General features: G+C 44.9%; 3 protein-coding genes and 1 pseudogene across 4 annotated transcripts; 2 read left to right on the top strand and 2 right to left on the bottom strand.

Annotated features, from left to right (window-relative positions):
* The first annotated feature begins 23,242 nt into the window (after positions 1-23,242).
* Positions 23,243-29,215, top strand: LOC306658686 (zinc finger protein 488-like). Its single transcript, XM_079135870.1, is given in 4 exon segments — positions 23,243-23,602; positions 25,465-25,597; positions 25,599-25,613; positions 25,615-29,215. Coding segments are annotated over 3 exon segments (1,014 nt in total). The 5' UTR covers positions 23,243-23,602; positions 25,465-25,561; the 3' UTR covers positions 26,578-29,215.
* A 192-nt stretch (positions 29,216-29,407) lies between these two features.
* On the top strand, positions 29,408-29,650 carry LOC306659333 (dolichyl-diphosphooligosaccharide--protein glycosyltransferase subunit TMEM258-like; annotated as a pseudogene). Its single transcript has one exon. The product of its transcript is annotated as a dolichyl-diphosphooligosaccharide--protein glycosyltransferase subunit TMEM258-like (transcript).
* A 6,316-nt stretch (positions 29,651-35,966) lies between these two features.
* Positions 35,967-44,830, bottom strand: RBP3 (retinol binding protein 3; the record flags this gene model as incomplete). The annotated part of the gene is made up of 4 exons (XM_079136292.1): positions 35,967-36,289; positions 37,498-37,640; positions 39,502-39,692; positions 41,777-44,830. The coding sequence occupies 4 exons, from the start codon at positions 44,828-44,830 to the stop codon at positions 35,967-35,969; spliced, it is 3,711 nt and encodes a 1,236-aa protein (XP_078992418.1).
* A 9,179-nt stretch (positions 44,831-54,009) lies between these two features.
* Positions 54,010-59,960, bottom strand: GDF2 (growth differentiation factor 2). The gene is made up of 2 exons (XM_079137346.1): positions 59,416-59,960; positions 54,010-56,552 (listed from the first exon to the last, which is right to left on the bottom strand). The coding sequence occupies exons 1-2, from the start codon at positions 59,759-59,761 to the stop codon at positions 55,609-55,611; spliced, it is 1,290 nt and encodes a 429-aa protein (XP_078993472.1). The 5' UTR covers positions 59,762-59,960; the 3' UTR covers positions 54,010-55,608.
* Between the last annotated feature and the right edge of the window lie 11,874 nt (positions 59,961-71,834).

Raw genomic sequence — 71,834 nt, 5'->3', positions numbered from 1 at the left:
TCAACTTTCCCACCTGTGAAAGAGGTGTAAACCATGCTCACAGTATACCAAGGTGTCATGTTGGGGACTGCAGTAGCTGAGCTCTGTTGGTCAATTCCTTGACCTCCACAGTCCACCTATCAGCTCCTCCTGTAACTCAAGCCCATGATTTTCAGGGTAGCAGAAGTCTGCTGATCCTTTGCCAAATCTATCTAGTCCTGTCTGTGTCCATAAGACAATAGTGATCCCTGCCAGCACTCCACAGAGCATGCACAAGGGCTTGTTTTGAGTTATCATGCACCTACTAAGCCAACTGTGTCCTGTGAACCACCAAGAGCAGTGAGTGCTGCTATCTCTCCTGGGACCCATTCTCTCACTGAGACTGTCTCTTTTCACCTCCAGACTCTGCCCTGCTGCCTTCTTCTGCCCCTGTCCATCTGGTTCCCATCTGGACCAGGAACATGTCTCCTTTGTGGCCATCAGACCATGTCCTTAGACTCCTGTGTGTGCAGCTGCCTATATCTTCTCCCCTGGGTTCCTTTGCCCATTCAGGTGTCAGGCTTTCTCTCAGGCCATGCAAGGGCATCCCCTAGGTCTCCCTGGCTCTGTTCATCCCTGAATCCAGGCCTCCTCCAGAATGTCCTCCCTCCCAGCTCACACCTTCCAGGTGAGGTACACAAGAGCCACATATTCCAGGATTAGAACCTGAGTTTCTTTCAGGGCCCTTTTTCAGTGAGCATAATAAGACGCTAAAGAAGAAAATTCTTAAAGCAGGGACTGACTGGTTCTGTACCTGAACAGTGGAAGATTAGTGATTGGCCAGGTCCAGAGCAGCAGAAAGACTTGAAGTAGGAGTGGACATGCCATAGGCTGTGTGTATGTCCACAGACCACACTGAGGAAGGACCACAGAGCTTGGTCTGTCTAAAATCCTGTCTGCTCTGGTTTAAAGGTGATCACCCACTCTGGCCCTTAAGGAGCTGTCCTCTAGAGGCTAGCTGGGGTATGGGAGAGGCCAGGGTGGTCTTTCTTCTCCAGGTATGCACCTTAGGAGACATGGAGATACTTTCTAACAGACTGTCTGCATTTCCTGAAGTAAGAATATCCACAGAGCTTCAAACTATGCAATAGCCACACTCTCTGGCCCATGTTAATCCTTGGAGTGAAGGCTTAGCTGGAGATGGGGACAGAGTATGATGACTGCAGAGTCTAGAGTGTTTAGTACTACAGAGAGTCTTTGCTGTCCCATCATCTTCTGCCCAACCTAAGGGTCTTGTGGAGTTGCTCCTGCATAGCCTGTTTCTACTCAAGGGTGCCCTACCAACCGTCTACTGGGATCTCCAGACCACAATATGGGGGCCCATCCTGTTCCCAACACTCACAGAGCTTTCTGATTAGCAATGGCACACTTGGCACACAGAGGAAAATGGTGCCTCATCCTTTGTCCCTCAGCTCATGGTCCAGGAGTAATAGACAAGCTCAACCTCAGTGTCAAGGGAGTGGAGTCAGAGCAAGCAGGTTTTACTTCAGATGCCTAAACTGAGTCTGGGAGGAGCAATGGAGTCTGAAGTCAGGCACACAGGAGAAGGAGGAGATTCACAGAGGCCCACCCTGTGGTCCCGATGTTCCTGACCTGAACCCTTGAGCCAGACAACCAGAGCCCAATTCCAATGACCTCTCAGTGACCTCCTCTTTCTTTTCTTTCTTACAGGAAAGGTATACCAACCTCGCCCTCATGCCGAGCCTCTGCACTCAGGCCTCCTGTGGCTCAAAGATCTGCCTTTGGCCTAGCCAGGACTGCCTCCCCGTTACCTACTGCTCCCAGTGCCACCCACTCTCAGCCAGGTGCTACAGGCCTCCCTCCAGGATATTGCGGCTGCTCCCTCCCCCTGCACAAACAACCCATAGAACTGTATATTCACTCCCACCCCCATAACCCAACCCAACCTCCAAAAACTAAAAACACTAGAATAAGAGGTCTCAATTGCTGAGTTGTTGAATCTAGGAATATAATAAAAATGGGCTGGGAATTTGTACAGCTCTGCAAAAGTGTGCCACCCATGGGGATGCTTCACTCAGTGGACAGTATTTATGCTGCACTGGCCAGTACAAACCACCCTGGTGTGCTATGCATTCTAGGTATGGGTGAGTCCCACTCACTACATCTCTGTCTTCATGTGTCACCCAGGGCTCAGACATGGGATCTTCTGTATGAAGTAAGTCTCCCAGTTTTTGAAATACAATTATTATCCTAAGTCTCCTTTCCTAATGTTTTGGATTTTTCAACATCTGCACTGCATATTTTTGATTTCTACTTCTTGGCTTCCTAAATTCCAAATGTTTCCTAGAAGGAGGTGGAATCCCTTCTGGAAGTGACTCTTTTCTTTCCAGATACCTTACATAGTTACCAAACCCAGGGGATTTCAGAGATCCTCTGCATATCCCTGGAGCAGGCACATCTCTTCTGTTTGTCCTTTGTCACTAGAAAAGAAGCGTGGGCATCATCAGACCTATTTTGCATTCAAGTCCCGACCATCCAGAGCATATACCTGTGTCTTGTGTGACTATTTAGGTGCCAGGCAACAGGTCTGGGAGCCTGATATGGGGTCCTCAGCTACTTGGAAGGGGCCACAGCCCAGGTTGCCTATTTGTCTCTAGTCCATCTGGTTTGAGAACTGTTGTCCATCTCCCCCACCTCCTTGGAAGTTATATTTAGACTTTGTGGTTATATTTCTCTAAGACAAGTACAGAAAAACATATGCAGGGCTGTGAGTTGTAATCAATATCAATTACATCAGAAGCCTAGTGGCGACCACACTGTCTCCCAAGTGTCCAAGGAGAAGGGGTTAGCTGGGATGGCTTGCATTATGTGTGTAGGGATTGTTTGGAGGCTTTCTCAAGATCACATACCTTTGACATTCAAAGCATTCCTTCCAGGAATTGCTAATTTTTGTCCCTGCCTCAACTTCTCTGTCCTGCACTGTTATGGTTTGAATGTGAGGTATTCCCCAAAAGCTCACATGTGAAACAAGGCAGGAAGGTTCAGAGGAGAAATGATGGGTTGCAAGAATCTTAACCCAATCAGTGAATTAATCCTAGTGGGCATTATTGAAGTATTAAGGGTATGACGACAGGAGGTAGTGAATTGCGGCATTGCTAATGGGAGTATATATTTTGTATCTGAACAATGGCGATTCTCTCTCTCTCTCTCTCTCTCTACCTCTCGTCAGGCTCTCTCCACTCGCTCTCTCTCTACTCTCTCCTCTCTCTCTAGTTTCTGATCACTGTGATGTGAGCTGCTTCCTTCTGGCCACTCTCTCCTGCCATGATGTTCAGCCTTACCTTGAGCTCCGAGCAATGGAGCCGGTCTTCTATGGAGTAAGACCTTTGAAACTGTGAGTCCTCAAATAAACCTTTTCTCTTCTACAAGTGTGCTGGTCAGATCATTCAGTCACAGCAGCAAAAAGAGCTGACTAAAATGTGCACTCTGCCACAGCCAGGATCCCACACCTAGGTCACACCAGCTGCCAGGATGGGACCTGAGTATCTCTCCACCTTCTAGGCGTCTCATATCCCGGCAGCACATCTGCCTTGCAGTTTGGTCTAAGTAGCCTCCCTGCATTCCAGAGGAAAGACCAAGTCAAATCCAAGGGTAATGGAAAAAGAAGATCCATCCCTGAGAGGAGTGGGGCCAAAGACTCAGCAATCTGGTTTTGTCCCATTTGGAGATTTGGAGATTCATTCCCAGAGCAATAATGGGTGCTTTGGAGAACAAGCAGCCCTTCCACACCTCAATTCTTGACATTTGTCATGAAATGTGGGTGCCAAATTGATTGATTGTTTTTCATACAGTTTTTTTGTTTGCTTGTTTTGCAAACAATAAAAACATATGGTGGGTTAAACACAGATTTTCACCAAGACCTGAGGACACTGCTGGACAAATAGGAATATTTTGTCCAAGGGCAAATGGAGCCTGATCATCAGGTAACAGGGACCTGGTATGTGGCCTCATGCTGCAGGATTGAGAGAGAAGGGTCACAGAGATTTGTTCAACTGTGGGATAGAACAGACATTTGCCAGGAGAGTTCCCATTAGCTCCAGTCTGCCACTCCATGGGGCTGTCACCTATAGGTATATACAGATATGCCCAGAGGAACTATATCAGTTCATTTCATGTCAGTTCACATCCCTCACCTGTACCAAAGCCCTTTCTATCTACCTGAGGGTTGCCCTGGCCTCACTGACCTCGCAGCAGAACTGTAGGGGAGTGGGCAGGGCAGGTGTAATGAGGTGACAGGTGAGAGGCTCTTTAGGAGTAACAGCCATTCACCAAAAGGAATGGCCCAAGGAGGCTGTCAGTTCCACAATCACCAACCTTCCCCTAATTCCAATGCTCAAATGGGAACCACCACCTTCTGGCTTTTCTAAGGCTCAAAGGGCATCTCAGAAGTCTCTGGGCTGGACAGCAAGGAGGAACTTCTTTTCTAGTGGCAGTGTAGCTCCCTAGATGACTGAATTTGCTTAGAAGTGGTGGATTGGGACCATGTGCATTGAATGGTTGGCATCCACAGAAAAGAAGAAATATTAGAGAGGCCGAGACTGAGACATTGAAAGAACACAGCCCAAGAATTCCAGGTCTTGTCATCTTTAGCAGCCTCTGGAAAAGTGATCAACCTAGGAGCACACCCCAGATGAGGCCATCAGACAGAAAACACCTTGACTTCTCCACACATCAGGATGTTTGGAGAATACCCAACATGCAGGGGAAAAAAGGGCTTGGAGACCACAAGTGCTTCTACAAGCTTCTGAGGGTTGTCCCACTGCTCTGGTCAAGTACAAAGCTCATTCTCAAACAGCAGGCAGGGTTGAGAATGGAAGCCAGGACACCTCTCCAGGACCAAACACCCAGCTTCTCTTCCCTTCAGTGACAACCAGCAGGTGACTAAGGCACAGAACAGCTTCCCTTGAGCCACACTGAGGCAAAGCTACCTGCTCCTTTGAGTGCAGGGATTGTGCCTTGGCTGTCCAGGTGGGGAAGGAAGAGGCAAACATGAGAGGCAGCAAAGCACAGTTCCTTCTGAGCAGTGGCACTGGAAGAGTGTCCAGCAGAGGCCACAAAGCACTCTCTCCAGAAAAGTCAGCATGAGTCTCCCACATAGCTGAGAAGGTGGCTCCTAGCCATCAGCTGACTGAGGGGAGCAAGATCTGGTCCAGGTTGCTGGAGGGGCAGAGCCATCCAGGTCCCCTATGTTGGCTTCCCTCCTTGTGATCAATATAGTTTACTGAAGATCCTGCCTAGGGATCCTCAGACAGGCCCTGCCTATCCTCTTGCAGAAGCTGTGGTATCCTAAGGCCATGTTGTGCCTGCAGTGACTGAGGCCCTGCTGCTCTCCAAGGGCCAACTGGAAGCAGTACAGGAAGGACAGCTCACTTGTCCAGGACAAAGTAGATGTCTAAGATATCTTCACATGGTTCCTGTACTGTGTCTCTCAGGCAAGTTGTGACCTCTGCTTTGCCCTTCATGATCTTGGAAATTTCTGGAGGCCAGGCCAGATCCATTTGAATTTCTTCAATCAGGATGTTGGTTCCTGGGGCTCCCTGACATAAACAATGGTAGAGACAGCAGAAGCAGGAAAAGTGCAAAGTCAGGTACCAGAGTACAGCAGCCTCACTTTTTTCTTTCAATTCCCTGTCACCTCTCTCTTTCTTGAGTCCCATGTAAGCTGAGCACCAGTCACTTCTAGGCCCTTTGCTGCCTCTGCCTGTGCCCAGAGTCCACACACCTTCCTGTCATAGCATTACTATTTACTGTAGCTGTCCAGCAGATTTTTGCCCAAACACAGAGACTGGGATAGCAGCTGCTCTGGGTGTCCTCTGACCAGCTACCTGCATATCCCTTCCCCACCCATGAGACAAAATTCTCTGCAGTTATGATTGACAGGAAGGTTGATATGGAGATTTTGCGACCTGCAGCTCTCCTCAATGCCCTGCATGTAGACAAAACCAAATGGCATTAATAGGATCCTTGTAGGGCATGTGAGATGAGACCTCCTTGTCCTTCATCCCAGACCCTCTTACCTGGCCCCTAGGTTTAATTAGTCAGAGAGGAGACTGAAGATGGCTGAGATAAGGACATCACTTTGGGTGAAGAGTCAGGGATTGAGAGTCCAGTGGGTTGGAAATAGGGGGTGCTATTTTTGTGAATGCTGGAGTCATGGCAGGATCTAGAAGGAGATGAAGATTGTGTTGCCTAAATTCTCTGTGAATAGGAGACAATTCCATTATCAACTGCCTAGTAATAAGCATCCAAACTTGGAGATGTAAGACAAGAACTTTTTTATTGTGCTCACAGTTTCTGTGCATCAGACAGGCAAGGAGAGCAGGGTTGGGGGACTTGAACATCAGGGAGAGATTTGGGTGATTGAGAACTGGAGGTATCTGGTGGCAGGACCAGAAGGGGCACTAATTTATCCAGGAAAAAGTAGATACTGGAGATGTCACGACCCAGAATGAGTCTTGAGTTGCAGCCCTCTGACTCCAGTTGTGCCTTTTTCTCTGTCTTTAGAAGTAGCAGAAACTTCAGGAATGCAGTCCATGTCCATGGGAGTCATTACTTTCAATTGTATTCTTTTGATTTAACTCCTCTATTCCTTCTTTGTAAGATTCTCGCTTTCACCATATGTCTTTATTTTGCTACCCATTTCCTAATAATTTCATTTTGATTATTAGCTCATTCATTTTCACCACTTCTTTCCAATAGCATTAGCTTTTTGTTCCACAAATTTTCCTTTTTCACTGTATCCCATAAATTTTTAGATGTAATATTTTATTAACATTAAATTTTCTATTTTAATTGCAGTGATTTCTTCATTGCTATGTATGGTTTAAAATTTCTCCATTCATATGTATGGTTTAAATTTTTCATTGTATTTTTTTAAACCTCTTTTCATCAACTTCTAACCTATTTGTGATCAGAGAACATGATCTGGATGATACTATTCTTTGAAGTCTGTTCATTCCTGTACACGATTAGGACAGGATTCTTTATAAGCCCATTAAACCAAGTTTGTGTTGTTCAAATCTTCTTAAATTTCATAATATTTTGTTTTAATTGAAATATGCACCCTGTAATTTCTCCATGTAACAGAGAACTGGAAAATATCTCCTTAAGTATATCATTTTTTAGAAAAACATTTATTATGTTTGTGCAGGCATGTTTGTGCAAGTAATTTTGGGAGCTCTCTGGAGAAGGGAATCCCACCATTAGGAACTTTTTAACCCTAAAAGTGGTTTTCTGTATTGAAAACTCCATGTTTCTTTTGGTCTGCCCAGCATCCCTGACAGATTGTTTTCAACTCTCTTCTCTTCAACTTTTTCATTTCCTTGTGTATTAAATGTGTCTCTTTTTTAAAAGTAAATAACTAGACTATTTTTAAGTGACCATTGGGGTAAACATGGTCAGTGCCTCCAAGACTTAGTATTCCTTGCTGTGATAAAGACTTCAAAGAATGTGAAAGCATGAGAAGCATGGGTAAGGAGAAGAGAAACTGGTCACTTCCTTTTTCTCCCAATGTTAGGTGGAAAGGGAGATCAAACCTGAGAGACCTTGGATGTGAAATAAAGGAAGATACTCACTAAATATCTGACTTAGTTCATATGTGCAATTAGCATGCAACCTATGCTGTATATACTCCCCCTGCTTGCAGGCACCCAGGGTGCATGAATAAAAAATGTCCAAACTCTCTCCAGAGACTGATCCCGTCAAATTCTTCATTTAGGATCAATAGACAGTATTTCTGGGTTTTCGCAGTCCTGGAGTTGAACAGTGACAAACCCTAAGTTTTACCTGGGAAATTAAGTTCATTTATATTGTGGGCACAATGTCATCCCACCATTCAGATCCAACAGTGGAGGGTATCATTGTTTTGGGACAGGGAACGTTCTACCAACCAACCCCTCACACATACAAGTTCCATTAAGACACCATCCCTCCCAGGCTGCCTCTAATCAATGACTGAACCCAGCAGGGATTTGAAGGCCCCTGACAGGAATTCTCAGACTTCTCTGGTGGCTTAGAGGCTCCCTTCTGTTTGGTTGAGACTTTTTTGCACCTGCTCTGTCCTCTTACTCTTTCTCCCCAGCCCTCTTTTCATTCATCTTTCCTTTTCAAAGACACTGGTGATTGTTATTATTTTCAGTATTTAGCTATTTACCTTGCTCCTTCGCATTTTGTATTTGTTACAACAATGTTATGCAGTTGGTAAACTTGGACAATGTACATCTGAGAATATCTTTATTTTGGGCTCATGCATGAATAATAGTGAATTTAGATGCAGAATTGTAAATGGACACATTATTTTAGAGGCACCATGGAGACAAGATATCCTGGTGCCGATGAGAACTCTACAGTTGGTTAAATTGTCAGTTCCTTATGGGTGAAATTGTGTTTTGAGCTGGTAACTTTAAAAATTTGTATCTCTGTCCTTGATATTTACAATTTCAGCTAGGTATGTGGGAGTGCTTACATTTGGAAACAGATAACTCCTTTCTATATTCATCAATAGGTTCTGTTCCATAAAGAAGTTTCGCTTCTGAAAACATCCTCAGATGTTTTGATGGATGTTGAATACAGTTTTTCCCATCCCAGACTTCATTTCTCCTTTGCTATTTTATCACTGGAACAGACCCTCCAAAACCTTGGGGGAAAGCTCAGAGCTTTCTTACTTTGTATCTCTGCATCCCTGGACCACCCACAGGCATGAGATCATTTATTATGTGAATGAATGAGGAAGCAGGCACTCAGGGTAGTTTCAAGGATTATCCCTTTCCCAGAAGGAGAATCTGCACCCCAAGCTCCAAATCAGGATCCAGACATACCTGTCTGCAACTCACCAAGCATTTCGTTTTCTTGAGAGTCTTCCCTCACCTCTGCACAGCTCTCCTACAGGGGGTGCGGGGAGAGTCCCTGTAATACAAGCCCTGGCACAAAATATAGCACTCACTCAAGGTCACTCCATGTCCCTTCCTTCCTCACCCCATCCCACCAACCACAGTTATTGCGTCTCAGAACACCTCTAGATACCCTGTGGTCGCGGAACTCGCCCCAATCTGGCGCAGTGGGACCCTTCCGCAACTGGGGAGACTTGAGTGAAATAGAGGAAGAGGCAGCCAGATCGCTCCAGTGAAGAACTGAAAGATTCCCCAAGACGCTGAGGAGACGCGGCTTGTGCGACCACAGTGCGCTGATGAGGGAACGGGATCCCGGCGGTGTTGGGGTCCTCAGGCGGCGCAGGCACTGGGCTTACAGCCTGGCCTGCATCACAGCTGTCGCCAGGCAGCGCGAATCCAAGAATGGAGGGGTCGGGGCGCTTGCCTAGAGAGCCGCAGAGAGTGGGACGGTCGCCTCTGAAAGTCATGGAGGAGGAGGGACAAGAATGCCGCTAAGAGTCCACCAGGCTCTGGAACCCAGCACTTATCCGAGCCTGAGGAAGCAGCGGGCCGGGATCACAGCATCCGAGCCACCAGAGAGGGAAGGTTCGCTGCACTGCTGAAGGGCAGCAAGCCCAGTTCCAGCAAGTCGGGTTACCAGTCCTGCTGTCCAGTTCCGCCAGGCTCCGCCCACCAGAAACACTGTCGCGTTGACAGTGGGTAGGGACCTGGAAGGCTGAGATACACAGAGTTCCCGCCTCGGAGACAGAAGGAGCCCGGGGAAGGCGGGGCCTGCAGTCCCGAGGGCTCCAGGTCCAAGTTCCGAGCCGTGCACCCAGCGCCCCGGATCCTGTGCCTGGCGCCTGAAACCCCTAACTACCTCCTCTGGAGAGACCAGGTGAGACGTGAGCAGGCGTGAAGGCGGGTGAGATGCATCCCCCTGTCATTGCTTTTACCCAGGCAGAATTCTTGAGCCCTGCGTTTGACTGCCTGGCTAGGTTTTCCCTTCACTCTGTAGTTAGTTCCTTCTGTCTTTCTCCAGAATCCTCTCTGGGTCTCATCCTCTTTTCTTTCTCTTCTCCTTGTCTCTTCCTGTGTCTCTCTCACACTTTTGCTTCTCTCTCTTTTCTTTATTGATTAATTCCCATGCCTTCCTGTTCTCTTTTCTCTCTTCCCCACTTCCTTCCCTTCCCCTCTTCCCCTACTTCTTTCCTTCGAACAAGAGTTCTGTCTTTGATTTTTATCCTATGTTGACTCTGGGGCAGCATTTCTTATATCCATCCCTTCGTGCATCCATCCATGCACACATTACTCCATTTACCCTGTGTTACTCTGTTATTCTCAGTCAGACTTGTGCTAGACACTAGGGGCACACATCAGTTCCAGATCTTTATTCCAACAGATTATTTCCAAAGATCTAGACATGTAATTTGTTCAGCCCCTGTTGAGGGAAAAATACATAAATTATAAAGTTCCAAATCTCTTGAGCTTCAGGGTGAGTGGAAAGAAAATATCTGTTTTGGGGGACAAGGCTCTTATTAAATCCTTTTCTTGACATGTTTTTCTTCACTAATAGGCACAGACAGCAAGCACGCCAGGAAGCTAATTCTTGCAGCAGCATTTAGGGGACAATGTCACCCACTGCCTGCCTTCTGGGCAAGCTTTGCAGTGCCAGGTTGGGGGGAGAGAGAGGGCAGGTTTCAGAGCTGGATTGTGGGAAGACAATGGGAGTCAGGGCTGTGTCCTTGAAGCCTTTGGGCGTGAATGGAAATGAGAAAGAAATAGTAAATTCCTAAAATAAATGTTTGTCAATGCTGCTGGTGTAAAGCCATTAAGTGACATCAATATTGCCGAGTGAGACATTAGACATTTTATAACAAAAATTGTGGCAGTTGAAATTAATGTTTTAATGTATATTTGGTTGGAGAACCAAGGGGAAACTAGTTCATGATACACACACACAAACACACACACACACACACACACACACACACACACACACACACATATATGACACTAAATAAAGAAATCTAGGAAAGCAAGTCTGATTCATTTTTGGAGAATAAAGTGAAAGTAATGGATATTGAAACCATTTTTTGTTTCTTGCTAAAAAATTTAATCTCTTTAGAGACAGAGACACAATTTCATTTTAATGATGTTTTATAATAGATATTATATATTCAATCACATGATACATATATTAAGTTATAAAAAGAACCCTTGTTTAAAAACAGGTTAATTATCAGCTAAAGCTTCTTAGAAATAATCTGATCATATAGTTTATTTGATCTTTAATGATAATTGAGTGAATTTAACTTTCGATGCAAAAGTGGAAATTTGACAATGGGAAAATCACACAGAAGTGAGTAGAAATTAAGTAGGATGGAGGAGCATTGAAGCTTCAATGCTTTAAAACTTATTTTCCTTCATTAAGTAATCTGTATCTCTAAAAGGATGTGATTGTCCTTCTAAGATGATAAAGTTGCTGGCATGCAATAGGATCTAACTAAGAAGTCCAAGTATAACTCATGGACTTTATGCCTGCAGGAGCTGTGACAATTGACTAGGGATCTGCTTTTCTTTTTTAATTGTATTATAAATCACAGCTGCCATTTGGGGTGCTCTTACTACTGCTCATGCAGAGTTATGTTTGATCAAATCAGGAGCACCCTGAAGTGACATTCACTTCATCCTCACTTACTTCCAAGGAAATTGAGGCCCAGAGTGGTTGTTCAAGGTCAAGCTACTAGTGAGTGGCCTGACTCAGCCTGAAACCCAAGTTATCTCCTGGAACCTGAGTGCTTAGGGTGAATTCATCCCTATTTGTGACTGTTTATGAGGCTGTAACCCTGGCATTTGTTATATCTGAACTATTGCTCCCCATTGCCCCACATGTTTTCCAGTTGGCAATGTTCCTTGGAATGCCACACCTATGTTAGTTTCTGGCCATCTTGGCCATGGCTGCTCGGAACCTCTGTTCTCATTGGTTCTGCTTCTGCAAACTTTTGGGTGCTTGAGTGGGTGATAAGATCACATTAACCCTTATGTGTGTCCACATGATCAAGTTGTGTTGGCACCAAGTTCAAACTCACTATGAACCTGGGCTTGACTGAATCCTAAGAATCCTGCACTTGGCTTTGCTTGAGCCCAGCAGGCATCGCTTCTTAGAGCAGTACAGCCATACGTGAATGGGGGGGGGTCTGTGGGGGCTGGGTTGGAAGCCCTCTTCTCTCCAACTCTGGCACCACCATTCAATCCCCAGGAAAGCTGAAACAACTCTTTAACTTTCTCAGGGTTCCAGGGCCAGAAAGATGCCTAGAAACATGCATATTACCTTCTAAGGAAAACCCAAGAACTCACAGTCCCTATGCGGAAGAAGTTGATGCATGACTATCTTCTGGAATCTTCCAAAAGGTTCTGAGAAATCTCCCCAGAGACTAGAGGAACCAAAGGATTAGGAACACAGATTTATCTGCTATTGTTTCTTTCAATTGGAGAGAAAAACATACTCAAGAAAGGACAGTATACATGGTGTCACCAAATTAGACCTGTTTTTCAAGCTTCAGCTGAGAACACTCAGGGTTGGCCAGTTGATGTGAGAAGGAGAGTACCTTCACAGATCTCAGGCAAACAATTGTTTATTAATGGGAAAGAGAAGAATGCCCAGGCCATTTGGTCATTCTTTCTTTTGGAATGGGAGTTGGAGAGAAGGACCAGGGATTGAACTCAGGGGCCACATCCCCCATCCTATTTTGTATTTTATTTAGAGACAGAGTCTCACTGAGTTGCTTAGTGCCTCACTTTTCCTGAGGCTTGCTTTGAACTCTCCATTCTCCTGCCTAAGTCTCCCAAGCGGCTGGGATTACAGGTATGTGCCACCATGCCCAGAATTTGGCCATTCTTTAAACACTGTTGTATACTGATCCTTGAGAGCTGAGAGAAATAGGAATGTGGATATGAGATGAATCTATCTTTGTCACCTCAGGGCCACATTCTTGTTACTCAAAGGAATCATAACATACGCCCACAATGTGTGTTGAGCCAAGCTCTTTAGGGCTTTAAATATATTGACTCATCTAGTCTTTACAACAATTCAATGAAGTGGCACCAAGGTGAACCTCAGATGAGAAAACAAAGGCATGGAGAGGATGAGCACCCTAAGGTTACAGGCCAGAGCCTGACTGGAGTCCAGGCCTTCTGGCCCCACAGCCCATGCACTTGACCTCTGTGGATATAGGGTCAACAGTTAGCTGGAACTCCTGGCTAAGGCATAGATAGCAAGGTAATGTGAAAGAATGTGGCCAGAGCTTTCCAAATGTTGAAATAGTTTATCCAGAGCTGATGTGTGTGGGGCAAGAAAGAGGAAGGAGCAGCTCCACTCTGCCCAGGGAACATCTGGACAGAGATGACCCTGCAGGTGCTGGCTTATAAACACATGCTTCTCCCACTGTGGGCTGGCAGTCTTCATTTACCATAAAGCAGTCCTTGCTTCACGGGTCGTTAGGAGCACCATGGTTGGAGGTCCAGGAGTATTAGGAGCTTTAGAAACAAGTATTCACCTTGGTAGGTAAGATCAGGCATAGTAAGATACCCGCCCCTGCAGACTTGGAGAGCTCAGTGTCAGAAAGTGTCCAAGAACATCACTTCTTGATCCCATGATCTAAGCACTCTGAAAGTGGTTGGGGAGTCTTGGAATTCAATGAGTTCTTTCAAATACAAAGAACATGGGGATGGTTCTAAATAATATCTGAACAATTCAGAGGGAAGTCTTGTCGGGGTCAGAGTGAAAAGAACCAAGGGTGGAAAGAAGAGTCCTTTCTTAGGACATGCTCAATGATGGAGTGACAAGAACCAGTAAAGAGTGTAAGGGCACAGAGCCTGGGATGAGCTGAGGCTATTGAGGAGAGTTGAGGACAACAAAGGCACTTTTCATATTAGGCTCAGAACAAGGAAAACAAGGACTACATAGATCCATCACTGCCTAGGGCAGCTGGTGTGTGTGGGACAAGAAAGAGGAAGGAGCAGCTTCACTCTGCCCAGGGAACATCTGGACAGAGATGACCCTGCAGGTGCACAGGATAGTGACACATCCCCAAGGAAAGGAGAAGCAAATAAACCCTGAGCACTTTGTGAGTGGGCAAGGCTCCTGGCCCAAAGAATTCTGTGGCTAAGCTGTGGCATAATCTGGAGATGAAATCCCACATCTGCAGTGTTCATCCAAGAGGTGCCAGGCATCCTGGGAGACATGGACAAAATACAGAGATGGATGCATTAAGAAAATCTGGTATCAACCATACAAAAGATCCTAGGATGTAAGAAAAGTCTTGAAGTCCCTACCCAAGGAAGTGATGAGCATCAGAAAATGACAGGGGTTCCCTATAAACAAGTAATGTCAGATTCACATAATTTTCCCTTTTGAGGATTTTGCATCTGGCAATTGTCAGAGTGGACAGAGGTTAGAACAGAGTACCAGACAGAGCTGTGTAGGATCTCTTTTGCACTTGCTTGAGTGATCTATTCAAAGCTGCACTCATTCATGAGACAGAGGTGGCCCTCAGGGGGCTTCCAGGTGGCAGGCTAAAGTCCTGACTAGTTCATATCTTTCTCTCCTCATTTTCTTCCTCTCTCTCCTCACTATTATTATTTTATCATTTCTATTTCTCTTTCTCTTTATTATTGTAGATTTATCTCCTTTCTTCCTCGTCCTCCTTTGTTTCATTCTTCTTCTAAAAATTTGGAGGATAGGATCAATAAAGTATGAAGTTGGACAGGATACCTAAACCAGATCTTGCAGGTGTCCTGATCCATGGTGGTCTGAAATGCTGGAACACCATGATGGGTTTAGTGAGATGGAGATAAAGGCACTTGGATTGAGACATGCAACCTACTTCATGTGATTGTTGTGAAAATTAAATAAAATCAAGCACATTAAGCCTCTGGCACGGAGGCACATGCAGCTGATAAATGGTGACTTTTATTTTTATATCATGAAGCATTCTGATAGCTATCATTCTGTCCTGCTGCAAAACCATGTGTCCCCATTGTTGGAGTTGAGAAGAGGTCAGTCATATCCTGAGTTCAGGGCACACTGAACAGTTCAGGCATACGGGCCACCATGGCCACAGTTAGCAAAGGCTACCTGAGGTGTGAAGGTAGCTCTGTGGGTGTCTTCAGAGGTGCTGCTGGATGCAGCAGGACAGTAGACAGCGGGACAAGCTCCTGTAGCACCTTGGAAACCACAATAAGCATATCTCAGCAATTCTCTGGAGAACTGGCTGAGAGAGATATACAGAGAGAGACGCTGTGATTCTTTTACATATGTTTGAGTATTTAAGTGTACATGTTATATGTGTGTATATACATAAGTGCATATGTATGTTAACATATCTGTGTATGATATATGTAAGTATATGTGTAGATTAGTGTACATGTATGGGAATGTGTATCTGTATTTGTGTGAATGTATCTGTGTGTTAGCATAGGTATGTGTGTACATGCATATGTGTGAGAGTGTACATGTATGAAAGTGTAGGTATAAGTGTATGTATGTAGATGTATGTGTGTATGTGGATGCAGAAGACTGTATGTGTATGTAAATGTGTATGAATGTGGAGGTTATAAGTGTATGCATATGTGTATGAGTGTACACATGTATTAGTTTAGATGAGCATATGTGTATCAATATGTGAGTATATGTATATGTGTGAGATTGCATTGTGTATTTGTGTGTCTTATGTGAGTTCATGGAACAGAAGCTCAATAAGGGGGCTTCAAACAGACTCATTGTTCTTTTACGATAGGGGGAAAATTGGCTTCATCTCAATCAGTCATACCACCGGTTGATGGGGGATGGACTGTGGAGATAATTTAACCCCACATTACAGGTAGGGCCTTGAGGCTCTGAGGTTAAATCTATGTTCCAAGTCATATGTTGGTGGTAGGGTTATGTTAGTATTTCTGGCAACTGGAGACAGAGAGATCCACACTGGAGCCAGGATCAAGGCCAGGCGGAGAGAGGGACCAGTATAAGGCAAGGTCAAGTATAGCCCTAGTCCCACCCTGCCAAGTCTGGGTATATATTGCTCCAGATCTCATCCCTCTGGCCACCTGTGCCTGCAGAACCTCCTGTCCCCAAATGTCCAAAGCAGTCTCACACTCCTAAAGATCAGGAGAAAAATTAGTATGCTGACCAGCAAGGAAAGAAAACTATGCTCAACCAGGATATAAAAATGTTAGGATCTTCACCAGTGTCAAGCTGGCAGCAGAAGCTGTGTGTTAATATGGCAGCTGCTGCTGGATACGGACAGGAGGTGCTGAGCTACCAGCACCTCTGTGTTTGTGTGTGTGTGTGTGTGTGTGTGTGTGTGTGTGTGTGTGTGTGTGTGTTATCATTCCTCCCTGAAAGAGTCCTGGGGACACAGCTCTCAGAGTTGGGATGAGTTGTCAAATCTTTGGCAAACTAGGGCAACTGTGGTTCTTTGGATGTAAGCAACAATGGCCAGCTCTGACCAGCTCAGTCAAGAAAGAATTAATTGAAGGCTATGAAGTCATGTAGAGCAGTAAAATGGAAGGTAGATCACAGTATCAGAGGGAGGAGTGGAGAACTGAGATGGAAATACACAGGGTTAGCTCATCAGAGAGCCCCAGTAGCAGGAACATGTAGGTAATTTCTCAAACTGGAAATGGGTTTAGTTAAGAAGGATGCTGTATATCATAAAACAAAACAAAACCATCAGATTCTGCTGTATTGTCATAGAAAGCAATCATCATCCCTTCCGTTTGACTGGTTTATGAACCTGTGGCAAAAGGGGAGCTTCCAGTGCAGGCAACATTTCCTGAGGACTTACTGTACACCACACATTTTCCCTGTGGTGGTCACAGAGATAGATCAGATAGAGACATGGTTTCTCTCTCCAGGGCCTGAGAATTCAGTTGAGTAGAGGGGTTGACAATGAGCCTGGCCAGGACAGACTGTGCCTTGAGTCATAGCCAGATGACCTGACAGTTCAGCTTGAATATAAGTCTCCTTTTGCTTTGTAGGCAGCCTCTTGAGGGTCACTTAAAAGTCTGCACACAAGGGTAGAGTTGCATACTCTGGAATAAAATTGCATTGAGTTAAAATTTTCATTGGGGAAAAAAGTCATCTTTTTATTTATTTATTTATTTATTTTATTGTAAACAAATGGGGTACATCTTGTTTCTCTATTTGTACATGGAGTAGAGGCATACCATTTGTGTAATCATACATTTACATAGGGTAATGATGTTTGATTCATTCTGTTATTTTTTCCTTTCCCCCACATCTCCCACCCCTTTTTTTCCCTCTATACAGTCCCTCCTTCTTCCATTCTTGCCTCCCTCCCAACTCCCTATTATGTAACATCATCCACTTATCAGCAAGATCATTCATCCTTCAGTTTTTTGAGATTGACTTACCTCACTTAGCATGATATTCTCCAATTTCACCCATTTGCCTTCAAATGTCATAATTTTATTATTCTTTATGGCTGAGTAATATTCCATTGTATATATATATCACAGTTTCTTTATCCATCCATCAATTGAAGGACATCTAGGTTGGTTCCACAATCTGGCTATTGTGAATTGAGAAGCTATGAACATTGATGTGGCTGCATCACTGTAGTATGCTGATTTTAAGTCCTTTGGGTATAGGCCAAGGAGTGGGATAGCTGGGTCAAATGGTGGTTCCATTCCAAGTTTTCTAAGGAATCTCCACACTGCTTTTCAGAGTGGCTGCACTAATTTGCAACCCCACCAGCAATGTATGAGTGTACCTTTTTCTCCACATCCTCGCCAGCACCTATTGTTGCTTGTATTCTTGACAAATGGTGCTGGGAAAACTGGAAATCCATATGCAGCAGAATGAAACTAAACCCCTATCTCTCACCCTGCACAAAAATCAACTCAAAATGGATTAAGGACCTTGGAATCAGACCAGAGACCCTGCATCTTATAGAAGAAAAAGCAGGTCCAAATCTTCAACATGTTAGCTTAGGATCAGACTTCCTTAACAGGACTCCCATAGCACAAGAAATAAAAAAAAGTCATCTTTGAGCATGACTTTAGCCTCTGATCTTTGAAGCATGCTTGGGGGGTCTATTCTGCTGAATCAGATACCTTAGTGCCTTAGTGCCTCTTTTTGGATTGTGACCAGGGTGGGATGGGAAGGGTCAGGGTCCTTCCTACTCTGACCTCACAAGGTAGTTGGAGGAGTATTCATAGATGTCAAAGAATTCAAGGAATTTCAGAGAAAGGATTTGAGAAAATTCTAACTCTCCCTTTCCCTCTCTCTTTTCCTTCCCCTATCTCAATGTAACTAGATTTCACAGTTGGGTATGAACTGGCTTAGTGCAAATAGTGTGTCTATAGGGGGTTCTCTGTTCTGAGCTCCTACCCTTCAACATTCTCCACAAGGCTGAAATATGTCCACTCCTTTTGGACACTAGAACTTTGCCTATGCTATTTAACAATTCCTGTTTGATGAACTCCTATTCACCCATTAATACTCAGCTTATCACCTTCTACTCCCTGGGCATTCCTCAGGCCCCTAAGGCAGCATGTGGTTAGAGACCATCCATCTCTGACCCTGCAGCACTTCTTCCACACCACAAGGCAGACTTCTCTCCATCCTGGGTCCTGTTTTTCAATCACTGAATATGGAGTAGCAGTTCCATGTTATTCATCCTCCTGTCTCCAGGTTCAAGCAAGATCTGTTGAAGAGAAAAATGATTATCACCCCTAGGAGGTATGCTGTCAAACTGCAAGAAGACTGACATTTGCTTATGCAATTACCTCTGTCTTCTCTTTCCCCTTCCATTTCCTTACCTACCTGCCCTTTGGAGGACTTCCTGCTACCCTGGAAGGATTTCTTGGACTCTTCAATGCCCAGCATTTCAAATTATTTGGTGTGCATGAGTGTGCTGCACTCATGTTTAAATGTTTAACAACTGGCTCTCATTGTATATAGTTCCAACACAAGTGTTGTGTGAATTTTTTTTATTTACAATGAAGTGTAAAATAAAGTGGAATGAACAATATAACATAAATACAAACTTCACTTATTTTTCAGTGATTTGAATGACTTTTTTTGCTAAATCAAATCATGATTTTTGAATACTGGGAGAGTAGTTTCTCAATTTTTGTGTGCTATTCACAATATAATGATGTCAGACTAGACAATTTTCACTTTACTCTGCATCACTGACATTTTTCTCATGTTCTGTAGTCCAAACAACCAACGAAATAAGAAATCAAGCCCTTGATTTATACCATTGGCCTTAAATTCTCCCATAGGGACTGATTTCAAGTCATTGGAGGTGGAGTTAGGAAGAGATACACAGAAGCAAGCACCCACATGCAGATACAATAGTTGGAGAAATAAATTGCCAACACATAGCAGAACGTACTAGAATAAATAAGAAATGATGTTTAAAATATTTGTTATCTTTGTTTTAAATATAATGAAATGACTATGCGTTTGTGTGATTTAGTTTTTAATAATGTCTGTATTTAAAAAGGGAGCTCACAAAATTCCTGAAAATCTCACAAGTCACTCTGAGCTGTTTCCATCTCCCCAATGTCCACATGCCAGGAAAACATTATGTTTCAAATGAAGTGGTGGGGAGAGAGGAGACCTGTCAGGATAGAGTTGCATAGCTGTATCCTCTTAGCCTCTATTAAGTGCCTGAGTGACTGATACTGTCACACAACAACCACCTCTAGCCTCATCTTACTTGACTTTCTTGCACTGTAGAGGTTGGAAAGCTTGCTCTCCATTTTTCAGAACACCTCTGCAGCCAGAATGCAGGCCTTTGACATTGATCCCACTAAGCAGCCACAAGAATCAATGGACTAGAACTGCTTGATATCCCTGGCAAGTGGGTGAGATATGGCATGAAGAGAGGCAGGAGCCCCTGGTCTTGTGGGGTAGCTATGACAGTTTCTAGAATTTGATGTTTTGTAAGGGGTCTGGTACTAGCAATTTCTACTACACAGGGCCAGGTAAGGCCAGACATTTTTTCTTAGAGAACACCTACGGCTAGTGTAAATCTCCTGAAGATTTCATGAGCTATCTAATACCCATTAATGTATTCCTTTCTGCTTAAACCACTTGGGCAGGCGACATTGTCTGCAACTAGGAAGCCCTGATTGCTTGAACCTAAGGGTTGTGATAAATTACAATGGGGTATCAAGGTAACCAAAGATCTGCTTATGGGACTATTAATCCTCTTCCTTTATGAGGAGTCCAGAGTCATGTTTGTGTTTGAAGATCACAAACATTAGGAGGGCAACTTAGTCTGGTATGGGTGCTGGAAATATCAGACTGTGGAATAGTAGTTACCAGATCTGCCATGGATTATCCACTTTATTTATTTATTTATTTATTTATTTTTGCCCATTAGCTTATCAAGAAAATATCTTTAAAAAACAGACTGATCACTAGAGACACATCATGATTCCACATAGAAATATTGCTGATGACCAGTTGATATTTAGAACCTAGAGACTGTCTAGTCTGGCCTCCTCATTATATGGTTCAGTGAGATTTGCTGAAGGACAGGGACCTGCCCAAGACCATCTAAAAGTGTTTAATATAGAATGAAAGTATCTTATTGCTCACCTCCCTACTTCTTCATATTATCTGGCAGAAATACTTCAATAAAGTTTTTGGTGTTGTTGTTATTTTGATTTGTCTCAATTTCAGTTTCATTTGGTAGTACATTTAAGTATATGGTGAAGGTGTAGGAAGAAAGTGGCATCAGTGAATGGAACAAGACCCAAGACCCAATATAGACAGGGCAGGGCTTCCTTCCTTACCCTGCTGGCCACTTGGACCCAGTTAAAAGTTCATATTTATGTGCTTGGAATCCTAGTATTTTGCTCATGAGAGATTGATTCTTCAAGTAGACTCAGTCTCTGTCCAACCTGGGTATAGAGAAGGTATACCAGTACTTGTAATGGTTGTCAGTGATTGATTATTGTGTTTCTTCATTTTGTTTCTGTTGCTCGACCACCAAAAAAGGAAAGAACATTCTTTGAAGAACTGCCTTAGGCCAGTTGTTGGGAATAGCCTTATAAATATTATTTTCCTGACTAAACTAATTCACCTCCTACCACAACCCACTTACACCATTGTCCAGTATCCAGAGACATTCTATCACACACCTGAAGTTCCATAATAAAAAATATGGAGATGAAATTCAAATCCATATCTTTTTTTTCCATTTCTACTTTAATTTTGTTTCTTAATTTTCTTGTTTACTAATAATCTAACATTCAAAAATAGAAGCTACATTCTATTTGCTACAGCAGATACAGTTTTTGTATTCTCTGAATTTAAATGCTGGAGGAAAATTGTTTGTTGTTTTCATTCCTATTTTGATTTTTCTCTTAAGAAAGTTGCCATGGAATGTAAACAGAGGGAAATCTCACAAAGCTCATTTTGTCTAACTTTTGCCACAAATATAAATCCAATTTCTTATTTGCCAAGTATGGAGGCTTTCCTTTTGGTCATCTGTGAGAGTGGCTAAGTTCTGCATGTTTTTGGGTCTAGGAAAATCTGTGTCAATGGCCCCATGATATGCTAAGGTGCAGAGCAAGTTTAGGAGCCAGCTTTACTAAGGTATGTCTTCCCTCTGTTTTCCTACATCTGCACCAATACCATGCAGCAAGTACTTGATCCAAGAGAGGCTGAAAGCATCTCCTTCCACTTTCCACCACAGAGTACATGTGAGGTTCAACCCCCAGAAGGTGACTGCCAAGGGAGTGTGTCCCTTTTCTGATCAGGAGTCATGTCAGCTCTCTGAGGCAGCCATCCCCTGGAGGAGAACAGGACTCCCCAGATGCCTTTGGTATTTTTTTCTTTTTCTGTTATGTTCTGAGACAGGGGCTTTCCAAGGCCTCTGACCTCTGACTTCATTTGCAAAGATTTCTTGGGTATTTTTTCTCCTTCCTCTACAACTTTCCTTTTGTTCCTGTGGTTCCAGGATGCCTGTTCAGATTCAAGGCCCAGGTTTGGTGAGAGTGAAGTTTCTCTGGGCAGCATAAACAGACCCCAAAGTTGCTACAACAAACAGCCAGCCACCAACACCAACTTCCCTGGCTTTGAGGCCCCTTTGCTCCCTGGAGATTCCAGCCAGAGCACTCTGGAGTGCTCCTCCTCCCCAAGGGAGAGTAAGGAATGGGAGGGAAGCTCACCTTAGAGCTTATTTCCCAGAGCAGATAGGAAAATAGTATCCCTGAAGTCCAAACATCTCTGCACTGCAAGAATACCAGGACAGAATTCAGACCCAGACCAAGCAGGAAAGGACACAGTCCCGCTTAATATGGTTGACAGTTTAATAAAACAAAAGGTTAAAATGAGGCCAGCACAGTTTTGAAATAATAGGAAATAGAAAAAAATAATTCCTCCAACTTTTGTTTGTTATATTTAGATCTGAAAATGTGCCCCAAAGCTCATGTGTCAAGGACTTGGTCTCCAGTGCAGCAATGACCACAGGTGGGACTTTGGGAGAGTGATTGGATCATGAGACCTCTGACCTCATCAGTCAGTTAATCCACTGATAACTGAATGGATCTCTAGAAGGTGGTGGCTGCTGTGAGGTGGGACCCGGTTGAAGGGACAGCATCCCTCGAGGCATGTCTTTGGGGAGCATATCTTGTTCCTGGCCTCTTCCTCTTCTTCTGCTTCCAGGAATGCCATGAACTGAACAGCTTTAGCCACCACGTCCTTCTGCCATAATGTCCCGATTCACCTCAGGCCCAAAACAATGGAGTCAGCTGATCATGGACTGAAACCTCTGAAACCATGAGCCAAAATAAACTTTTCCTTGTTTAAGTTGTTTATGTCAAGTATTTTGATCACAGCAACAGAAAGCTGACTAAAACACCATTATACTAACATCACAATGGTATATCTTTTATTATATATAGTCTAATATGGATAGATAGATTATAGTATATTGAATAGTATATGTACATATTGTTACATAGTAGAGTCTATTTTACTATATATACTATAGTGTATATAGTGTATATATACTATAGTATATATACACTATGCACATATATATACACATAGTGTATATTATGTTTGTATAATCTATATGTACAAGTATATAATCTACATATACAAGTATTAGAGCATAGTTTCATCCATGTTTTTCTTTGTTTCTTTACTTGTGAGATAGGTTTTATTTTTGTTTTGCTCTGTTCATCACTTAATGACAGTAAGCATTCTGAGAAATGGGTCATTAGGCCATTTTGTCATTGGCGTGAACATCATAGAGTGTACTTATACCAGCTGAGATGGCCATGCCATCACTAAGGGTCTTCACTGTTGTACATGTGCTCTATTATTGGCAGAAATTTCACAGATGTATTTATATCTAGTTCTTAACATTCTAATATAAGATTTTTTAGTGAAAATATGTAGTTTTACAGCCATACTTTAAAGATGAATCTGTTATTTATAAAAACAATCATGTCCACTTTATTCTGGCTTCCTTCCTCCCTTTCCTCCCCTCCCTAGGCACTGGTCTATTGTCCTCTCTCACCAACACATCTGCCTTGTCACCATTGTCACCAGAGCACCTAGCACAGGCCAGCATGCCAGAGGCTCTCAGTGAATGCTAGCTGAATGAATGAAAGAATGGATCAATGAAAAATAAAACAAGGTACTCACTCTGCATATTATTTCCTATTGTTTCCTTCCAGGATTTTTTTCCTTCAACTTATCCCCTTTTGTTTTCATAGACTAGATTGCACTAAATATACAATCTATGGCCCTTTTTTCTCTTCATCATTATATCATAAACATCACTTTCCAAGCCTGCACCTGTTTTCTCTTGTTTGTGCATTATAATTTATTGACCATGTCTTTGTAATCAGGCATTCAGTTGTTCTTTTTCACCACTGTAAATAGTACTGCAGTGAACATCTTTGTTTTTTTTCTTCCATTTCTGTTTCTTTTAACCATGGTCAGAGTGTGAACAGTCAAGCACTCAAAGGAAGGGTGCTTTCATTCTGAGCAATTTGTGTGGCGCTCGCCCTCACAGTGGCTCTCAAAACCTAAAGGCCATTCAGCATTTTCCCCAGTCACCTCATATGGCTGACACTTGCTGAGACTTCTGTAAGCAAAACTAGACAGGTTCTCCCTGGAGGTAGAAGGATAGGAATAAACAGAGATGAGTGAATGGGAAAAAACTAAACACCCTTCATAGGGCCTCACCTTTTGATCTTATGTCAGGCTTGGAAAGTAAAGGGTGCCCTTATGCTGCCAGTAGTGACTTCTGCCTTTGCCTGAGCTGTGGATCACACTCTTCGTGAGGACAAAGTAAACTTATAACATCTGCTAAATTCATTTCCTGTCACTTCATTCATTAATTCATCGAAAGTTTCCTGAGCACCTGACCTGCTGCAGGCATGATTAGGTGCTACAGAAGAGGAGAGGAATTGATATGTTTGTGTTCTTAGAGTACTCACCTCCTAGAAAGCCACAAAGAGGTACACCTTATATTGTGTGTGGTACAAGCAGGGTGTTGATGTCCCAAAAGTAGAATGGAGAAGGGAGTGTTGTCCATGCCTGGGAGGACTGGAGAAGGCTCAGGGAGGAGCCTTGAGGAATGAGCTGGAGTTTGCAGGGTCCACAGTGTGGCAGCTATCCACATGCACATGGAGACTCAAAAGAACACACATTCGGTATTTCAATCTCTCTGGGGAGCTTGACTGGGAAAAATACTTAGACCTGAGTGGCAGCCACTGTTTGGGGGATCATGGCAACCACCTATTCACATGGTGCTAGGACAGGAATGGGGGAAGTAGTAGGGACCTGAGATCGAATAAGAAACCTAGCTCAGAGAAAATTTAAGGAAACCAACCAGAAGCAGGAAGGATCTGCAAGGCGGACAAAGAGACTTTGAGGCCCAACAAAACAGCCTGAGGAGTAGAGGGTTAAAGTTAGAGCAGGGAGAGAAAGAGAAGTGAGGAACAAGAACTGTGAGGTTCACAGTCCTCCAATGTTGTGACCTCCTGATGTTATGGCCTCCCCTGGGCCCTTGACACTGAGCCAGGCTTAGATGCAGCTAGGTTTAGAATAGGACCTGAGGGTGGGCAGCTTCATCATGCTGGGATTGTTTGTTGGTAGAGGATCCAGAAACCTGTGGAGCTTCTGCATCTAGAGCAGTCCCCCTTCCCTGCTCCTACAGCCTCTCCAATTATCAGCCTCCCCATGGTTAATTACCAGTAGCCATTTATGCCAGGAGTCTATTATTCTCTTCTGGGTGCTTTCCAGCTGCTGCCAGGTGGTGAGCTCTGGAGTCTGAGGTCATCTAAGTTCCTCTTCCCCTCCCCTCCTTCCTCCTTCTGCTCCCCTTCTCTCTCCTCTCCACTTCTACCCTCAGGGGTACTATGGCCACTACTCCCATTTCAAAGACAGTGGTGGAGTTCCCAGGAACCAGGTGGCTTGTCTGACATCAGCCTGTATAATGCGGTGAATGACCACTGCTGGTCTCACTGCCTGTTGCTTCCTCTCTCCTAGAGCACAGTGGCTGAGTGTGTCTGGCCCAGTGATTACTCTAATCTTCTGGCTCCTCCTGGGAAGACCAGGCCTTCAGAACCCCAAAGTCTGAAGACTGATGGCTGCTGGAGTGTCCACCTTGCTCAGCCTGTCCATCCCCTGCTGATCATCATGGCTGCTGGGAAGGGGGCTCCTCTGAGCACTTTGTCTGAAAACAGATGGGGAATTAGTGATCCTGAGCAGAGCCTGGGTTGCAAGCAGGTGCTGCTTGAGAGAACAAACCACCTGTGCTCTGATACTGCCACAAGTAAGGGTGGTCAGGATGTGGGCAGTGCTGAGCTGACTGTGCCAACAGTACCAGAAAAGCCCAGACTGGGCAAACCACTGCCCAGGAAGGCACATGTAGAGCAGAGAAAGAGTGCTTTCATGGAACTGCCACAGCTCCATGAGAGACTGGGGGGTGACCAGGCCCAGGAGAGGGAGCACAAAGATGCTTCAGGCCAGTCTGGCCCCCAGCAGCAGAGCCAAGATGTTTCCAGGGCCCCAGCAGGCAGCACAGTCTCCTCTGTGTGGCCTGGCCCAGCCCGAGGTGAGCAGAGAAGCGCTTTCAGCAAACCCACCAAGCGCCGAGCAGAAAGGCCTGGGCCAACCTCCATCTTCCAGGCAGGTGAATCTACAGACTCCCTGGTTGAGCTCTCAGGATTTCTCAATACTCTAGATAACCATTGTTGGGGTCGAATGTCAACTTCCAAGCTTGTGGTCGGCGATTTCTGGAACTTGCAAACATTGTCACAGAATGCTCTGCTCTGTAGCACTTTCCAGGGTGCCCCCATGCTGTGGCTAGAACACACCCAGGCCCAGGTACCCACATCTTCTACAGCCTCACGGGCCCTCCTGCCACCCACACTCACGTCCCTGGGCTTGTCCACCCAGAACTGGTGTGCCAAGTGCAGCCTCTCCTTTCGCCTGACCTCTGACCTGGTCTTCCACATGCGATCCCACCACAAAAAGGAGCACCTAGGACCTGACCCACATTCTAAGAAGCGCAGAGAAGAGGCCCTCATCTGTCCTGTTTGTCATGAGTATTTCCGGGAGCGACACCATCTTTCTAGGCACCTGACTTCTCACAGTTAACAGGTGGAAGAGGAGCAAATTCAACACTCAGTGAAGAGGCAGAGGGGGCTCCTCAGCCTGCCCTGAAGTCATCACAAAACTCCAACTCCGTTGTAATTTGGAAAAAACAGTCCAGACCATGTATCGTATCTCTCAAGAAGTGAAGTCATGAAATAAAATGATGTGCTTTACTCATTCAGGCTGGTGGGACCATTGGCACAGGGAGTGGGTTGCTTCTGGCTGTGCCTATTGCTTTGCATGGAAGCATGTTGTTGCGCACATCAGCTTTGCAGGCAGGCAAGTGTGCATTCAATTTGGACTCTTTCATGTGTGAACCAACATCTTGGCCATGTTCTTTCAACCTGCTGAGCCTCAGTTTTCTCATCTGTAAAATGGAGATGATAACCCCTTTGTCTTAAGGATGCTGTCAGAGTCACAAGAAAGGTGTATAAACAGCAGTCAGCTTATTGCCTGGCAGACTGTGGGCACTGAATACACTGAGGTTTATGGTCACTCTCTGCACTGATCAGCTTTGTTATCAATTAAATCTCAGGGGCAAACAAGTACAGGCAACCACTTCTCAGCTGTGGGTCTGTAGGGAGACCAGGGTAAGCCAATCTTGGTTGGGCATGGCTCCAGGTCTCAGGGTCAATTCAAGTCCATACTTTTTGTTTTTCTGGGGCAGATGGGCTTCCCAGAGCTAACCTCTCTCATGGCGATGCCAAGAGCATGGAGGGCAAGTCCAGAGGCAGAGACACATCTCAAGGCTCTGCCTGGGTCACAGTACTTACCTTCCCCGGAACAATGCAAGTCACAAAGCCAGGCCCAAAGTGGAAAACTGGAAAAGTACACAATAAAGCCACAATGACGAAGTGGATGGACATTCCCTTTCCGGGAGGTGAAGAATGGGGACCAGTAGTAGTTCAATCTACCACCTGCTCCCATTATGAGTATGGGTAAAGAGAAAATAGAGGTCATGCCATGTGCATATGGGGGCTGATACTGCAGGAGCCACCCTTCCCTGCTGTCCCAGATGGAGCAGGAAAGAGCAACTCAGAAAGCTCGGGTGAGGTGCATACAAGATACTTGGCATTCTTCTATCATTTCATCTCTACAACAGTGCAAGATGTAGGTACTGAATTTCCTTCTTACTGCAGAAAGAAACTAAGCTCAAAAAGGTTTGTGGCTTTCCTAAGACATTGCTGTGGTGTAGCAGTGCAGACAAGACCCAAGATCCCTGACTCTGAGCTTCTGTTCTTTCCAGTCTGTCACAGGTCTGCTCAGCCCAGCATGGCCCAGGGGATTGCAGATGATTCAGTAATCAGAATTTAGGGTCAATTTAGACTCCTTGCCTCAAATTTCAACTGAACCTTGTTATACTTACCCTCTCTCTCTCTGTCTCTCTCATTGACCTTCTTTTGAGCACTTTTCACTATTTTGAATATTAAGTAGTATACTGATTTATCTTTTTTATTGTGGCTTTTATCAGTATTAAAGGACTAACATTTTTATTTGTTGCTGTCTTGTTCACTGCTGTATCTCCATTGTCTAGAACAATGTAGGCACACAGTAGGGATTCAGAAAACATTGTTGAATGAGCAAATGAAAGAATACATGAATAAATGAAAGAAATAATTGGTTCTGTCTCACTCCTGCCAAACCTTTGCTTCTCAGGAGTATTTTGGCATCTGTCAAATGGTTTATCAGGTAGATACATAATTTTTCTAAAATCCACTTGAAAGGGGAAAATGTCCCATCCCAAGATGGAGTAGACACTTGAAATTGAAAAGGAATTTAGATTTCTAGTCTTCTCACTGTGTAGCAGTAGATTTTGAAGTCCACAACATGAACAGATATGCTCAGCATTTCAAGGCAAGTGAGTGGTAGTGAGGTCAAGATTATAACCCTGAGATATCTACACTTGTGGGTCATACCTGCCCAACCCCACTCCACAATGAACCTCTGCTAGACTAGGTGATATTTTGCATTGCAATGAATAAAGTGATCTCATATGTATTTTTTACTAATGGTTACCAGGTAGGTACACCATTCACAAGCAGGGAAGGCGTTTTGAGAAGGTGTAAAGTTATGAAGAAACACAATAAAACATCTTCCCCAAACTCTCCTTTTTAAGATAGAATTAATATTATTAAAAATCAACTGTAGGGATGGAGTTAATCTTGGTAAAAACTAATGTACACTAAAGTTGTTTTTTAGTCATTCAAATCAACAAAGGTGATTTATAGAGGTGATGACTTAAATTGATTATGCGACAGTTCTTAAGTATCACCAGACTGGTTTCCTAGAGTTCTTTTGGAGGTCACATCCTCCCCCACTTCTTCCTTCCAGTCTCTGTGTCTACAGGGGTTAAGCTTCTTGAACTCATGGACTACCCAAGCTCTCTCAGCCCCTGTTGTGGTCTGAATGTTTGTGTCCCTCAAATTCATGTTAAACTCCTAACCCTCAAGGTGACAATATGAAGAGGCAGAGCCCTTAGCAAGTTGAGATTAGTCCTTATAAAAGAGACCTCAGAACACCAGCTGCCCACTACCTCCATGAAGACACAGCCAAAAAGAGTCATCTATGAAGCAGTAACTAGACCCTCATCAAACCCTGAATCTGCTGGCACCATGATGGTGAACTTCCCAGCTTCCAGAAATGTGAGCAATAAATTCCTGTTCTTTATAAGCCACTTGGTCTATGTTGTTTTTGTTACAGCAACCCAAGCATACTAGGTAGCCACCTTCCATGCCCCAATTAAGGCTTGGTAGGTGATGTTGCCACACACATCACAAAAGCAGATATTAGTTCTTCTGGTGGCAGAGCAATGGCTTACCATATGCAGGGCAAAATGGAGTGCGAGGCCATCAGCAGACACACCAGCCCAGTCAACCCAGCTAACTGTGGTACTTCTGGCTATTGGCATGTTCTTCACTGCCTGACTCTTTGTTCATGAGGTTACCTCCACCAAGTACACATGGGATATCTACAAAGAGCTCCTCTTCTCCTTGGTGGCCTCGCTCTTCATAAGTTATGGAGTCCTCTTCCTCCTCCTCTGGGTCCTATCTACGTAGGAGCTCCCAAGGGTACCCACCAGGTGGCTTCACTAAATCCCTGCTTTTGTAAATTATTATTTTTATTTTTTTTACTGTTACTATAAGTGTCCCACCTACTGCTCAAATAATGGCAAATGTGTGACAAAAAAAATTTTAAAAAGCAAATATGAATTCTGGGGTAAGATTTGTCACATTCCTTAAATTCTTTATACTAATTTAACTGACTGGGCACCCCTATCCTGTGGTTCTGGTAGAGTATTCATTCCACCATTACCAAATTTCTCCTATCTCTCAAGGTCAGGAGAAGTTCTGCAGCACTCGCCATGTGAAGCACCTGCCCTCTCTCGGCATCCCAACATGTCCCTATACTATTTAGCCATCTTTGTCTCTATCCTCCAAGCTTTTATGTCTTCTTTCTTCCACCACTCTAAGAATCTAGAGCCTTGGTAGTGATACCGCCGTTTACCGGTGCCGAGTTCTGCTCCTTCTAATGTTGAAGATTGAACACTAGAGAAGCATGCCAAGGCAAGCATATTAAGCAGGTTTTATTTAAAGCTAATAATACAGACTTCTCCCGGCAGGGAGAAGGGGGCCATGGCTGATGTTCTAAAGTCCCAAGAAGTGAGCGCACCCTACATCTTTTATAGGTTAAATTCTCTTTTGTTCTCCAGTTCTCTCCCCCCCTTATCTCTCCTTCCTGCCTACGTGACTAGGCCTGGTTTTGCATTAAGTGAAAAGCCATGGGCAGGGGGAGGGCCAAGGTGATTCAGGCAGGTAAGGGCCCAGGGGACATTAATTAGCAGCTCCTTGTTTGTAGTCCTTGATAAAGGCAGGTAAATTTGGTAATCAATGGGCTCCGGAGATCCTTGACATTCCATTCTTCCAGGGGCAGTCTCCAACTTCCAGAGGCAGATGATTTTATGGCCTCCATTTCCTCGATTTGACCCGATTCCCTATTTCTACACTAACTGCCTGTCCCCAATTCTGGCTTCAGTAGCTGCTATGTTTTGTATGAGTATCCCCCTAAAGCCCACAGATAAACCTTGGTCCCGAGTGTGGCAGTATTAGGAAGTGCTGTGGACCTTTAAGAGAATTAATGGAAGGTCCTTAGAATGTTGAGTGCCCTTCAAGGGGATTGTTGGAACCTCAGGTCACTCAGTCCCTTCTATCTTCCTCTTTCTCTTTCTGCTTTCTGGTTGATGATATAAGACTTGCTCCAACATGTGCTTCTGCCATTACCATCTGCCACATTTATTGGAGGCGCCCAGTCTTGGATAGGAACATACAAACTGTGAGCTAAATAAAACTTTTCTCTTTATCAGTTAATTGTCTCAGGCATTTCATTATAGTAATGTGGAGCTGACATACTGTGGTTCTCTGGCAAAGCTGTGTGGTTAGGCATGTCACAAAGAAGCCACTGAGTTGACAAACATAAAGGCTTGACTAACTTCTTGGAACCAAGGAGGGAAAATATCTATTAGCATTTGGAAAAAAGTGGTAAATTATATCCTAATAAATCATCTCCTAAAAGTAACAATTCAATTAAAATTTATAAGAAGTCCTCAAAATGAGCAAATGGAGTTAAAATAAAACATTCTGAATTCAGATACAATTTAGTTCTCAGTTTTTTAACCTAGATCAGGGGTTCTTTTTGTTCTTATTTTAGAGAGGAGTAAAACTATCTCAATCCTGGGGTCTTGTTATAGTTTAGATATGTCATTTGCATGATTTTGTTTGTTTCAGAATTCATGTGGTAAGTCTAAAGAGCATCTTATGAGATCTGAATGTCATAGGATAAATCTATTATTTTGAAAAAAGTTTGTTCTCCAACATGCTTTGGTTTGGGACTCTCCTAGGAGAAAATTTTAGGAGACCAATGTTGAGTGGAGATTGGAGGGGTAGTTGGGGTAGTGGGGAGGAGAGGGATTCTTTAAGTTTTCCTCTCCTGTTCCTCTTGTGTTTTCCTGGGGCCTTAGGCAGGAGGCCCCTGGCCTCTGATCCCCTTGCCATTGTAATCTGTTGGGATTAGGAGGCTATTTTTATACCAGTCACCTGGGTTAGCAAAGCAAGAGGAAGTCCTTAGGCCAGGTGGTAGCTAAATCCCACAAAACCAGGAGGTGGGAGATGATGCCCTCTGGTGGGGACTTGGAGTAGGATTTGGACCTACCACTTTGTTTTAGCTGCAATCTAGCTTTGTGGGTGGCTTTGTGGGGCCCTTGCAGACACACAAGTGGCCATCTACTGCATGATGGGCTGTGTCAGGGACAGACACAGGGACACAGGAAGAGGAGGGTGAACAAGATGAGCGATATATTGTGTTCTCTCCTCCTGAGTTCCTGCCTGGCCTGAAGACAGGGGCCCTATGGAGATCTCCTAGGTGTCTCCTTGGTGTTCCTTTCTGGATGGAGCATGTGGCTACAGTGATCCCTCTCCTGCCCTAAAGGGTTAGGTCACATCTCCAGTAATCACTTGAGTTCAAGGTCACCTTTTCCTTCATGGTATAGGCATGACTAACTCCTGACTGATAGCACTTACCCATGGGTCTCCAGCAACCAAGCACTGCCCTACACCCTGCTCACCCTGACCCTGTACAGATATGCCTTTGAGAAGACTGTGCTCACTCCCCATCTCTGCTGCTTTTATCAGGTCCCCAGGATCTTCTTTGGAGCTTCTTGCTCTGCTTATACTACTTGTCCTTATGGCTGGCTTGACATCCTCACGATCTGCCCTGGGAGGGGGTAGAAGAGCTGGAGGAGGGGTCAGTTTGCCCTGTATTCTTTCTCCACCTGTTGATCTTGAAGTTTTGTTACTTGGAATGTGGTCTGGGCTTTGATTGAGAACAGCAGAGAAGCCCCTAGGCCTGTCTTGCCCCAGGAAGCCAGCTTTGACTCCTTTACAGGCCTTTATAATCCATAAGTCATGCAGAAGAGGGCCAAATGGACACCTGGGGGGGCATTCCAGCACCTCTGGATGCCAGGCCAAGGGAGCTGCTCCAGTTAACCCTGCTGGATCCTGGCTGACCTACCTTTACACAAGATCTGCAGGAGACACAGATAAATCGGACCTCCAGTAGAAGTCTGCTTCACAGAACAATGCTTTCCTGTGAGAAACAGCCCTTAGCTGCCTTGAGATGGGCCAGGAGACTGGGAGGCGGGGGTTAGGCATCAAGCCAGGACTCCCAGACAAAGGAGAGGGGATGGCAAACTGCTGGGCAGCTTTTGGCCAGTTGGGTCAGCCAGCAGCAGAGATGTTTTTCTCTAGTCTTCTGTGTCCAAGCAGGAAACAATGTGAGAAGGTATGTGTGCAGGGAGGCTGACCTTTCACTTTGCTCCACAGAACACGTTTAGCTTCTCTTCACCTCAATTTCCCCTTTGCAGATCAGGTCCAAGGCCTCCTATTCATTATCAATAACAACAGGATCTTTGTGACCAGACAGATGTTGGTCCAGGTCCCACCCCTTAGCCAGCTGCTCCAGACTGTGCTATTCATTGGAAAGAAACAAAGTCTTTGGCTAATGGAAGCTGAAAGGGAGTGGCAGCAGGGAAAATGAACTACTCAGCCAGAGTCCCAACTAAAGTCACAACCAGGAGCTGCCTCCAGAGAATGTTGCTGCTGTCCTTGCTAAGTATAGGACATGGCTGTGTTGCCCCTCCACATTTGTTATCTGGCAAGGGGCTGCTGCCAAAATTCCCTGGGCACTTGCTCCAGAAGAGACATCTTGCACAGGAGTTTCTGACTGACCAAGATAGGACTTCATGCCCATACCCTACCATGTTGGAAATAATGGGCTTCCAGACTGCTCGGCTTTGGAGTGAGGAAATGGTAACAGCTAACACCAGTTGAGCACTAAATTAACTCATTTAATTTTCACAGCACCAAATGTAATATTATATATCCCACTGAACAGGAAAGGAAACTAAGGCCCAGAAAGGTGAAATAAGATGCCTGAAATCTCACAGCTAGAAAATTGCTGTGCTGGTCCTGGCACCCAGACAGGTTGACTTGGGCTTCTAACCACTTCGTTGCTTCTCAATGAGTGTTTCCCACAGGCTCAGATGGAAAGCGATTTTTCTGAACATTCAATGGTGTGCAAATGGTGGGTGGCCTAAGGAAGGACAAATGTCCACTGTGTTGTTTATGTGAACTTGAGTAAGTTGGGTAAGTTGCTTTTGAGCTTGCCTGCATTGCAGCTGCCTCCTGGGTGCAGGATGATGTTCATCCATGCTGCATGAAGCTCCAAGAGAGAATATCCCCAGAGAAAAAAATGTTCCATGCCACCTTCTATTGAGATTTGTGGGATCTTTGCCCTCTGCTGACACTACAGCACCCAAGGCCATGTATTAAACCCAGTCAACTATCCATAAGGTCCAGCAGGGTGAATCAAAGAAATCTGGTGATGCAAAAGGAAAACCCATGAAAAAAATACATGTGACCATCACTAGAGACCACTATGTTACAAGCAAGGACTCAGTTCTATCACTTATTTTAATTTCTTTGGAATAATGACTGCTCCATCTGAAAATAATGACATGCTCATTATGAAGATTTGGAAATGGAGCAAAGTATTAATAAGAAAGGCAAAAATACCATCCAAAATTCTACCACCAAGAAGGAGCCATTGCTGAAATTCAGCTAATTCTCAGAGAGCCACTAATACATGAAAAACACAGAGGAGAGGAAAGAGAGAGAAGCCCTAGAATTTAAGTATTTCAACACTGTAGAGTAGTCAGACATTCACCTGGAGATTCATAGGTTTAGTGAAGAAGAAATTGAGATCATATTATACATGTTACCACTAAGAGTCAACAGTTACACTTAATCTTATTTGAATGTAGAACAAGGAACTGCAGTGAAATCTTGTCCTAGATGGGGAAGAATTTACACAGGGTGCGTTTTACGGTTGCCCCCATTGAAATCCCTGAAGTATTAATGAGGGCTTGGTGGTTTGCCCAGATTCCTTAACCCTCAGGGGTCCCTGCAAGGAGCTGGGGAAGCCAGGGTTGTGCCTAGTGCACTGGGAGGAACTGTCTTTGGGGTGCTCTATTGGTATAGCAGAGCCTGGGCTTCTGGAGTCTGACCTGATCCTGATATCAAGGCCAAATGACACCTGTTCATTACCCTCACTGAGCTGTCCTGGGGTCATGGGCTCCCAAGGCATTGACTGGGGGCTGGGACTTTCCTCCTCACTTTCTGACTCACCTCCACCAGAACTGTGAGCAAGGCCTTGGTCGGTTCTCACTTTTGAGTCCCTCCTCACTCCCAGCAGGGCAGGGTTGTATAACTCCTAGGACACCAGCTGAGGGCCTCATCTTCCCAGGTCACCCCTGAGCTCCCTACATCCCTCTCTGGGCTCACTTGGTTCAAGTGTCTGGGGGATGCATGTGTGGAAGGCAATGTAGACTTGCTTTCTGTGCATCCCGACATTCATGTGCAGTTATTGTGAACACAACACTTCTGCTAGGTGCCCTGCTGGCTGTCAGGCATTCAGAGACTAAGATTGAGCAGGACAGTGCCTGACTCTGAGGGCTACATGGAGAAAATGACCACTGGGCAGTGTGGGAGGTGCTCTAGCAGGGACAGTGTGCAGCAGGAGTCAGGCCTGTAACCTCATGGCTTGTATCATCCCACAAGGGAATCACAAGCTGCCTGTGGTCACTGAGCACTAGAAACCTGGAGATGTGCTATAAGCACAAACTACCTACCACATTTCCAAGACCTCATACAAAAAAACATCGTATTCATTACAATTTTTGTATTATGTGGTGAATCCATACCACCTCAGATATAATGGGTTAAATAAATTATGTAGATGGTCTCCAACTTACTAAGGTTCCACTTATCTTTTGTCTTTGTAATAGGTTTATCTGAACATTAAATGCATTTTCAATTACATTTTGCTTATGATGTAAACCATTGTAAACGGAGGAGCACCTGCAGTATTGGAATACTGTGGCAATTAATCACTGTTTCATCTTACTTTTTAAAAATGTGGCTACCAGGGAAAATAAGGTGCATGTACCTTGCATCTGTGGCTCACATAATTCTACAGATGGAGCTGCTCTTGGTGACAGCATGAAGACCAGGGTGCAGGTGATTAGGAAGCTGGGTGAGAGAATGGATCTGGACTTCACCTCCCTAAAATACCGAAGGGCGCGAGGGGTGAGCTTCCCATCTTGGCAGGAGTGTCCAAGCAGAGAAGATTGGTGCAGTGCTGAGAAGGTCACATGGATGAGCCCTAAATGTTGCTCCAACTCTAAGACTAACCAGAACTGTTGGTCCCTGGGCTGCCCCTGGAGCCTCAGGCAGGCCCAGAGTTCTGCCAATGGAGGCCCTCCCACAGGCCCTGGCTCCACCTCACCCTCTCAGAGTGTGCTGGAGCTTCTCCTTGGCTCTGGTAAGGGCCATTTCTGAAGGGACCAGCACATGGGGTGTCACACCCACACCCTCCCAGGAGCTACCATCTGCAGCCCCCACAGAGCGGGCCGTGGGGATCGTAATGTAGAGGTGAGTATCATCTACGTGGTAGGTCTGTGGGGGCTGGCAGCCCCCACTGGTCACTTCCCCAATGACCAGGGCCCGGCCCAGCTTCTTCATGATGTAGGTAAATTCTTCAGCAGCACCAGCTGTTAAACCACTGGTCAGAATGACCACATTTTTCTTGGAGCCATAGCGTTCACCTGGAAGATAGAAAGCCCTTCAGGATGGGGATTCAAGTCAGGCCCTCGGGTACCTACCTTCTCTCTACTCCCTGGACTGGCAGTAAGGAGGGCCTAGAATTTACTCCTGTGCCTGGGTGTTCCCAGAAAAACTGCTAGACCTCTCTGAGCCTCAGTTTCTGCATCTATGAAGTGGTGACAACAGTGTGTACCCAATCACAAGCATCTAAGTGCCTGTGAACTGCCCAGGCAGGGAAATAATGGGAAATTCTTGACCTCCCTGACTACCAGGCATGCTTTCTCTTCCTGAATCTGACCTGACTTCCTTTTGGCTTTGGAACCTGAAAAGAACCAAATTTGTGGACTAATGAGGATACCCCTCCAGACAGTGAGATCCAATAGACAAGAAACACATTTGGAATACAAGCTACTGATGTCATTTTAAGTTTTCTAGTAGCCATGGTAAATAAAAAAGAAGAAATTAGATGAAATCAATTTTAATCATTATTTATTTTATCCAATATATCCATAATATGTTCATTTCAAATGTAATCAAATATATTCATGAGGTTTTTCGCTTTCTTTCTTCCCCCAACCCCTTCACCCCGCCTAATAGACTTGTGGCTCTCCTAGTGGATTTTGAAGTTCTAGGATCTTATGATCTTCAGAGCTGAGACTGTTTTTAACTCTTGTTCTTGAATATCTGTTTGAATTGAGAATTTATCTGATTCTGATATGTATTTACAACCTGAAATATTATTAGATGTATGTCCTAGAAGCTAGGGTGAAATGCATGTGTAATAAGGAAGTGCAGAAAGAAAGTGGGAGGCTGCTTTTCTGATCACAGACATACCCCCATTGTCCTCCAGTGCCCTCTTGTGAGATGGGAGCGCAGCTTCCTGGTTTTGCATGCTAGATAGAGTGAGGAGTCCATCTACTCAGGAAGGGGTCTTTGAGAGTGGGGGTCTACAATGCTCAGGGATTGCCTGAACATTCTCATTTTGGTTCCTTCATGTTTAGTTGAGTGAACCTAGACCAGATATTCAACCTAGTTGAACCCATTTTCTCCTCTTGGGAAAACAGTATGTATTTGCTGAGATTCAAGGTCATAGCACCAAATGCATAAATCAGGACAGCAGCTTTATGTTCCTCCAGTTATTGTGACTTTTACCTAATGTCAAGCTGTCCTTCCCTGATTTTCCAGAAGCTTCTAGAATGAAAACACGCACCTGCAAGACGAGTGTGGGTCCAGAGTTCACTGACAGAGTCATTGGGCCTGTTGTAGATCTTGTCCAGTAGCACTGGAGAACCTTCATCAAAGAAGTAGGAGCACAGGGCAGAGATGGAGGAGATGGGACCTCCGATGTTGAACCTGAGGAAAGGGAAGTAGAGCTCACAGGTAGGTCCTCAGACCCCTCTGGGACCTGGGACCTTAGTCCTATGGAGGGTTCTAATCTCAGGCAAGCCTTGGTCTAGTGCCCCCTTCTTCCTTCAGAGTTCCATGGACAGGCATTACCCACAGCATTCCCAAGAGTATAAGTCTCTTAAGACCAAGAGATTTGTGTCAAATCATTTAGAAAATATTGAATACCATACCCTCCCCTATTAATAACATGTTAATTCATTAAAGGCTCTGATATGTCTATGTCCTGCATATAGGAATTCATCTGCAAATTTCCTCCAGGTATTGATCAGAGACTGCTCCCTTGCACCCATAGTGCCTCCCAATGGAGTACGTTTTAGGAAACATCAATTATTCCCAGTTGCAGTCTATGATAATTTTACAAAACCCACCATGTATCTCAGGTGTCCTAACATGGCCCTTAGTGTGGCAGTGTACTCAGGGTTGTGAAATTGCTTCAGGAATGAGGGCACCTGAGTCCATTTGGATTTGTCCCACTCTGTGACCTTGCTGTGCCCCTGCCTCCCCATCTGGGAGGCTAGTGATGTGTTAGGAATCTCTTCTGGTCAATGGCTGAGGATGGCCTGGCTGGGTTCATGGCCCAGCATCTGAACCCCAGCATCTGAACTTCCAAACATCAGGGACCAAAGGATTTTTAAGTCAGTCGTACCTATAGACTGAGACTTCCTCCTCTTTAAAATTATGGACGACCCATTTAATCAGAAAAGGACTTAGCACCAAAGGTTATTCAGATGTTCACTAAAGTGGTTGAGTAATAAAAGAATCAAAGGAACCACAGGAACCCCAAGTTCAGGTGCTGGGCACACACGAACGTGCAGTGTGCTGAGAAATGATTTACTTCCAGGGAGAACCTGCCTCACTGAGATTCTGTGCCACCTAGTGGCAACTAACAGCCACATGGGTGTTGCCAGCCAGCAACCAGTAGCTAGCTGGTCCGTGTCTGCTAATCCGGCAGCCTTTGAAGGAACCGGGGAGAATAGGAAGTGTCCCTATCAGAGGAGAGCAGGCTGCCCCTCCCAGGTCTATGGAGAGTGTCCAAGGTGCGTCCACCAATGAACTCGGAAGTCGCAGAAGGCCTGGGCCTGGCCATTGCCTGAGAATTTTTCTGCTTCCTGCCTCATACTCTGTGAAAGGAACTCATTGCATATGAGGTATGTTTTTGTATATGCAGAAGAGAGGCGACTATCTGAAGACATCCTTCCAACGACCATTTTATGATGCAAAGAATTATTTTTGCAATGATAATGTTTATTTACAAATTCCTTCTGGTTCTCTGGCTTTCTGATTATCATGACCAGGTTTGTTGTAGGTTGATTTTGTGTTATGAGGCAAAATTACAGGTATAGGATTCAGCTGTCCCAAATAGTACTGATCATCAGAATCACCTTCAATGCTTGTTCAATATACAAATTATGCCTGCACCCTGGAAATACTAACTTGGGAAGGCTGGAGTAGGACCCAGGAATCAATGTTTAGTGTCCCCTACTCTCCCCACCCCTAATTGATTCCTATAACCAGGCAACAAGTTTGGGATCATTCTTAACCTGAAATACACATTGGGATCATTGGAGGAGCTTAAAAGAATTTACCAGTACTGGGGCCCTATGGTGCAAGGACCCCAGGACTGGCTGGCAAGGTGGCCTGCTCCCTCTCATTTCTTCTGCTCTATCACAGGAATAGAGCTCTGCTGCAGCCCATATCTCTGGTGTCCTCTGGCTACTTCCTGGGCCAGACCACTCTGCTGCAGCCCATATCTCTGGTGTCCTCTGGCTACTTCCTGGGCCAGACCACTGATCCTTGGACTACTGACCTCATGTCGATAATCATGGCATCTGTGTGCACAATCTTTTTCCAGATGTGTTCCACTAGCAGCTCAGAGACCTGGGTGAGCAGCTCACAATCCCCAAACATGTCGAACCTCAGGTAGCCAATGTTGTCCTCCAGAACATTAGTGTGGAAAGAAAACTTGATCAAGTCTGCAAAGACTTCTGGGGAAGGGATCTGGAAGAGTCAGAAGTCCTGTCAGTGTCAGGAGAGCAGCACATGGCAGAGCCCCAGAAAGTGGGTGCTACCAGTTCCCTTTATATCACAAGAAATATTAAGGGTATGGGAAGGGAAAGAGCATTTCTGAAGGAGTCAGCGTGTGCTAGGGAATTGCTGCAGCACATCTGGTAGGTTACCACGTTGGTAGTAGACACAGGATGTGAACTCGCATAAATGGATCAATTGATTAATCAATTGGTAGCCTCCTTGCAGAGAATCCTCAGGTCTGCCAACCCCAGCCCCTGCTATCCAGAGTTGAAGGTTCCAGCCATGGTGCCCCCAACCTCATGACACTTATCAGTGTCTCTGGGCTCATCTTCCTCTCCTCCACTGTGGCAGGGAGGAGAGACATTGTTACCTTTCCCAGGGTCTTACCCTTGGGCTAAGCATTTTTCAGCCCTTATCATTACCCTCACAGCCACTCCTCACAGGTTACACCATTACTGTCATTTTTTTCCATGAAGAAACTGAATCACTGAGCAATTAAGTAAATTGCCTAAGATTACACAGCAGTAAGAGATGAAGCCAGACTCTGAATCCACATCTAACTCCAAACTGTGAACCTTGGCTATGCTGGAAAATAACAAACAGGAAATTTAGAAATGGACAGTTCTGTAAGCCCATACCAGGGTCCCCCAACATGGCTGTACCTCTTCTTCTGTCTCCAAGGCTACTGGAAGGTAACAGAACTCAGCGAGGCAGACTGAGGGCACCAAGCAGCACAGAAACCTGTGTTGATCCCAGCAGTGGCCTCCAGCCTTGCCCTCCCTTCAGTCCCCTCTGATTTCAGCTATATCTGCCCTTCCAGCATACCCTCATGCCTTTGCACACCGTTCCAGATCTTCTCCAAGTGGCACAAGGCTTTCCTTCCCCAATGCACAAGAGTTCATGATCCTGGGGTATCCTCTGCAAATCCAGGGACAGGAGCTGCTGGGTCCTTTCCACCTGAGGAGGGTCAGCTCAAAGAGATGTTCCCTGTACTTCTCAGGTCCTGCTGTCCTCTGCAGAGTAGCCTAATAATGAGCCCAGCTATTTGCTTTCCTCTTGCCCCATCCCACTCCCTGCTTCCTCACTCCTGCTCAGTGACCACCTCCCAAATAAACTGCCTGCACCCATACTCTAACTTCAGATGTTCCTTCCAAGTTAACCAAAGCAAATGGACATTTGCTGTGACCATGCAGCAAAACACCAGTGAGAAAACAATGGGGGAGAGATGTTATAAGTGCTGCTTTTTGATGCAGTGCTTAGCTAGTGGTGGAGGCACTTGATGAGTCCGGGGACTACCTTGGCCACTGAACCCAGCAACCACACTCCCTCCACCTGTTTTCTTGTTCCCCAAAAGCCTCAGTGCTGGCTTTCAAATATTTCAATCACAGGGTTCTTATTCTGAGTTTTACATCCGGCAAGCCTGTGGATCAGATTGCATATCCATCCAGTGCTGCTCCTTCAGAGGCTGCACATTGCACTGTGAGAAGGGCAGTAGGCTACTAACCAGGTGGGCTTCTGGGCTGTGTCTAGCACCCATGACCTCTGGGGACTGTGTCCAGGCTCCATGTTTTAGCTCTGAGGCTATGTGAGGCTGGAGCCACTGCCTCCTTCCCTGTACCTACCCTGACTTCTCCAACTCTACCCAACTCATTCACACAAATTGCAAACCCCAGAAAGAGGCACTGGGCAGGAATTAACAAAAACTTCACATTTCCAGAAGAGAAAATATAGCTTGGGGACCTCAGGTGATTTACAAACCTCTTTCCCCAACACTGATAATGAGTGTTGCAAATACCATCTCCTTCTATTCCAGAGGATTTAAAAGTGGGTCCTAGTGAGTAGTAAGTAATGTTCTATAGAAGGGTTTGGGGATTCCTGAGCTTAGAGAGTGGGTGGGATAGTAGAGAGAGAGGAAAAGACATGACTAGTAAAACTTAACCATGGAAACAAGCCCAGAAAAAATTGCCTTACACTGCACACATAGCCCTGCACTGTGGACCACAGGTCAACTCACTCCCAGGATTGGACTGGGTCAAATCTCCCTTGTATCTCACCTGCATGGGTACAATTCCAGGAATGCGGTCCTTGGCATCCTCAGGGATATGGGCTGTCTTCAGGTGGGGGTCCCCAGAAAGTAGCTGAAGGTCAGCCCCCAGCATCTCAGCTAGGGCCCCTTCTGAGGTCACCCTTGCGTAGCGACTCTGCAGACCACTCAGCTTGGCAGCCATCTTGGCCCCCAGTTCAGGGGAGGCATAGTTATCAGCTACAAGCTTCCCAGCTGTCTGCAGCACTGTGGGCACCTTGGCACGCAGGGCCACTATATCCTGGGCTGTGGAGAGGGCCTCACTTGCGGGCACTATGATGTCAGGTTCCACACCAGCCAGGTCCCAGGCCTCACCAGTGGTGGCGCTCAGAGCCATCTGGGTGGGCATGGAGGCATATAAGGGGCTACTGCCCACCTGGTAGATGCCCACTGAGAGTGCTCCTCCAGCTGTGGGTTCCCCAATGACTGTGGCCCGCTGCAGGTCCTGCATGGTGTGAGCAAAGGCCTCTGCTGCAGATCCACTGGTGTGGCTCATCAGGATGTAGAGGTCCTTGTGGATATCGTAACGCTGCCCGGCAACCTGAGGCAGCGTCCACACCTCCATGACCTTTGAGGTGGCCCTGTCAAAGATGGAGTAGAGGTGCTGGCGGGGCTCTGCCTCAAAGAAGTAGGAGCAAAGCAGTGGCACAGCAGAAGAGTAGCTGCCAGGGTTGTAGCGCAGATCAACAACTAGTGCAGCGGTATCTACTAGCTGCTGCCACACCAGCCTAACCAGCTGTGGCCCAATGGCCTTTACAGTCTCCAGCTCAGCCATGGCATCAAATCTGAGGTAGCCCAGCCGGCCAGGTAGCACTTCTGTCTTGAATAGGGCCTCGATGAGGTAGGAGAGCTCCTCTGGAGAGGGGACAACAGGGGGTGGCAGGGGCACCTCCTCAGCCACCAGCTCACCAGGACTGTGAAACACCAGCAGGCGGTGGTCCTCAGATACTTCCTGCAGGTCAGCAGTGAGCTGCGAGGCCAGCGATTCCAAATCCACAGCCGTGCGGTAGGCCCCGTGAGCCAGCTTAGCTCGCAGCAGAGCCCCTGTCTGCTCCACAACCTCTGGCCGTGCATAGTGGGCCTCCAGCAGGCGCTCTGTGCCCTCCACCAAGGCCCCCAAGCTGCGGTGGAACTCCAGCACCTCCTGGGCTCTGTCAAGGGCCTCCTCAGCCAGCACAATAGCATCAGGCACCACCCCACCACCCAGCCAGCCCTCACCATGGTTGTCAATGAAAGTCAGCACGGGCACAGTAAGCACCAGGCCTCCTTCAGGCGTATCCAGCAGTGACACGGTGCAGGTGTGAAGCAGGCTGCCCGCAGTGATCTCACCCACCAGGGTGGCCCAGCCCAGCGACTGCATGAGGAAGGCAAACTCCTCGGCCGCAGTGGCAGTACGGTGACTGGTGAGCAAGTATACTCCGCGCTGGTTGCCGTAGCGTGGGCCCATCAGCTCACTGCTACTGAAGTGTTCCTGTGTGACATTGGTCCTGCGGTCATAGGTGGTGAAGAGGCGCACAGAGCCATCCTCAGGGCCCTGGAAGTAGGACAACAGGAGGGGCACAGCAGAGGACGGTCCTCCGGGGTTGTGGCGCAGGTCCATGATGAGGTGCTCTGTGTCCTGCAGGGGTTCCCACACTTGGCGTATCACGTAGGGGCCTAGTGCCCCTAGCACAGAGGCATCTGGAAATCCATCAAAGCGCAGGTAACCCACGTTACCTGGTAGCACTGACACCTGAAATACAGAGTCCACCAGGGCCTGCAGGGCAGCCTCATCCTTGGGCATCTCAGGCACCTCAGGGGCTGCAATTAAGGTATCATCAACTTCAACCTCAGGCCCAGAAGAGGTTTCTTTGGGCCCAACAGCCCGCACAACGAGCCTGGGGTCCTCGGACACAGCCTGCAGGCCGGCATTGAGTTTGGTGACCAAATCCTCTTCTGAGACCACAGAAGAGTAGTCCATGCTGGCCAGGTGGTGCAACAGGGCTGGCACCCGGTCCACCAAGGTGTAGTAGTCCTGCAGGGCCTCCTGCAGGTGGCGGACAACCCCAGGCAGAGCACGACGCAGAGTGAGGATGGCCAGGGCTTTCTCCAAGGCTTGTTCAGCGGGTGTTCCCACACAGGGCAACACTCCACTGCCTTCCCACGTCTGGCTGCCTCCGCCCAGGGGTCCCAAGGACCTGGACACAGGTACAGTGAGGAAGAAATTGGACTGACCTATCCTCAGCTTCTGGAGGTCCAGGGCACCTCCCTCAGTCCGCTCACCCACCACGATGGCCCTGCGCATCTGCTTGAGGATGTAAGCGATGTCCTCAGCCACGCCCCCAGTGCGGCCACTGGTGAGGACCACCACATCTTTGTCTGCACTGTACCTCTCTCCTAGGACCTCTGGCAGGGTCCAGATCTCTGTGGTAGTATTGGAGGGGCGGTCATAGATGGTATCCACATGCAAGACAGTGTTCCCAGGATGCAGGTAGGAGATGACATAGGGGATACCAGAGATGTGGCCCCCAGTGCAGTGCCGGAGATCCAGCACCAAGGCAGAGGTGCCCATGAGCTTGCTCCACATGTGGATCACCAAGAATTCCCCAAGCTTGCTCAGCACTTCCTGGCCTGGGAGGTCATCCATCCGCAGGTAGCCCACGTTGCCTTCCAGGATTTCATGGCGGATGTTCATCTGCAACCTGGACAGCAGTTCCTCTTGTGTGAGGTTGGTAAGTGCTGGGGCTTGCTGGGGAACCTCTAGAACACTGGGCTCATAGGAAATGATCAGACGTGGGTCATTCAAGGAGCTCTGCACACCAGCTGTCAGCACATGGGCCAGCGTCTGCGGGTCTGAGATGCTCAGAATCTCATGACTCTTCATGGCCTGCTCAATGGCTGCCTGCATTCCCATCAAGTTCTCTGGGAAGCAGTAGTTATCCAAGAGGACCTTGGCCATATCCAGCACAAGGCTGGGCTGGAACAGGTGTGTGGGGCCAGCCAGTCCACAGAGCAGCAAGGACAGGACCAAGACCCATTCTCTCATTGTGGGGATCCCCAGGAGGCCTAGGTCCTGAACAAAAGCCCCCTTGACTGTGGAATGCCAAAGCCCTGCTCTGTGCAGCTGCCTTCCTTCCTTGTCCTTCTCAGCAGGCAGACAGAAGGTCTGGGGCTCAACGTGGGAGTTGGGGCGAGGCTTCTAGCTCCAGTAAGCCTTTAATCCTGTCTAATTCAAGCGCATCAACCCTGGGGACTGAAGAAAAGCTGCCAGGGTGGTTTGACCTGGAAGGAACACTGTATCTCATCTTGCTGGACAATCTCTTCATAGAATAACAAAAATAACTACTGTTTATTTTGAGTTCCTAGTACTTGCCAGGCACTGGGCTGTGTGTTTTATGAACTGATATTTTCCCCCAGAGCCTTACAAAGGAGAGTTATGAACCTGCAAATAAATACCATTTTCTCACTGCTCTGGGTGAACCATGACTCTGGAATTAGGTAGACTTCTTTGGAGGATTGGTTCCACCACTTGTCTTCTGAGAACTTTGGGAAATATTTTATTTATGATGTAGAGCACATAAGAAAATCTGCATGAAGTATTTTGCATTACCCTGCAAATGGAAAGCTCTTAGTTATTGGTAAACCTGCTGAATTAGGTATTATTCCTGTTTTATAACCATAGAAACAGGCCAGAGAGTTGAATAGCTAATTAAGTCCAACATTTCATGGGGGTGCAGGTGGAGAGCAGTGAATAGAAGCCAAGTGGGGTCACAGTAGGCTCAGGCAGTGCAGAGGCTGAGTCTGAGTACACCATCAGCCTCACGTCTTGGAGTTTATTCCTACCTCTTCCTAATGCCTCTGGCAACCAGAAACGCCCCCCCCCGCCCCCCCCCCCCCCACACACACAGCTTTCCAATGAGAGAAATGACATATCTGGACATCAGCATGGAGTGTGGCAGGTGGGAGGGGTGCCCACCTTCTGGGCTTCATGGGACCAGTGATTCCAGATCAGACGAAGTTAACCCTAAGATCTAATAAACATTCCCCTGGTTGAAAGAGACACTGAATCAGCCATAGACTGTCAACTATAAAAAGAACAGAGTTATTGGAGGACAGGGGTCTCTGTAGTGCCAGACCTCACAGAATCCAGATCATTCTACCCACCTGCATGGAGCACACCTGGGAACCAGTCCTAGCTGCACTGCTTGGGCTCACTAGTCTTAGATCTTCTCATAGAAATGACATGGTTCTTGACTGAAAATGACTTGCCAATAACATCTAGCAAAACCTAAACCTCTGCTTTGACAATGCACCTCTCTGGGGACTCATTTAACAGACAAGACAACCACCATTCAGACTGCAGTAGTGTAGCCTGGGAGCAACAGTTAGAAGAGTTGTCTGTGGCTCTGCCCTTCCTGGCTCCCCTCAGTTAACTCCAGCAGACACTTCTTGAGCTGAGCAGGGCGTAGATGGGATCCCATGTGCACCTCAGCAGGCAGCCTGAGAACATGGTCCTGGGGACAGGGGGGCTTACTCTGCACAGTCAGGAGCCACCACAATCTGCTCTCTGGAAATTATTAACTAAGGATGTTTACAAAGTGATTTATGAAGGTCAAAGAGGTCAATTAGCTAAAACAAACATATTTTTAGCTCATTAGGATTTGTTTAATGCCCAAACAACATATGGTCACATCTCTTCACCATTTACAACCAATGGTAATGAACCTGATTTCCTGGAGGAATAAGGCCAGGAGTGTGTTACCATAGACACTTCCCTGTAAATGCATCTGTTGCATTTCTTCAGGTCCCACTGAAAAGACTAGACCTTCTTCTCTGACTCCACCTGGGAAACCCTAACTTTGAGCAAGTGGTCCAGAGCTCCTCTGAGGTTATTTCTCTCTCACTGCTGGAGACCAGACCAAGCTCTTGACAGGAAAGACTAGGGGTACATATGACCAGAAATAAGTCTCCTTTTGGGGAACATGTAGCACAAAGATGTGCTCTCAGAATAGGATGCCTGGAACTGTGGTTGGGCCTTGATTTGTGTGGATGACCCAGAGCCTCAGGAAGAGGTGAGAAAAAGAATCAAAGTTTATTACAAGTCTCTGGGGTGCCTGAGTTGGGCAGAGGCTGAGAGGAGAGGCAGTGCTTCCACCTGTGGGTACAGCATGCGTCAAGATAGAGGGCATGTTCTGGAATTCTGGAAGCTCTCCAGGAGCCTGAGGTGTCCTGCCCTGCAAGTGAGAGTAGTAGAAGGCAGCTAGCCTCCTTAGCCCACCCCGGCTGTATGTTCTGGGCAAGTCTCCAGAGTAGGAACTTTCATGATGAAAGTTTGCAAGGGTAAAGCAAATATCCATATACTTATTGCTTAAAGATAAACTTTGGCACAAACAATTTTTGAATTTATTTAGTTGAACAGACGACAATACATGAATTAGATAACTCCAACCCAAAGGAGCTCCAGGGAGGGCTTTTATAGGGTGAATACCCAAGCAGAACAAGGAAATTACTGGTTAAAGTTTGAGCTCTTGTCTTTGGAGTATCCCAGTGGGTAGTTCAAGACAATAAACCTGCTGTTCAGTTGGCCACTGTTATTGGTGGAGCTTTAATTTCATTTTCTTTTCAATTAGTCACATATAGGAAATGAGACTGAGTTAGGTTTTAATTTATTCATGTAGGAAGCACAGGGCATTAGAGTCACTCAGTCTAATGGCCTCTAATATAATTATTTTAATACTACCTACCTAGATTCTAGACATTTCTTACCCTTTCTTCGGTTCACCTCTGCCTCTCTGATCCCCAACGCACAAGCAGTGTACTTTTTAATTCATTTTAAACCAAGTTGAACTTTGTCTTTACTTTATTTTGCCTTTCGTGTTTGCTTCTTTTAAATCAAAAGAGTAAAATGTACTCATTTTGACAAAAGCGTGTAAATAATCTTTTCCCAAAGACTTTCCTCTGATTCAGATTTCTTTATCAACCATTAATAACCACCAAATATGCTGGGGATGTAGTTCAGCTAACAGAGTGCTTGCCTCACATGCACAAGGCCCTGGGTTCAATCTCCAGCACCACAAAAAAAAAAATAAACAAATAAATAAAATAACCACCGAATAGGTATCTATCCTTACCTGTCTCTGAGTCATAGATGGAGACACACCTGTAGGAGAGACACACCAAATGCCACACACCTGTGGATGTTCCACCCATCTGTTCAGCCTCAGATAGTGTACACAGTAAGCTGTATTTTGTTTTACTCACTTAAGACATACAACATAAACATCCCTCCCAGTCGAAGTATATTCATTAAATTCATCCTTTTAATAGCTGTATAATGGTCCTTGATGATGGCTAATCTGTTCTTCTAGTGGTATACTTTGGGAGTGGCCCCTGAATTTCATGTGTTGGAAATTTAATCCTCAAAGTTATATGTTAGTGATATTTGGAGGTGGGGTCTTTGGGAGGTAATTAAGATTAGATGAGGCCGTAGGGGGAACTCTAGGATGGAATGAGTGGTTTGATGAGTAGAAGAAGGGGACATGAACTAACACACTGGTCTGCCTTGCCATGTGGTGCCCTCCACCATGCTATGTAGCAGCCAAAGTCCTCACCAGATGCTGAACAGACACTGCTACACTTCAGGACTTCTCACCCCCAGAACCATAAGCCAAATAAACCATTCTTTACAAATTATCTAGTCTGTGGCATTCAGTTATAGCACCAAAGAGACACCAAGTGAGATATTTTAAGTAATTTGTTTTTTATTCTTTAATGATATTGCAATAAATATTCTCATATACATATTTTTTTAAGGGTCAGCATTTTCTGTTTCTGTATATAAATCCTTGAACAAGGGATTCCTGAATTCAGGGTATATATACTTGTTTGTTTCCTATACCGTACTTTTCCAATAAATTCTAAATTATAAAAAAATGTGTACATTTTGTTTTTCACAACTGAATTGATATATAATTAACATATGAAAAAACTGCCCACACATGAACTGTACAATCTGGTGAGTTTAGACCCATGAACTTGTGCGATAATGTATGTTACTGACACCACCAAATTTTCCTCACACTCTATTATCCAATCCAACCTACATCCCCATCTCCAGGCAGTTTACTGCTTGCTTTCTGTCATCATGAAAGTTTCTAGAATTTCACATGAATGGAATTATGCCAGGTGGAGGATTCTTGTTTGTCTATCTTTTGTCACTCACTGGTTTTAAGATTCTCTCATGTTGTTGAGTGCCCCATCAATTCATTAATTTTATTGCTGAATAGTGCTCCACTGCATAAATCTACCATGAGTCATCTCTGCTTACCTGTTGATAGATCCTCAGGTTGCTTCTATTTACAAATAGAGCTAACATGAATATCTGAGTACAAGTCTTTGTGTGGACACATGGTTTTATATTTTCTGGAGTACTACCTAGGATAAGAATGTATATTCTGCATTTTAAGAAACTACTTAAATATGTTCCAAAATTTAAATTTCTACCAATTTCTACCAAAGTACATGAGACTTTGTCCACATGGATATCTACAAATGATCTGAGCCAAATTTTTTATCTTAGCCACTTTAATGGGTAAGTGGATTTTAATCTGCATTTCCTTGATGACTAATGATGCCAAGCATCTTTTTTATGTTAATTGGCCTTACATGTATCTTTCATGGTGAAATATCTGTTCATATCTTTCAATCATTTGTTAGAGGCATGATTCATTACATTATTTTATTCTTGTTCATTTTAGATAATGTCCCCTTTTTTTTCATGTTCCACAAGCACCAAAACACTTCCATATTTAATAATTTTATATTTGGTACCAGGGATTGAACCTAGGGGCATGTAACAAACTGAGCCATGTCCCCAGTCCTTTTTATATTTTTATTTTGAAACAGAGTCTCACTAAGTTTCTGAGGGCCTTGCTAAGTTGCTGAGGCTGGCTTTGAACTTGCAATCCTCCTGCCTTAGCCTCCTGAGACTCTGGGATTATAGATGTACACCACAGCACCCAGACATATTTAATAATTTTTAAGATAAAGACTCAGAATAAGGATTCCTCTGTCAAAAACCATAAGAACCTTCTCATCCATTTGCTCTTTAGTCCTTTTATTAATAGTAACAAGAGTACTGTTGGTTGAGGATTCAGAGCATGATAGACAGGGCAAGAGGCTGCCTGTATCAAGTCTCTATATCTTTGGGCTGGTAGTAAGGAGTTTGGATGACTAGGGGAACAGAAGAGCTATGGGGGGAAACTGGAAGAACAGGACACCCTGTTGACAGTGGTGTCCTGGTTTCTGTTCCTTTGTTCTTCCATCTTCCCAGAGTCCTGACAGCAACTGCTCACCTCCCTTCACCTCTATTGGCCTCCCACTTCTGCTCCTTTCCACTCCACTCCCTGACCATCTCCTTCCTGGCCCATCCTTTCTTCAGGGCACAATTCCTACCCAGTCCAGTGGAAATACACCAGGCTTTATCAGTTCCCTGCAACTTCTTGACTCTGTCCATTATCCAGATCAGCACACAGTAATCCAAACAGGTCTCAAAGTCTCTTCCTCCCTACAAAAGCGAGGAAGGAGGAAGGTAGCAAGACTTTCTGTCATTTTGATACTGCAATTGACAAAAAACAGATCTGAAGCCTGAGTCTCAGAGATCTAAGGTTGGCAGTCAAGAAGCATGGCCTTTTTCTAGGCTCTTCTGGAGGGGATGCCTCGGAGTTTTCTGCCTTTTTCTCCCAGAGCTGATCATATGCCCTTTGTTTCTTGATATGACCATGATTTTGGGATCTTGGCAATGTAGGATTCTTTCCTTGACATTTTGGACATAGCAGGCCACATCTTCTTCCCTTCCTGGCAGGGAGTCAGGCAGGGAGGTGGGCAAGAGGCGAGGCATCCCAAGCAATATAAGGAGACACAGGATATTTCAAGTCATATTTGAGAAGGCCCAAGGTCAAATTCAGCAAGGATTGAGCAAATGAACTTTGAGCACATGTCTGCAGTGGGAAAGTGCACGGAAACCCTGGCATGGAAACAAAGTTTTGGGAATCAGAAGAAATAATGGTCTGGCGAGATCTTGAAGACCATGGCTTCAGCTGGCCCAGAAGTGGACAGGTCCAGGTGAGGGTTGGGTGAGGCTGCTTCCTTCACAGTGTAGTGGCATCCACAGGCACACCTGACTATAGAATTCCTGTGGAGCTGTGAATGGGGACTAATGCTAGAAGAAAACACACTTTGGGATCTCATAGCCATACAATACCTCAGAAATTACTATGATGATCAACACAAGGTTATGGACATTATAAAAAGTATCTTATTACTATAGCCTTTATCATTTCATAAAAGAGGGCGAGATAGGTAGGCACACCCAGAATGACATGTGACTTTAATTAACAATTTCGTTGCCTTCAACTTACTCACTTTTATCAAGTAAGAGACTTCTGGAGAAGTTCCCCAGCTCCTTGTAAGTCAGCACAGTGGCCATGTCTGCCACTGAAAAGAACTCCCTACAGCCCTCATCAAGATGGCTCCTATGTCAGGGTTTACCAGAACGGAAGCCTATGGGAGAGTACTGCAGAAAGACAGATGTTGCCAGGCTGAGGAGCATCCTTCTGATGGGCAACATTGTGTGTTAATGAAACAGGATCCCTGGGGAACTATAGTCCTCTGAGCAGGAAGTTCAAGGCAAGGGTCAGTCAGTGGTGTGCAGATGTCCTACTGGAGCAGTGTCCCTTTCCAAAGTACAAATTCTGTGATTTGAAAAGGAAAAGGAGTTTTGAAAGGTTCATTCCCTCCAACCCAGCATAAGCCTCCCATGTTGACCTGTATTCAGGTATGGCCTATCTTGGGCATGGTCTCCTTGGTATTATTAAAGATGAGGCTGCAAGAAAGCCAAGCAGAGTGTCAGCCACCTTGACTGCTCCCCAAATAGTTGCCATGTAGATGGAATAGGTTGTCTGGTTTTGCTGCCTTTGGTTCACAGAGTGAAGAAGCCTATGGGCTTCCTTGATACATACAAAGGAGGAGGTAGGCAAGACGGTGAGACCCCTGGATAAGCTCTCTGCAACAAAGTGCAGACTCCCTGTCTCCCCAGGTTCAAGTCAAACTAGAGGCCTTAATCAGCCACCAGAGTGTCTCTGGGACTTGAAAAACCAAAATGGTGAACACACACTTGTATCTGGATTCAGCAACATCATTTGCAGGACTGATAGAAGAACGAAAATAGGGGCCCCTTTTCAACTATTCTTACAAATGTCAAGATGGCCCCAAAAATCACCTCAAGGCTTGTGCAGCTGCTCAAGCCACACACCTATGTTCCTATCCATTCCAAAGCCCTCTGAGCTCAGGCCACTTGTGGGTGAAAGGACAGTACAACCCTGACGACCTGTCCTTGAGACTCTGTGCCATCACAGTTTGCATGTGGGCCTGCTTCAGGGTCTGGCTAGGCAAAGAGGAAACCCACAGAGGTAGACAGGCCCCAGGCTTTGCTGCTGCATGTCCTGAGCAACCACCTCCAACATGCTTACCCTCACCCCTCATCTGTAGAGGAGCAAGCAAAATCTCATTGGGGACTGCTATGAGCAGGCACATAGATTTCAAATCACTTGTCCAGCAGTTGAAGGAAGAATCTGATGTCCAGGACAGGTAGATATGGTCAGACAAACTGGATATAGAACCACACCCTTAGTCCTGATTCAGTGAAAAAGAGCTTCTGAGCTACATGGGACAGGGCCTCCCAATTCCACTTGTATTGGCTTTGTCCACATGGCAATGAAGCCAGCCTTGGAAAGAAGAAGGTTGCAAGCTAGTAATGACCCTGGATTTTACCCTTCTCGTAGCCTTCTTGAAGAGATACAACCACAAAATTTAGTGATCCTGTTAACAGAACTTTTTTTGGCAATGGAGTGGGACACTACACATGTCTGAATGATCACAGGATCTTGCACAGTGGAGCAAAAAAATGCAGTGCCTAGGGAGGATAAAGTCTAAAGAGAGTGCAGTCTGGAGTGGGCAATACCCAGGGTAAGGCAGGCAACATTTGCCAAGAAAATGACAGGTTCTGTCTGATTTGTCTCATTCATGCTCTAGCTTTGATTGTTGTTGTTAGAACGACCTTGATATTGATCCTAAAGAAGGCTCAGGATAGTAGAAATACAGCCCAGAGATTGTGGGCATGGACTCACAGGCTGAGCTTCAGTGATAAGATTTCCACCCTGGCATAATAAAAGGAAAAAGCTTGAGGAACTATTTCCAATGCAGCATTGAAAGTGGGCAGGGGGCTTATTGGCCACATAAGTGACTAGAGGATGGTGATGTTCCATTGTGTTCTATGTCTGTGGGTGAACATGCGTTGAGGAGTCCTATGCAGAGAATAACCCAGTGAAATGGAAGCCAGAGAACACATCATAGATTTCTCCTTGCATGCTCTGTTCTTGCACAGCTGACCATATCACTTTGTCCTGAACTATAGGCACATTGGCCCTCTGGGAGTGACCCAGGTGAGAGACTCACAGCTTCTTCTCCAAAGGAGTCAAGGTAACAAGTGGCACAGGATAGAAGGCCAGCAGCTCCCCAGGGCAGGCTGTTGCAACTGTGTAACAGAAGCACTGTAGCCCTACCAAGAGGCAGGAGCCTCAGAAGGGGCCAAGATGGGCGACACTAGAGCTGGGTCTCACTCACACACACTAAGACTTGGGTTGCTTTTCTGGTAGTGAGAGGAGGGGTAGGACACTGATTTGAGAGCAGAGAATAGGAGTGACCTTGTGGGTGGAGTTGGCTGGAGCTGGGCATCTGAGCAGGGGTGTGGTAGACAGATGCTGGAGGAGTTGTGTAGGCCTTTGGACATGTGGGGATGAACTGAGATTATTTATGTTTCCTAGAGCCACAGTCATCCTTCTCTGATGTGGAAAAGTGAAGAAAGGTGAGGTAACTATAACCATCAACTTGAAAACCTCTTCACAGACAGTTGCTCACACCTTCACATGCACACACAAGCCCATATCCAAACACATCTACTCTCCCCAGTGGGCAGATACAGCCACCCTTGGCCTACCATCCCTGTGGCAGCTCCATGTCCCTCCTCTCCAACCCCCACCCAGGGAAAATGATGAGACGTATCCAGGCCAGAGGGCAGGAGTGTGGGGCTGGAGGATCCAGCGTCACCTTCAGAAAAGGTAACAGATCAGACATCTGACTTTATGTCCAAGTGAAACTTACACTCAGGCACAGAAACGCACCACCAGGACTAGAAGAAATTGTCGCCCAACTGTGAAGAGCATTGCCACACCACACTGTCTAGCACATACCAGGAATTCCTATTTTTTTCCAACTCCAGTAATCAAACAATAATGTTGCATTGTATTTTTGTGTGAAAGTTGTGTATTGACTCCACTTAAACATTCAACCCAAACCATTTATTTTATTTTATTTTTTAAATATGAAGGAGTTTTAGTCAATGGGGGTACCCAGGTCTCTCCAAGCCTCCTTCAGGCCCTGCTGTGGCCAGGGGTCAGCAGGTCATGGGTTGGGATCTTTGTGATTTAAACTCTTCCTCATGCCATCCAGTCCCACATACAGCAAAGAGAGTCAGAGCAGAGAATGAAACACTTAGGAAATGGAAACTCTCCTCCTCTGGAGCCCGTGGAGGCAGAACACGCATTACTCAAGAAAACTGGCAAGAACAGGCAGAGCCAGTGGCAGCCAATAAGTACTAGATGTCTTCATAGGCTAGAGGGTTCACACCCAGGAAGGCTGGACGTCTTATCACTTGAGTGTATGTCACCAAGAAGTAAAAATAGGGATGTTTCACATACCAAACCAAAAGCATACTTAATTCCAACAAATTCAAATTCTGTTCCTATCTTCTGTGGAGTTCTTTGGCAGGGAACACTCATGGATGCCTTCTAATCAGTGGGAAACTAGAGAGGCCGAGACCATAGTCTGTCCCTCCCAGACTACCACAAAGTGATTATATGAGTTCTGCACCAGAGAGTCAAAGTAGCTCCAGTCATGATGCATGTCAGAGGTGCGGCCATCCCAAGCTGCTTTCTCCATCCTGCAGTTGGTTTGGGGGTAGTTTCTCAGTGACTCAAGGGTGGTATTATAAAGCATTTAGCCACAGAATGAGCAAAGGCACCACACAGAAAGGTTGTGTCCCAGATATAATGAGTAGCCCCATCACACAGGTAAGTACCAACTGGGGCTCAGCTCTACCTGTCCTCAGTACTCAGGCCTCCCAATGTCTAATTGCACTTTCGTACAGAGTGACATGCTAAACTCAATGGGAAAGTCACAGGCTTTGATGTCACTCAAACCTGGGTTGGAATTCCACCCATTAGTCAGTACTAACTCACCTGCCTAGGTTTTGATTTCTATATCTGTAATCAGAGGTCATAATGCCCAACTCACTTTGGTGTGGGAAATGACATAAAATGACAGGTGGAGGCTTGTTCCTTTCCTCTTCTCTCCCAAAGGTTACTGGAGTAAGCCCGTCCTCCTGGACCTCTGTATTTTCTATAAATGTTTGCATGTCACCTGTCTATTCTCTTCTGACTAGTTTCTGCTCTGAATTTTCTTTTCTCATGTTCCCCTATCATCTCCCTTCCATCCAAGCAGCTCTTCCAGGCTCTCCAGTCATCACCTTCTCCACCAGTGGGACCCAGTGGTGTCTACTTTGGGTGGAGCATGAAAGGGACAGCAGACTCCCTTTCTTTCTCCGGATAGCACGCAGATCAACTTATTCCCTGTCATGCCCAGGGGACACAAGGTCTCTTATCAGAATCTCTATTCCCACCCTGCCTCCCCCAGTCTGGAGGGCAGCCACTACCTGCACCCGCACTCTGCCACGCTCATCCCCTCGTAGTGGTACTTGAGGGTGGGGACCCCCATGTCATCCTTGTAGAGAATGGAGATGGGGCTCAGTTTGGTGGGCACACAGCAGGCCTTGCCCACCTTTGTGGGGAACTTGAGATGCACCAGGGTCTGCACAATGGCATGCTTTGTTGGTGTCACATCATCGGCCAGGGGGAAGAAGCAGCCACCTTTACACTCGTAGGCATCATACTCCTTGGGTGCAATGATCCAGCTGTCCCAGCCGATGTCCTCAAAGTTCACCCTCAGTGAGGTCTTCTGACAGTGGCTGCTGGCTCCTGTGCTCCTCTTCCGTCTGGCTAAAGACAAACCTGTGACCATGTGGCTGTCCACACCCTCCTCTTCCTCCTCATCCTCGTGGCTCTCACCTGCCTCCCTATAGCTTTTCTTGGGTGTCTTCCTAAGAATGCTTTCCTGCTCATGGCCAATCATCTCCCTGAGCTCCAGCCTGGTGTCCTTGGTCCCATTGCTGCGGTCATTGGAGAAGACGACAAAGAAGGGCAGGTTTTTGGAACCTGGGGGGACACTGATGTCCAATGTGTCACAGCCCTTCCTATGACTCTCCACAGTTACTTCCAGCTTATTTTTGCTCTTGGTGGAATCTTCTCTGACCCATCGCTTCACAGCACTGGACACTTCCAAGGTCTCCCAGCCCTCCTCTCGAATGTCCTGGGACACCAAGAAAGTTTTGGTGCCTGAAGCATCTTCTCCATCCAGCACATCATAGATGACCATGTTTCCTTCTAGCCCATGAGACATGTCCACGTGATTTTGACAGGAGACATAGAGTCGGAGTTCAGCCCTGGTGATTTGCTCGTGCCTGGGAATGGAGATGTTGAAGAGAAGGATGTGTTTCTGGAAGGGCAAGTCCTCTGTAGCAGTTGTAGAGACAACATCTGAAATGCAAACACAGCAGAGTAGATGCCTGTCTGCAGTGTCTGTTCCCATGACACCAAACCAAGTCTCATCATTTGGATGAAATGACATCTGGGATGACAGATTGTGTCTCTGTTATCTCTATTCTGTTTCAGTCCTTAGTAGAAGAGTGTTTTTGAAAGATTCATTTAGGATCTTCCAAGAAAAAGTAGAGGCAGATGCCTCTAACTGGGGTCAACAGTTACTACTGTTTATTGAACATTTACTATGTACCCAGCATTATTCTAGGAAAATCAAAAATTATATTTTACTTTAACACCTTACCTTGGGAAGATCTAATTATTATTCCACTTTTACAGATGTATAGATTGGGACTCAAAACATTTAATAGCCAACGTGCACACAGTGAGTATCTTTACCTAACCAAAAAAAAAAAAAAAATACAAATGCCTTGTCTACCTTAGACTTGGTTGGGGAAGGTGAAAGTCTAATTAAAATAAGACAAGGTAAGAAATATCAGCATCCAAGCATGCAGAAATTATTTGGAATTGTAACTTCCTAGCAAAGTGGAAGTGGGTGGTATTTATTAGAGGAAAACCAAATACTAGCCAAGTAGGTATGTCAGTCAGAAATGGGGCTTGCCTTTTAGTCACACAATTACCTCTATTTACCATTTCTCCTAAGCTGACACTTGGCCGTTACACTATCCCATGTTTCATTCACACACACACACACACACACACACACACACACACACAAAAGAAGTTGCATTTTTAAAATGCCTTCTACAGTCATCTCCTCTTTTTCTCCAGGACTATGTTTCAAGACCTACAATGGATGAATGGATGCCTAAAACTATGGATAATACCCAACTCTATATATACTGTGTTCCTTTCCTGTACGTACACATCTATGATAAAGCTTAACTTATAACTTAATCACAGTAAGAAATTAACAACCGTGATTAATAAGAAAGGTAAAATAGAACAAAAGGAAAAATATACTCTAATACAAGCTACTTGAAACTTATGAATTGTTTCTGGAATTTTCTGCACTGCACATAAAGGAGGACAACTGTGTTCCAACATGTGTGAAGATCTAGTGCTGCAAAAGCACTGCAGGAAGGTATTGGTATCTGATGAAATTAAGTGCTAACTCTCTCAGCCCCTCAATAGGCTTACCTGGGAAAGTTCTGAGTCTCTATGAGCCTTAGTTTTCTTTTCTGTAGAATGGGGCTCATCATGCCTGCCCACCCAACTGGGGTGAGGTTTTGTCAAGGTGATGAACTTTTCAGACTCAGTCCCTGGCTCATAGCAGATACTTAATGAGTACTTCCTTGGCCCTCCCTTTTTGCCAACTCATGTACATGAATTTGTTCCTGCATGCAACAAAGTACAGGGTCTTCTCTTCAGGCTCTCTGTGGTTCCCCACCCAGCATAGCTATGCCGTTTCAGCTCCTGTAGAATGCACTGAGCTGCTGTGGCATATTGAACATGTGACCCCTGCGTTCACAAATTACTGTGGTATGGCTAGACAATGAATGTGGGACCAGGATCAGACACCTAACAAGAAGTTCCCACCTTCCCTAAGCCATATCAGATGGGAGAAATGGAAATAGATTGTTTCCCAGGTCATGCACACTCTTATGGATGTGGGTGTTTGAGGGAATCACTGAGAGGGCTGCATATGCTGGACTCCCTGGTCTGTGAAATGTGATGATTTAGGCCCCAAGCAAAGAAGTCCAGTCCTCATAAGGTGGAAGTCACAGATGTGTCTCGTGTACCTGACTGCATCTCCAAAAAACACAAACGAAAACTAAAATGAAGTCATAGATTTAAAATCAGGAAGTTCACATAAAATTCAGGCTTTTCTTACACTTTGGAGCAAAAAGAAAATCCAGCAGCACTCAGCACACATCATAATTGTACTGTCTTTAGATAAGCACATACTCTGCAGACTGGGCGGGTCTGGCCTGAGCTGTGACACCACCCTGGGCCTCTTGGGCATTTGCAGGTCTCAGACCCAGTGCTCCTAGCCTCTTAGAGAAAGAAACAGCAGTCAAACAAGACAGTGCTGTACAGGCTGCAGGGCCTAGGCCAGAATCCAGCTACGTAACCTTTACTGTGGGCCTGACCTAGCCATGCAAGCTTTGGCTTCACCATTCAGAAATTCATTTCCACTAATCCTGGGAGGTTGAATGAGTTACAGACCTAGGCCTTAAGGTGATGTTCATCTTCTAGTCTTCCTAATTCAGGAAAATTTATATTTAAAAAATAATGAGATTCTCTTCTCACTCTTCTCTATCAAAAGATTGTTTTTGGGTATCAAAAGCCCTTTTATAAGAGAGAACTATAAATTCCATCAAAGTTTAAAAATATAGCAGTTAAGGGCTAAATAAGTTGTCTGTTTCCAAATAGGAAAGGGACAGAAAGACAGGGGTGGGGGCAGATGGAAAGAAGAAAATTTAGAAGAAGGGAAAAACAGGAAGAAGAGGGAAGGGTAGAGAGAGAGAGGGGAAGGGGAGGGGAGGTACAGGAAGGGGAAGGAAGATAGCATCCCTGTGCACCAACCGTATTAAAGTTGGCACGTGGCCCAGGGAAGGAGACTCCACCACAGTAGAGCTGTCCACTAGAACCTTCTGTGATAATGGAAGGCCCCAAGATTTTCACTGCCCCACAGGAAAGCCATTAGCCACACAAAACCACTGAGCACTTAAAAGACAGCTGGTGAAACTATAGAACTACATTTTCATTTGATATCACTGTCATCCATTTCAAAGCACACTTGAAGACCTGTATGTGGCCAGTAGCCACCCCCACTGGGCAGGGCCACTGTGGACTGGTGAGTCCCACCCCAGGGCAGACAGGGGCAAGTCAACTCTACCTTCCACGCTGAAGCTCCGCACGATGTTGGAGGCTGGGGTGGACGATTTGTCAGTGGTGTACCTGTTGTAGAGGTCGATCATGTACTGTGGCGGCTCCAGTCTAGTTTTGTCCTGGGAGGGGACCCCGCTCAGGTTGAGGCTGCGTAGGAAATCCACCTTCATGTTCTCCAGGAACACCTTCAGGTCAAAGGTGCCCTCCTGCCGCCCTCCTCCAGGTTCCTCCAGAAAGTTGCGGGTGTTTCCCTGAGCAGACACCCTTCCCCAACTCTGTAAAGGCTTCCCCTGCAGGGAACAAGCCAGCAGGGACAGTGTGGGCAGGGCCACCCACAACGCCCCAGTGTACATCTTGGGCCCTGTAGAGGAGATTGCAGGGCTGCAAGGTGTGTTAGCGGGTGCAAGGAGGAGCCCAGGAGGAGAAGGCCCGCATCGTCCTGCTGACCGCTTTGCAGAGAGTGCCCGTGGCCAGCACAAGGCTCTCCCCTGCCCTCCCCAGACAGTCCTCCACTTGTTCTTATCGGGCTCTCAATGCAGCACTCCCAATCTCTTATCTGAGAGAGCTCTCTTTTAATGAAGGCTCTATAAACATCTGACAAATACACAGGGCTTGTGGGAAGGACACAGTCTACTGTAAAGGGTCTGCTTTTTTCTGGGGGGTTATTGCCCCCTAATTAGGATCCTTTCTCATTTCCTTGCCAGCTATGTTCAGAGGAATCTCAAGGCAGAATGACATATACCCCATCTCCTGGGTCAAAGAAACAAAGAATCCAGGAAATGAGACTGAAAATTTTTCCTAATATAGAAACAACAATATAAAGAACCCCAAAACGTTACAAACTGCGGGGTCCAGGAGGGACAGATGTGGGGTGGAGACCACATCAAGGTTAGTCAGAGACCTGATGCTTATAGAATCAAGACCTACCAGCATGGTGCAACTGCTCCATCTGCTAAATGAGCTCCTGAGAGTCAGAGATCAAGCATGAATGTGCACATGTAACTTAGTGTGACAGGGAAGATTTGGAGCCAGGATAGATGATGGTTTGAATCCCAGCTCCTTCATTTATTTCCTGTAAGTACAGCCTGAAGCCTGATACTTAAACTCTTTTCACCTCCTCTTCAGAAGACAGCTGTAAGGATTTAGGAAGATGATGTGCTCCTGTGTGGCAGCAGTTTTTACCATCCCCAGTCAGTTAGGTGTCTGCCTATAGGCTGCCATCTCTTCACCCCTGGGTCTGATTGATCTGAAGCTGGGACAGGAAGTCCCATACCCACATCAACAGCTGCTCTGCAGCACATCAACATATGTCTCCTACTGGACCAGAATCCCAGCTCTGGTCCAAGGTTTGACACTGTCATCGGTCTGTGTTTGGGGGAGGGAGTATGGGTCTTGACTCATCAGCTGGGAAGCCACAGAAGAGCAGATGGAAAATTCTGAGACTTGTACATGCCCAGAAATGGGCCCCAGGCTGAGGAGGTTCACTTAATGCAGTCTAGGCAGGGACTTGTAAGACTCCAGGTACTATTATTTTGAAAGGAGTGGGCCCACATAGTCTCTCTCCAGTTCTATCATGTGGGCATTCAATGAAGCAAAAAATGAGCAAAGTTAAAAAAATATTTAGAGTGTGCATATGGTGGTCTGCTCTGAGAAGCATGAACTTGACACTGTTTCATGTTGGAGGTGCTCTCAAAGGAAGGGTGCAAGAACTAAGGAGGTTCAGGGAGATGCAGGGTGCCATGGCAGGCTGTGGTCAGAGATCTGAGATGGGAAAGGTAAAACCCTAGGCTCCTAAGCCCCCAGGTGGCCAGCCTGAACAGAATTTTCTGTTTCCATCCTTTGAGGACATGGTCAGAGGAAGAAGGGAAAAGCATAGTTTCAGAAATGATGTTTAGGGGTGGGGCAGGAAGCATGCTGGGCATTGGTCCAGCTCAGTACAAGAATTCTGTGGGGCAGGGATATGATGAATTGGTGCCAAGATCAGGAGACAGCTTCAGCTGCAGAACAAGGTGCAGGCTAGGAAGAGCTAGAGAACATGGTGAGCGGTGTCCAACATGCTCTAGCCCTGGGGCTGCCCAGGACCCATCCACACTCAAGAGGCTGAGCAAAGGGACAATACAGAGTGGTCTGGATATACTCAGGGAGGCAAAAGGGGCTGCTGCAGAGTGTTATTTTTAAAACATAACTTTTTTTCACCATCTTCCATTAATGCCAGAGTTAACATTTTGAGTTCTATAACCACCTTTCTGAAACCATGGTGGCCTGAAAGTTTCAGATTTTAGAAATATATTATGGTGCATAATATCCCCAAAGGGATCAGAGGCAATGCCTAATAATCAAACATACCAATATCTCTGCTGTGAAGTAAATGCCTAAACACAAAAATATCAATTCAGATCAAGTTTTGCTACAGAAGTAAAAAAGAAACTTTAGTGTTTTAAATGGGTTTGGATTTGGGGACCTCAGATGAAAGAATGTGGACCTGTTTATGTAAGAGGTCATCACATCCAGTTATGGAAGCTGCATGTGCACACTGCATGGTGGTACTAGTGACATCCACTCTGATGTGGGTGGCTCTCCTCATAGCTGTTCAATGTAACATGCCTGTGCATTTCTGAAACTATATTCCCCACAAACTCATATCCATATATACTCGTATTTCCTTTTTCGTTTTTAATTTTTACTTAAACCTGCCTGATACCTACTATCAAGGAATCTAGTTTCCTCTTTCTTGAATTGTTCAAGTATCCTATGGAATTATTTAGTCCAAAGAGAGTTGGCGTGAGATGTCAGTCTAATCTCTGAATGTTGGAAAGAAGGAAGGAGAAAGGGATACTAGTAGGATCCACCCACTGCTGCTTCTCAACAGTACTAGCTTTGCTGTTGGGGGTGATCCTGCACATCTAAAACCTACTTGTCTGGATTCCCTGGCTGGTCCAGCTTTCTATCTGGGTTTCTGCAGTATCCTCCATTAGGCATCGAGGTAACAACTTTCTCAAGCACACTCCTATGCTTACCTGCTCTCTGGATGGTATGCCCCTGTGGCAAGTGACTGGGTCAAGAGAAGGGGTTAGCCATGGTCACATGCAAATCCCAACCCACCCTTTCTCACAAATCTCTAAGTTCATATGGGGAGCCTGGGTCATCAGCCTCAACCCCCACTTTCTTTAGGTGGTGATTTCAGCAAAGGTCAGCCCTTTCTGTTGGCCATATTAATTAACCTTTGTGACCAAAATACTCAAAAAGAACAACTTAGAGTATGAAAAATTTATTTTAGGCTCGTGGTTTCTGAGATCTCAGTCCATGGTTGGCAAACTCCATCACTCTGGCCAAAGGTAAGACAGAACATCAGGATGGAAAGCTGTGGAGGTGAAAAGCTGCTAAGCTCCTGGCAGCTCAGAAAAAGAGAGAGAGGGAGGAGCCAAGGGGTCAAGATATAATCCCCAAGAGTACACCGGCAGAGACCTAGTTCTTCCAGCCACATCCACCTGCCTACAGTCACTATCCGTCCCTTAGTCCTTTCAATTTATTAATAAAGCAAATGGACTGATCCACTGGTTGGGTTACAACTTTCATGATCAAATCATTTCACTTCTGAACATTAACACAGGCACTTTGGGGAGACACCTCATATCCAAACATTGGCCTTGTATATCTGAACAAATCCCCTTAACTCTGAGTCTTAGGCAACAAGGTTTGAGTCTTGTTTTATATTTCTCAGAAGATACCAAGATTCTCATTCAAAAAGACCATTTCCCTCTCCTGTCACCAGCTTTGTATTGCTGGAGCCACAGAAAGTGGCTGCCTTTATTGAGCCATAATAAGTGTTATTTATCTCTCCTTTCCTTTCTTTCCTCCTTTTGCAAACTGTGTGCTTCCTAATTCTTCTCTTATTTTTTTCCCCAGGAAGTTCATCCACAGGATTATTCAAAGATCTGGATTATGGTGGTCTTATGTAACTTCATCCACACAAATCTAAGATAGCATAAAATTTAAGACAATCCAGACTCAATTATCTATACTCTCCTCCTAAGATTTACTTTTGAAGACATTTATAGAACAAGTTGGGTGTGTACAGGCTTGGTATGCACAGGTTTACTTTTCTTTTTAGCATGTATTAGTCTGCTTTTCTTTTTTAAAATTGTGTCAGAAATTGCAAGTTGCAGAAAAACAGAATCTAAGCAGGTTTAAATAAAATGGATTATGGCTGATTAATGAAAATTGAAAACTTCAGCAACAGTTTGGCTTTACAGCAGTTTGAGCTAGAGGACAGGCAAAGTCTTAGCATTGCTTTCTTCTCTCTCAATCCTGCTCTCCACTGTTATAGCTTTATATGCCATCTCTCTGTGTCTTGGCAAGATGGTAGCAGCAGGTCTGCATCCCCTTCACATGAGACTGGCAGGGAGAAGAAAATTCTCTTTGCCAGGAAGTCTCAGTGACTGTCATGGTTTCTTTCTGAACCTGATTAGAACATTTAATCAAGCCCCAGTCAATCACTGCCAGGGAAACTCAATCCCTGATGGATTTAGGTCCCTGGAAAGGTGGTGATGACACAACACAGAGTGAGCCCATGTCATGAAAAACTTTCCATAAATTTCATTTTTAACAACCAAACACTATCCAATCATATGAACATCCTGATATAAACTTCTCCAGCTGCAGGACAGATCAATTATGATAATACAACAGAGCACATTGTTGTGTCACTAAAGTCAACATTTTATATGTTTTCTGAGATATTTTATCAGAATTGAAATATCAGGGACAAAGTATATATGAATGTGTATAAAGCTCTTGGTAAGCTCATTGTAAGGAAAATGCAGCTCAGCTAAGATCCCAAGGCAGCTCCAGCCCTTAAATCCAACGGAGCAGGCGCTCCGGACACCCTGAGTTGCCGTCCAGCAACAGCACCCAGAAATCCATGCCGGACACCAGACCTCATGCAAAGCGGATGACTAGATCGTCCACTCGGAGCTGGAAGGAAAGCAAAAGAGAAAGATGGCGGTGGGCGCTTCTCCCAGATATTGGAATCTGTGGGCTGGAAGGAACCAATAGTGGAGAAGAATACTTGCAAGCTGACTGATGAACCAATGGCTAACTAGGATGTAACTTGGAAAGCAGGAAATGGATGTAGCTAGTCCGAAATTCCTAAACCTAAGCGGGCAGAGCAGCTTTCAGACTGACAAGTTAGGTTGTGGTGCAGAGGAAGGGGAGGGAGATCAGCTTTGTATTACACCCATTGCTTTGCTGGTTTCCAGAAATATTCTTTTAATATTCACTTCCAGGAACCAAGCCTAAGAAACCTGTCTCACCACTCCTTCACCAGCCGTTCTCAATATTTGGGATTATTAAGTAAAATTTCCAGGAGACCATTGCTGTAGACTAGCCTCCGCAATAGGCCCCAGCAGACTGAACCAAGCCAGAAAGGAATCACTCAAGGCTAAGTGCCATGTGATCAAACTGAACTCTGAAAGAGTCCAGTTGAAAAAAGAAAAGAAAAGAAACCACAGGAATTTTATAGCAATGAATAAAAAGGGCCCAGTTAACCGGAGCCAGCATGATTAGGAAGTCCCTTTGTCTAACCCTATAAGAAAAGTAATTTTGAAATAACCAATCTGCTTTTGATTCTCTTTTGATGTATTTCTCTGCCCTTTTCTATCTATGAAACCAACCTCCTTGTCTCAGTTCATTGGAACATTCATTCTATTTTTTAATTTTATATTAATTAAATACAAATTATATAATTATATGTAAATAATTATAACTATATAAACTCACATATATTTATACATAAACATCCATGCATAATTAAAAATATCTATATTATAGCATAAAATTATAATCATATATTAAATATATAAAATTATAATTATATTTAAAGTAATATAATTTACAAAATATGTAAATAATATTTTAAATATTTTATTTTTTATAATTATCTATTTTTTATGTTACTCTTGGAATCAGAAAAGCCAACTAAAATCCTTAAACTAAATTTGCTGCAATTTTGTCTTTTAATTGGAAGTTAATATACACCCACAACAAAAAAGCTAATTTGCATTGCTAGCTGAACTGGGTTGCTTTCCCTTACATTCTGGAAAGCCATGCTACAGGGTATGAACTTCAGCCTCCCAAGAGATAAAGCACTGGCCAGTTCTCACCTGGTTCAAAGCAAGGCTCAGGAATCACATTTGTCACAGTCCAGAGAGAGGCCAGAGGACTCCCCAGATGCCTGGGATCTCTCAGGAACACACCCTTAGCATAAACCTAGAATACGGTGAGCATTCAACGAGTAATCATATTATTGCTATTATCGATACAGTGCCTAGGCTTCCTACAACTGTCCCTTTCCCTACCCATGGACCAGCTTAACCCTTTGCAGGCCTCACATCCTTCCTGCTGTTCTCTACCTGGACAATTCCTGACTGCCCTTCGGTCACTACCTAGGACTCCCTTTACCATGCAACCTCTGTTATGAGCAGTTGCACCTTACTGGACTTGTCTAAGAACTCAAAGGGCCCTAGGACTGCTGGTCTCCTGTTTTGAACTGTTCCATCCTTGGAGGAGGAGTATTCTGTAGGGGGTACTGGACTGACTGGGTTTGACCCTGGCTACTGCCATCTCAGCCCTGACCTCCATGTCTATTTATGATGTCTACGCATTTGACATTCCTGTGCTGTGATGACTTTTTAAACAAAGCTTCCATAGTATCATCCCTCCCAGGACCTGTGATTTATAGAAATCAACATAACTCATGCAATTGTTGTGGGAGAAGCACAGTTTTTTTGAACAGCAGAAGCAGATGTGGCTCACCCATTTATTTCAGGTCTCGCTGAAGCTCATTCTTCAAACGCAGTGACATTGACTTCAGCCTTCATTCGTGGAGGTAAGAGAGGACCTGCTTGAATTTCTGGGAAATGGCTTCCCACAGGATGTCAGGATCTACTTTTGTTTTAGAAGACATCATCTTGAGAACATTTGTCCCTCCTCTGAGTTTCTCAAGATACACTCAACACCCCACATATTGCTCAAAGAAATAAAACGTGAATTCACCCTGAGACTGCATGGAAAGCCTGGATCAGGCAGAGCTGGGTGAATTTCTTCCCATCCCCGAGTCCCTAGAACCTGCTTCTATCTGGCACATGACATACTCAGCCACTGAGAGCTCCTAGCCTGGATTGTGCCCAGATGATCAGCACATTCATTAGAACAGTGGTTCTCTCAGTGTGGTCTCTGGAACACCAGCAGCAGCAACAGTCTCTGGGAACCTGTTAAAAACACAAACAGGCTCTACCTAATTAGAAAAAAGTCTAGAGGTGGACTCAGCAACTGTGTCAAGCCCTCCAGCTGATTCTGCATGTTCAAGTTTGCACAGTTTTTGTTTTTTGGTGCTAGGGATTTAACACAGGACTTTATGCAGGCTGAGTATATGCTCTGTGAGCAATGATTTTTATAAAAGAAGGAGATTGTATGAGCCTTCTAAGAAATAAATTATGACTATACAGTAGTCCTTCAGTATCCATGGCAGTTTAGTTCCAGGAACACCTAAGGATACTAAAATCCTTGATGTTAAAGTCCCTTATATAAAATGGCACAGAGGATGGTCAATGGCTACCACAGTACAGTTGAATAGGAATGACTTCTAATGTTCTATAGCACGGTAGATTAACTGTGGTTGACAACAATTCATTTCATATTTTAAAATTTCATATTTTAAAATAAAATAATGTTCAAAGACAAAGAAGTGATGTTATGTCTGAGGTGATATATATGCCAAACTACCCTTAGATAACATTACATATTGTATACATGTATTAGAATGCTATATTGTGCCCCATAAATATGTACAACTACTATGTGTCAAATAAAAATTAAAATGTTTCAAAGATAAAATAAGATGACATAGTATTATTTGTATATAATCCTCATCCTCCCATATACTTCGAATTATCACAGATTACACAGAATATTTAATACAAGGTAAATGCTACATAAATTGTTGTTATACTATATTATTTAGAGAATAATGACCAAGAAAAAAGTCTCTAAAGGTTTTTTCAAAAGCAAATTTTTCAAATATTTTCAATCGGAGATTTATCAAATCTGATGATATGGAACCCACAGAAACGGAGGGCCAACTATATTGCCCAGCACAGTATTTGACACACAATAAATGCTAAATGATTGAATAAGCAAACATGTACATTCTTCTATTATCCCCTTGCATTCAGGACTTCTACAAACAAGATTACTGGGAAAGTTTCAAAGAAGGGATCCTAAAATAGGATTAGCCAGGTGCAGGGGCACACACCTGTAATTTCTGCAGCTTGGGAGGCTAAGGCAGGAGGAACATGAATTCAAAGCTACCCTCAGCAAAAGCAAGGTGCTAAGCAACTCAGTGAGACCCTGTCTCTAAATAAAATACAAAATAGGACTTGGGATGTGGCTCAGTGTTCAAGTGCCCCTGAGTTAATCCCTGGTACCAAAAATTTAAAAACAAACAAACAAATAAACAAAAAAAGACAGGAATAGACTTCAATGAGAAGTTACAGAAAATGGGAAAGGGAGAAAGAAGATGGAAATCTCATGTATCTCAATTGTTTATGAAGGATTCTGTATTTATAGGTTTTGGTAAAGGGGAATAATATTGAACTCTAACTTCAATGTTCTGGTGAACTAATCTAGGGCTGGCAGGATGGTCTGTCCTCCTGGTTTCCCCACCAGGAGGGCTGGTCAAGCCTCCTCCTACCTTATACATGCTGCCATCAAATGCTGTATGCACATGCTGACAACATAAGATATTCTTACACCAACAGCCAAGTACAGTTCTTCCTTATGGATTGAAACAAAGTCAGCACTTCTGTGAAGTTTTCTCCCTTCTTGCCTCTTCATACCCTCCCACCCCTACTCCAGGCAATTATAAGTTCCCCCATCACAGTCCTGCCTCCATCCTGGCCACAGAAGCAACATTGTTCATAGGCATTTGATGACTCTGATGACATTTAATGAGTGATTCAAACAGAGAGTCACCTACTGTAAACACCTCAGGCAAGACACCTCTTAGTACCAGGACTCAATTTCCTCACTTCTCTAGAAAGAGTTATATTAGAAGCTTCTTAAAGTTTTTTGAAGCTTTACAGTTTCTAGATCTCAGTTTTTTTAAATTGATTTTGGTTACATGAACTGACCTCTAATATGCTGTACCTTTTAAAGAATGTCTAAGTTCAGGGATGTGTTCTAATAGCAGGCCACTAGAACTTTTCCCTCCAGAATGATACAGGACTAATCGAGTGGTCTCAGGGAACTGTGTATATCTATTTAGGTTGTGTGCTGGGATCTTCTGATTTTTGAGACAATGCAATGTTGATATTTTGGTTTTAAAGGGAAAGAAGTTATTTTATACATACATTTATTTTTAAACCTTACTGTGATGGTACTCAGTGTCATTGGGACAACTTTAATAGGCTCAAAGAAGGCATAATGTATCAGGGAGTTCAGAGCAGTGCCAGTCATATAGGCCTTGATTCAAGCAGTCTTTTTTTTTTTTTTTAAACAAGTGGGATACGTCTTGTTTCTCTGTACATGAAGTAGAGGCATACCATTTGTATAATCATACATTTACATAGGGTAATAGTTTTTTATTCATTCTGTTATTTTTTCCCTTCCCCCCACCCCTCCCACTCTTCTTTTCCCTCTATACAGTCCCTCCTTCCTCCATTCTTGCCTCCCTCCCACCCCCCATTATGTGTCATCATCCTCTTATCAGCGAGATAATTCGTCCTTTGGTTTTTTGTGATTGGCTTATCTAACTTAGCATGATATTCTCCAATTTTCATTCATTTGCCTGCAAATGCCATAATTTTATTATTTGTTATGGCTGAGTAATATTCCATTGTATATATATACCAGAGTTTCTTTATCCATTCATCAATTGAAGGGCATCTAGGTTGGTTCCACAATCTGGCTATTGTGAATTGAGCAACTATGAATATTGATGTGGCTGCATCTCTGTAGAATGCTGATTTTAAGTCCTTTGGGTATAGGCCAAGGAGTGAGGTAGCTGGGTCAAATGGTGGGTCCATTCCAAGTTTTCTAAGGAATCTCCACACTGCTTTCCAGAGCAGCTGCACTAATTTGCAACCCCACCAGCAATGTATGAGTGTACCTTTTTCCCCACATCCTTGCTAGCACCTATTGTTGCTTGTATTCTTGATAATTGCCATTCTAATTGGGGTATGATAGAATCTTAGGGTAGTTTTGGTTTGCATTTCTCTTATTACTAGAGAATGTTGAACATTTTTTCATGTACCTGTTGATCACTTGTAGATCTTCTTCTGTGATGTCTTCATTTCCTTAGCCCATTTGTTGATTGGATTATTTGTATTCTTGGTGTAGAGTTTTTTGAGTTCTTTATATATTCTGGAAATCAGTGCTCTATCTGAAGTATGAGTGGCAAAGATTTTCTCCCACTTTGTAGGCTCTCTCTTCACATTGCTGATAGTTTCCTTTGCTGAGAGAAAGCTTTTTAGTTTGAATCTATCCCAGTTATTGATTCTTGCTTTTATTTCTTGTGCTATGGGAGTCCTGTTAAGGAAGTCTGATCCTAAGCCAACATGTTGAAGATTTGGACCCACTTTTTCTTCTGTAAGATGCAGGGTCTCTGGTCTGATTCCACGGTCCTTGATCCATTTTGAGTTGAGTTTTGTGCAGGGTGAGAGATAGGGGTTTAGTTTCATTCTGCTGCATATGGATTTCCAGTTTTCCCAGCACCATTTGTTGAAGAGGCTATCTTTTCTCCATTGCATATTTTTGGCACCTTTGTGTAGTATGGGAAAGTTGTATGTATTTGGGTTTGTGTCCATGGCTTCTATTCTGTACCATTGATCTACCTGTCTATTTTTGTACCAATACCATGCTGTTTTTGTTACTATTGCTTTGTAGTATAGTTGAAGTTCTGGTATTGTGATACCCCCTGCTTTATTCTTCCTGCTAAGGATTGCTTTAGCTATTCTGGTTTTCTTATTCTTCCAGATGAATTTCATGATTGCTTGCTCTATTTCTGTAAGGTATGTCATTGGGATTTTAATTGGAATTGCATGATTCAAGCAGTCTTGAGCATCAAACCTGATGTTGCCTGTGGTCTTAGTAAGACATTAATGGATGTGTTACTTATCCTCCCTGAGTCTGTTTTTCTGTGAATCATTTGGACAATAAGTTGTAAGGTTTCTCTAGGGCCAAATGAGATGCCATATCTAAACTGGTATGGGGTCATTGGTGACACTAGCTCCTTCCACCACAGAGTAGGGACATATGTCATCTACATGTTCCATTCTCCACATCCAAAAGTTATCATGGCATGTCCAAGAAAGAAAGCACCCACTGAATACTGTCCATTCAGGCATAGGCTGAGTCCCTGCCCTTGGCTGCATCCTTGGGAGTGTCTCACACCCTGCCCCATTCTAGAAATCCAGAGACAAAGAATGAGAGGTGCCCCAGGTATTTGGAGAATTCCAAAGCTCTCCCAGAAAATACAAATTCCTGAGAGAATAAAATTAAGCTATTATAAGTTGCCCCATAATTATGAAAGGCAGAAAGGGAGCAGCCTGATGGAAAAAAAGTTGAGTGGGGGAGGTACATGAGGGATTTAACACTTGGAAGAAAGACACTTGAAGTCTTTTCACATCCCAATATTTTTACTAATTTTGCTATTCATTTATATCCTCCAATGTTCCAAAAAGGATTAGACAAGGCAAACTAAACACTAAATTTGCTGACAGTTTGAGACATCCCAGTCATTCATAGAAGCTTGAAAAGAACCATTTGATTCCATATACAGTTCCTGTGTGATGAATGGGCTAAGGCAGCATTTGTGCAGAGCACCACCTCTCTGCCTCACCTGATCTGTCCACAGGCAGGGCCTCCCAGCAGCTGGGCTTCCCAGGGCAGTTGTTGGCACATCTATCTCAGGATCACTTGGAATGCCTCAGAGAAAGGGCTGCACAAATGGGTCCAGGCCCCACCCAGGTGCCCTTGGACCCTCTTACCCACCAGTTCTGGATGCTTTCTTTCCAGTCTCAGTTATTCTACCTCCAGTGGCTCTGACTGTAGCCTTCTCTAGAGGCTGCTGCGGCTTCCAAGACACTGTGGCTACTGAGTAAATTTGATGTCTCCCTGGGAATTTGACATCCCCCCCCGCCCCCCCGAGGCAGCCTGAAGCTAAGGAGTGCTACACATGCAGTTCCCTATCCTTAAGGATGGACTAACTCTGAAGCATGATGCAAGCTCCAAAGTTCCCCACAGAAGGTGGACAAATGTGGCTGGGATGTTCAGCTCCTTGTCTTCTTTCCAGCCTTACTTGTGTCTCCTGGAGTCCTTCCTTACCCATCCCTTACACAGGAGGCCTGGCCTCAGGAGCCCCACCCGCAA

Source organism: Sciurus vulgaris (assembly GCF_902686455.1).
Source record: "Sciurus vulgaris genome assembly, chromosome: 4".
NCBI lineage: Eukaryota > Metazoa > Chordata > Mammalia > Rodentia > Sciuridae > Sciurus > Sciurus vulgaris.
Note: the sequence above shows the minus strand (reverse complement) of the source record. Positions and strands in the feature narration are given on the sequence as shown.

What these genes read in the sequence shown, in the direction of transcription:
- GDF2 (XM_079137346.1), bottom strand. Translation starts at nt 59,761, where the DNA reads ATGTACACTGGGGCGTTGTGGGTGGCCCTGCCCACACTGTCCCTGCTG. An exon ending in GCGGAGCTTCAGCGTGGAAG is followed by an intron (nt 56,553 to 59,415) that starts GTAGAGTTGACT and finishes TTTGCATTTCAG; the next exon opens with ATGTTGTCTCTACAACTGCT.